Source organism: Artemia sp. Qi Xiang Cuo, chromosome 3 (genome assembly GCF_049724085.1).
Source record: "Artemia sp. Qi Xiang Cuo chromosome 3, ASM4972408v1, whole genome shotgun sequence".
Classification (NCBI taxonomy): Eukaryota; Metazoa; Arthropoda; class Branchiopoda; order Anostraca; family Artemiidae; genus Artemia; species Artemia sp. Qi Xiang Cuo.
Window position 1 is genome coordinate 67,677,131 of NC_142796.1, and position 51,121 is coordinate 67,728,251.

Below are 51,121 nucleotides of genomic sequence, written 5' to 3' on the forward strand. Positions count from 1 at the left end.
AGAAAAAATTTTTTGTAATTAATTTCATATAAGATCAACCAGGGAATGACACCCAGAGTTACCGATTCTGGAAAAAAAACCTGGTATATTTTTTTTCTATGTTGGATTTATGTCTGTAATCGTATAATTAACCGGTCAATGTATAACTTCATTAACTACTGAAATTTTATACAGTATTAAAAACAAAATATGGGAATAAACAATTTTGCTTACCTGTGAATAACTGTTGGAGTTTCACATTCCAATAGGTAATACAAAACTGTTCAAATATGTTGCATTCATATGCTTTAAATCCAGTAACATCCAGAAAGCCATATGCCAGTGGAATTAACTTTATTACCTCCTTCAAACCAAGATACCAGTAGGAAGTTGTTCAGCGGGTCAAATATCTAGGTTAAAAAGATGATCATAAATGGCCTAGAAGTAAAGAAAGAGGCTTGAAAAACTAATCCGATAGAGACACATAGTCTTGGGTCGTCTTGTCCCCAGGTCAACTATGCTAAAGATTATTGCAGAACCCAGGGCTTCATCGACGCACTGTAAACCGGTTTCTTTCGATAGTTTCTTTTAGCTTGGCATGAGAAAAGACAGAGAGAAGTGATAGAATAGATGAAAAATATGTAATTTTGGCTATATATTTGCAAATTAGGGGTAGGAGGGGGGGGGGTAATTGGACAGGTTGAAGACTGAAAACAAGTCTTACATCATAATATAATAATAATTCTGGGTAACATATTTTGCATGCTGACCCGCTGTATTTTACGCCCACCCCCCTAATGTGCAAATATATAGCCCAAATTTATTTCTTAAGTATTACATTTTTATCATACTTAGGTCTATTTTATTAGGATTAATCTAACTTTACTTCTTGAGTGATTGGGGTGAGGCGGGGTTGATTTGAAGAGCCAATTAGTTTAAATTTTCTCTTTCCCATCATTTTACTATGATGGGCCAGGAAGGGAAGGGGGTGTGGACTATATTACTTTTCGTTCATAATCTCTAGATGATATTTAGACTACTTGGCTAATATCAAACCGTTTTATGTATACATATGCTCGATATAGCCAACCATTTGGCTATCAAAAACAGTCTAAGTATACACGAAAATATAAAATAGCGAACCGGGGCTAATGAGTTGAGTCTATGTATATACAGACAATAAAAATACCTAACTAGGATTCTCTGCCAGACACAGCTAGAACTAATTTTATAAGGAGGGGGGGGGGCAAGGATACGGGTGTTGACTGGACTTTATTTATTGAAAAGGGGTAAAAAATAGGGCTACAAAAGAGCAGGTCAGGATTAACAAAAATGTAATTATTTTAGCAGAGTACAAATTATGGTACTTATATGAAATACTCCGACCACTCAAATTGTCCATCCATTGACGCACTGTAAACCGGTTTCTTTCGATAGTTTCTTTTAGCTTGGCATGAGAAAAGACGGAGAGCAGTGATAAAATAGATGACAAATATGTAATTTTGGCTATATAATTACAAATTAGGGGGGGGGGAATATGGATACAGTGTGAAGTCAGAAAACAATTATTACATCAGACTATCAGAATAATTGATGCTAACAAATTTTGCATGCCGACCCACGGTGCTTTACCCCCACCCCCTAATGTGCAAATATATAGCATAAATTTATTTCTAAAGTATTAAATTTTTATCATAGTTACGTGTATTTTCTTAGGATTAATCCAGCTTCACATCTTGAGCGGTTAGGGTGAGGCGGGGTTGATTTGAAGTACCGATTAATTTAAATTTTCTCTTTCCATCATTTCACTATGATGGGCCGGGAAGGGAAGGGGGGTGTGGAATATATTACTTTTCGTTCATAATCTCTAGATGATATTTAGACTACTTGGCTAATATTAAACCGTTTTATGTATACATATGCTCGATATATCCAACCAGTTGGCTATCAAAAAACAGTCTAAGTATACACGAAAATATAAAATAGCGAACCGGTTGGCTACTGAGGTGAGTATATGTATATACAGACAATAAAAATAGCTAACTAGGATTCACTGCCATAAATAGCTAAAAATATTTTTTCAAGGAGGGAGGGGGGGCACGGATACGGGGGTTGACTGGACTTTATTTAGTGAAAAGGGGTAAAAATAGGGTTAGAAAAGAGCCGGTCAGGATTAACAAAAATGTAATTATTTTAGCAGAGTACAAATTATGGTACTTGTATGAAATACTCCGACCACTCAAATTGTCCATCCATTGACGCACTGTAAACCGGTTTCTTTTGATAGTTTCTTTTAGCTTGGCATGAGAAAAGACAGAGAGCAGTGATAGAATAGATGAAAAATATGTAATTTTGGCTGTATAATTGCAAATTAGGGGGGGGGGAGTATTTAGACAGTGTGAAGTCAGAAAACAATTCTTACATCATAATATCAGAATAATTGTGGCTAACAAATTTTGCATGCAGACCCGCTGTAATTTACCCCACCCCCCTAATGTGCAAATATATAGCCTAAATTTATTTCTAAAGTATTACATTTTTATCATAGTTAGGTGTATTTTCTTAGGATTAATCCAGCTTCACTTCTTGAGCGGTTGGGGTGAGGCGGGGTTGATTTGAAGTACCGATTAATTTAAATTTTCTCTTTTCCATCATTTCACTATGATGGGCCAGGAAGGGAAGGGGGGTGTGGAATATATTACTTTTCGTTCATAATCTCTAGATGATATTTAGACTACTTGGCTAATATCAAACCGTTTTATGTTTACATGTGCTAGATATAGCCAACTAGTTGGCTATCAAAAAACAGTCTAAGTATACACGAAAATGCAGACTCGCTGTAATTTACCCCCATCCCCCTAATATGCAAATATATATCCAAAATTTATTTCTAAAGTACTATATTTTTATCATACTTAGGTATATTTTCTCAGGATTAATCTAACTTCACTTCTTGAGCGGTTGGGGTGAGGGGGGGTTGATTTGAAGTGCCGATTAATTTAAATTTTCTCTTTCCCAGGATTTTACTATGAGGGACGGGGAAGGGGTGGGGGGCGTGGAATATATTACTTTTCGTTCATAACCTCTAGATAATATTTAGACTACTTGGCTAATATAAAACCGTTTTATATATACACGGGCTATATATAGCCAACTAGTTGGCTATCGAAAAACAGTCTAAGTATACACGAAAATATAAAATAGCGAACCGGTTGGCTACTGAGGTGAGTCTATGTATATACAGACAAGAAAATAGCTAACTAGGATTCTCTGCCATAAAGAGCTAAAAGTAATTTTTTAAGGAGGGGGGGCAAGGATAATGGTGTTGACTGGACTTTATTTAGTGAAAAGGGGTAAAAATAGGGTTAGAAAAGAGCCCGTCAGGATTAACAAAAATGTAATTATTTTAGCAGAGTGCAAATTATGGTACTAAAGGTTGAGTCTAAAGGAGCTAAAAGTAATTTTTAAGGAGGGGGCAAGGGTGTTGACCTTATTTATTGAAATGGGGAGGGGGGGTAAAAGGAGGGTTAGAGAATTAGAAAAGAGAGTGCCTCAATTAATAAAAATTTTATTATTTTTGCAAATTGATAATGATAATTTATTTGTATTGCCCATTAATTTTGATTTTATCTTTTCCTTAATTTTACTTTGATGGCTAGGACAGGTCTTAGGCATCTAATGGGGGGGTTTTCCTTTGATAATGGTCGTCAGCGGAGTTTGGTTAGTTAAAGCTAGTTCTATTGGGGGGGTTTTCGAAACGACTAATTCTTATATCTTTTTTGGGAATTTCCGATTAATTTATCCAATGGGAAATTTAGTTAAGCTCTTGGTTAGCGGTCCGCGGGTGGCTTACCTGAGTGGGGGCTGAACTTCTAGAGTGGGGAGCTTAATCCAGGAGTACATGTAGGGAGCTTATATTAACGGCCATACTGACTCGAAATCAGATTGATGAGTTTCAGTTTACCTTAGGAGCGAGTGGAGCCACAAGGACTATCGAGCTTGAGAAATATTAACACAAGAGAATAAAATAAAATAATGATGCATTTATTGTACTTACATAATGGTCGCAGAGTTCTTGGTTATATCAACAAATTCACAACACAGGAAATGATTCAAAGTTTGTACACTTCAAAAGTTTATTACAACGCAATCATGGTGCAAGACTCAAACTGCTAGCAAAACTGGTGTAAGACTCAAACTAAGACTCCCAATAGACTCCTAGTAGCCTGAAAAAGACTGGCCCAAAATTGTTAAGTTCTCACTATCTATCCTCTGCAACTATGCCCGAGGTTACGTTTAGGCGTTGCTAAAAGTATATTTTCTCAGTCCTTATTGGATGCGCTATTGTCCTACATTACTATTGGACTGGTTTGCACCAATGAGCTACTTGGGTTTAATTATAGTTTATGAGTTTTAAGATGCCACTCTGGAACTAAAAACTAAAAATAGCAACTAAAAATTCTACACTGCAATATTTTGCTAACAGGTGTCGCTTAATTTATGACTTTTAAGATATCACTCTGGAATTTTTCGAACGATCGAAGTTTTGTATTTGTAATATTTTCCCAGCAGGGTGTCGCTTAATTTTAAGAGGACTTACATTTTATTTATTTTTAAGTTGGTCAGTGATAATACTATTTAACTTCACTAAGATACTCAGGTGTTAAACTTAGTCTCCAGAACAATGCAATTAGCTTAAGCAAGTATTTTACATCTCGAGTGACTACTTTTTTTTGCATTGTAAATCTTACTTTCTTGACAGTTTGGTATTTTCGAGTGCTTATTATTCGAACACAGGTGTTAGTCACCTGCCGTATGAGATTTGATCAAGCTAATATTTATTGAATATTTTGGAGACGGGGGGTCAGATTTACTTATTACATTTTCTGTGGGAAAGAATTTTGTTTAATTAACTACGTTTATTTCTGTATTTTAAATTGAACGCTTGATCTTTTGATCGCTTGAATGTTTGATCTGTAGGTTACTAGAATTTTGAATTCACATTCTTGGGTGATGTTATTTTACTGGGGTAAATTTTACTTGGGGAATTTTGATGTTTATTTTTGAGAATCCATCCCATTACATATCATCCATCCCACTTTTAACGATGTCCTCATCGTTGTTACGCTCCTCCCACTTTCGAATTTGTTTTTTTTTTTTTTTTTAAGAATTTATTTTGTAATTATTACTTGAATTATGTATGATTTGGTAAAATTAATATATATTATTTTTTTTTTTTATATATACTTGATTTCTATAATAGAATATAAATGTAACAACATTACTTTTAAAGTTTATGGTCTACTCACTCGATTTGGCGAAGGGGCCAAAGCGTTTCTACATTAGGTTATGTGATTATATGGTAATTATTATTTCCTCAACCTAACACTAAGTTTACCTTCACCTGATACGATTTTCTCATCACTGAAAATGGTACATTTTGCCCTTCTAATACTCGACTTTATTTTCACCTGACGCTAAAATGACACGATTAAATTTTCGTTCCTTCACCTATTATGATAATACTTCTACTTAGTTTTAACTAATCTAAGTTCGGCATTAATAATTGCTTTATTAACTAATGTGGTACATGTTTGCTACTTCTATTGCTAATTTATACTTCCACCTGACGTTACATAGGCACGATTATATTACTATCCCTTCACCTAATATTAAAATTCCTTCACCTGATGTTCTAATACTTCTATATGGCTCCAACTAGTTAAGTTCCGCTTTTATAATTATTTTGTTATTTAATGCAAGTTTATAATTACACCAGACGCTATGTTGGTATGATAGGTATTTGATTTCAAAAACATCTGTCTACGTCTAAAACATCTAACTACATCTAAATTTTTTAGCACATTAAAATTAAAATAATTTGCAAGAAAAGGTTTGACACATTAATAGATTCTGATATTAATGTCTGATTGCAACACTGAGCTTATGTAATTTACACAGATTTTCATATTTTATGAAGAGCTCCTTATGTTCATTAAAATTATTAGCTAGATATATAAGATTTCACACTTACTTCATCATTCTACGTGTCTATATTACTCACATATGTTTTCACTCTTACTTTGGGCTTCCGTTCACTTAATTACTGGGTTGGCTAATTGTTCATGGTTTGTCTTCTTGGTGTTTTGCTTTCTGTCATTCGTTCTTTGGAATCAGTGTTTATATTGTTCGCAAGTATGACTGTATGCACAAAATTGTCCGTGCGTGGTTCCTTACGTCATATACGAGGGGTTAATGTTGTAGATTCGTTGAGATGTCTATTAGGTACATAACCCTTGGGGAATTGATTACATGAAATGGGTGTCTTGGTCGCTGAGCTGGGTATCTCTTCTTGACACTTTTTGACCGCGGAAAATCTAATACTCGTACAGTCTGTATTTCCCGTAAATTGTTTCACGCTCAATCCATTTGTCATTTGGACTATGGGCTGTGTTTCTACATTTAACGTTAACTATGGCATGATTGTAACTTGATTTAAGTGTCTTGGCTCGACACATTGTCTTTGATTTTCAGTTCAATGATTCACAATTATTGAGAGCTTAATTATGGAGATTAAAACGGTAATAGCTGTTTGGTTCTCTTCTCTAAACACCTCATGTTGGGAAAAATTTTGTCACGTACGGTCTATATTTTCCACAAAAATTGATTATGTTGTTCATCTTGTGGAGGATGGTTTGGTTTTGTGACGTCTAACAATAATTGGATAGTTAAAACTTAAACCTTTCGTCTTGTTTAACATATTGTCTCTGACATGGGGCTTAATATACATAGTCCTTGAGGGATTTATTCCAGGATTATTTTTGGCGTTCCAAACATTTAATCTTAAGGCCGTTGCCGTCTAAGGATTTGACGGGTATTCATGCATTTTTACGGCATGACAGGTAGAAGCGGTTCTTTAGGTAATCATTAGTTCAGGCATATATTTCTGTATAGGGTCCTTGGTTCCCGGCACAGCTTGAGGTAAAATTACCTGGTACTGGGTTCTGGTTATCTGGATTGGTGATCAGCATATCGTCTTCAGATATTTTCTTGGTGAGTACTTGTCGGTGGTTGATGAATGATGAAAGTAGATGCTACTGGGTTGTATCCGTGTTGCATGTTGGTACACCATAATTAATCTGCATTGATTACTTTGCTTCCTAGAATATAAATATCTGGGCAGAATCATATGCTCTTTACAATTACATAAGTTAAAACATATATAACAACAACATACGGTTTTCAAAATATTCTGCGTGGACAATTTTTTTTTTAAATAATAGTTATTATTAGTGGTACTAATAACATCAACTTAGTACAGGTACAGTTAAATACAACGCAAGAAAATAAGGGCAGATTCCATGCTTTCATGCATGTTGCCGCGATCATTAGATTATTACCATATAAATAAGGTAATCATCATAAAAATTATTATGTTAAAAAAAAAATAACACTATAAAATTTTCAAGATTGGTTGCTATGGGTATACAATTATATATTTTCATCTGACACATATAAAACAGTCAACTCATTTTATTAAATATTATTCAACGCTCATCTACTTTAACATTTACTTTTCTATTATACTATTATTTGCGAGGTAGGCAATATGGTTTATATGAGAGGTCTTGATTTACTATAAATTTACAAATCTTTACTGTTTATGCGCGTCCACGCTGCCCAAGAAATATATCTTTGCAGCTGCATGGGCTTGCACAAAAAAATCAAGTGAGAATTTGGGACTGGACATGGCACGAATGAGGACCTCTATTCCCATTCGCTCGATCACGTCCTCCCTTACTTTTTTCTTAAGGGTTATCAGGGAGTTCTGGGTTTAGGCTTTGCATCTCGCTTGGCTCAATACAGTCCTCCTTCGGGTTTTGTCTCCGTGGTATCATAATTTTTCCATAACTTGAATCAACAAAATCTTCATTGTTAGGGAAACCAATGAGCTCCAGCATCCCAAACGACTAAATATTCCACTTGGAATGAGTTGAAGACGCTCCACATTGGTTTCTCGTATTTGATAATCTCCGGTCTCCTTGCGAATAGGAGAATTCATATTTCTCATGCATTATGACTATTTTGGGGGTAGTTCCGATGCTTAGGTATGATTTCCTGATTTATGACGTCTTTGGCCACTGCATGAGCAATGAAAATTATGATGCCATCCGTTAGTCGTACTTTCCTGTCTAATTCTAAAATTAATATGTGTTAATTTATCTTGCAATGTAATCTATTCCTAATTTTTCGATTTTATTCTTTAGGGTTTTGAATATAGATTGCATTATTACGCGTACAGCTAACATCGTTAGCTACATGGCTTCTCAATATATTGAAGGTACTAACCCTTTCTCGCATTGTATTTTATTCCCAATTTTCCTGCTACGGATCGATATTTGGTTTTATTTGCCAATCGTATTCCGAAACTATACGATTTTTTTGTCACATTTTCTTAAATCGTATTTGACGTTCCATTTTTTTTTTCGCGAAGACTTCTTCCCTTTATTTATTCACAATGATAATTGCCGCTAAGTACATGACCTTTTCTTTGGCATGTTTAATGCATAAGAACTCTGTGTCAATAATTGCTTTGGCCTTTTCTTTATTTGGTCTTTTCAGAACATCTCAGAATAATGGCCAAAAGAAGGTAGTTTCTATTGATCCCTGTCTAGTTAATAATTTTTTTTCAATATTGGTTATGATCATGGTACACTCTAGGTCGAAGTCAAACTACCTTTTCACCGGCATTTCCTCAATACATCGGGTACTAATTAGTTCGACCATAACTTACTTAAAGCTCCATGTTAACCAATAATGAATATTTACTTTGAGTGGAAAACAAGGCAACTTTAGGATGAAGTTGAACTACTTTTTCACCGGTGCCACCTTGCACCTGGCTACTTGTATGTTCGAACATAATATCATTCCTAAAGTTCCGTACTCTAGTTTAACGACTTTGCGGTCGCATTATAGTTTTAAAAGTATAGAGATTTTCGAGAAACTACCTTTTTGTCAATACATTGATAATGTATTTATACATTGTGACATTTATTCTAATTCGTAGTTCCATGAATATTAACACAATACTGGTTTATAATGCATTTTTTGATATTAATCGATTTTCATGGTTATAATACTTCAGGTAATATTATAGGGTTCTTTCATCATTCATTGTAACAAGGTTATTTATATATACAGTTTCTCCCACTGAGGTTGGGTTTTAATTTCAATATGGGTGCATCGTCCGGCAGTGCCGCCTTTGAATTTGGAGATTTAAGCATATCTAGAAGTCGATAATCTTCCCATGAAGAAACATTTGGGCTGAGAAATTGAAGTTCAAATACTATGTCATTTTTACCGTTTTCAGGTATATTTAGGTACATTAAATACACTAAAAGTTGGTTTGGAAGGTGCAGGCCTTCCAAAGTGGCGGTTATGTCATTCCTTCGCATATTTTGACGAATGACTTTCCGGCACAGCTGAGATAATGACAATGGGTCATTTATTATCTTTACTACAGAGAAACTTAAATTTACGTGCGATTGGCAACAGCATAATTGCTCACGCACGATTACGTCTAACCCAGGGACTATTTTTCTCCCAAACTTTTCATCTTGGAAGAAATTCAGGGTTATTTTCTTTATGTCTTTATAATCTCTTGGGGCAACCTGGAAAATTGCGGGTCCCATTGAAGGGTTTATCGGATTTAGATATGTATTATTTACACAATTGACGTATAAGATTTTAAGAAAGCTTTCACCTTTTAACATATGTCCTTGGTCTATTAATATGGAGAGAAACTTAAGGGGCCAAATTGTAGTTATATTATTATCGTCTTGGTCGTACCAAATATTGTCGGCAATATATTTAGCCAACGAGCTATACTTTGTTGCTGGGATATGTTGTACTAAGATTCGGAAGGCCAGATTGGCACTTCGTCTAGTGTGTTCTAGTGTGCTTGTCATCGCACGTGCACTAAAATCATATAGCACTAGGCTTGCCGTTAATCTTAGGATTATTCTTGGTTCCACCATAGTTTTTTGAGATTCTAGAAGATAGTATAGTTTTGGACAATGAAGATCTTCTACTGTCCTGATAAGTTCCTCTTCTTTCATTAAGTTATCGACAAGTCCCCATTCCCTTAATGGAGCATTAATATTGTCTACGCTATGTCTTATCTTAAGATTCCATAAGATTGTATTTTCCCGTCTACGATTGTTTAATTGTTGATGACTCGGGTATCTTACCATAATTACTATGATTGTTTTACTAGATTTTAGGTTCAATATAAGCACATACCGTATGGTTGCGTGTTCGTGCGTTTCTCTTAACCAGTGGTTGAAGGTCTTCACGTACAGTATCTGTAAACGTGCTCGTATATAAAATTTATCATTAAATGAGCGATTACTTAGTAGTAATTTATTTTCAAAATGGTTATAGTATTTTAAGGTATAATAGTGATTATGAAATAATTAAGATAATTAAATAGTTGGCTACAGGGCGCGTCGCTTAGCGCCATCAATTTGATGATTAATTGTAATATTTGCTGTTTATTTGGCCCCCTTTTTTTTTTTTTTTTTTTTTTTTTTTTTTTAGTTTTATGTTATTTAATTTTCACTAGTGCTCTTGCATTCCTTTTGGTACAAGTTGCTCTCTGCAGAGGAAACTACTGCTCCAACAATAGATTCAAAGAGTAACAAGACGTCGGGACCGAATGTAATTTCTGAAGATCAGCTCCGGAACCAGTCCCCCAGGACTAATTCCGGAATTGAGCTCCACAAACCAATTCTAAAATCATCCACTTTCCGGACACAACTTCTCATGTATGAGGCTTGTTTGTTTGTTTTCTTCGTAGATTCTTTTGCATGGTTACTTTTGTTATAGTAAATATTCTGGTAATAAAACCAATGTAGGGTAATTTTAGCGGATTGCGTAGTTAATTTTACTAGTCTTTATGGCATTGTTCTTTCTGTTTTAGTTGTATTTCGCAAGAGATACTTCCACTCTGCACGCCCACCCCAAACAATAAATTTCCCAAATTCAAAGGCGGCACTGCCGGATGATGCACCCATATTGAAATTAAAACCCAACCTCAGTGGGAGAAACTGTATATATAAATAACCTTGTTAAAATGAATGATGAAAGAACCCTATAATATTACCTGAAGTGTTATAACCATGAAAATCGATTAATATCAAAAAATGCAGTATAAACCAGTATTGTGTTAATATTCATGGAACTACGAATTAGAATAAATGTCACAAGGTATAAATAAATTATCAATGTATTGACAAGAAGGTAGTTTCTCGAAAATCTCTATAATTTTAAGACTATAATGCGACAGCAAAGTCGTTAAACTAGAGTACGGAACTTTAGGACTGATATCATGTTCGAACACACACGTAGCCAGGTGCAAGGTGGCACCGGTGAAAAAGTAGTTCAACTTCATCCTAAAGTTGCCTTGTTTTCCACTCAAAGTAAATATTCATTATTGGTTAACATGGAGCTTTAAGTAAGTTATGGTCGAACGAATTAGTACCCGATGTATTGAAGAAATGCCGGTGAAAATGTAGTTTGACTTCGACCTAGAGTGTACCATGATCATAACCAATCTGATTTTAATATTATTGTCTGATTGCAACACTGAGCTTATGTACTTTACACTGATTTTCATATCTTTTATGAAAAGCGCCTTATGTTCTTTAAAGTTATTAGCTAGATACATAAGATTTCACACTTACTTCATCATTCTACGTGTCTATATTAGTCACATACGTTATCACTCTTAATATGGGCTTCCATTAAATTAATTAATGGATTGGTTAATTGTTCATGGTTTGTCTTCTTGGCGTTTCCTTCCTGTCTGACATAGATAACGTTAAGTGTTGTAACACAGCCCAAAGTCCAAATGAAAGATGGACTAAACGTAGACAATTTACGGGAAATACAGACTGTACGAGTATTAGATTTTCCGAGGATAAAAAGTGTCAAGAAGAGATACCCAGCCCAGCGATCAAGATACCCATTTGATGTAATTAATTCAAAAGGGTTACGTAACTAGGATACAATTCAACAATTCCACGACATCAACCCCTCGTATACGACGTGACAAACCACGCACGGACAGTTTTATGCGTGTAGTCGTACTTGTGAAAAACATAAACACTGTTCCAAAGAACGAGTGACAGGAGGGAAACACCAAGAAGACAAACAATGAACAATTAGCCAACCCAGTAATTAATTGAATGGAAGCCCAAAGTAAGAGTGAAAACGTATGTGAATAATATAGACACGTAGAATGATGAAGTAAGTGTGAAATCTTATGTATCTAGCTAATAACTTTAATGAACATAAAGAGCTTTTCATAAAAGAAATGAAAATCAGTGTAAAGTACATAAGCTCAGTGTTGCAATCAGACAATAATATTAAAATCAGTTAATGTGTCAAACTTTTTTTGCAAATTATTTTAATTTTAATGTGTTAAAATTTTAGATGCAGTTAGATGTTTTAGAAGTAGTTAGATGTTTTTGAAATCAAATACCCATCCTACCTACATAACGTCAGGTGGAAGTATAAACTAGCATTAGAAGTAGCGAACATGTACCATGTTAAGTAATCAAGTAGTTATAATAGCGGAACTTAACTAGTTGAAGCGATGTAAAAGTATTAGAACGTCAGGTGAAGGAATTTTAATATTAGTTGAAGGAATAATAATATAATCGTACCTATATAACGTCAGGTGGAAGTATACATTAGCATTAGAAGTAGCAAACATGTACCACGTTAAGTAATAAAGCAATTATTAATGCCGAACTTAGATTAGTTAAAACTAAGTAGAAGTATTATCATATCAGGCGAATGAATAAAAATTTAATCTTTTAATTTTAGCGTCAGGTGAAAGTAAACTCGAGTCTTAGAAGGGCAAAATGTACCATTTTCAGTGATGAGATAATCGAATAAGGTGAAGGTAAACTTAGTGTTAGGTGGAGGAAATAATAATTACTATATAATCACATAAACTAATGTAGAAACTCTTTGGCCCCCTCGCCAAATCGAGTGATTATACCATAAAATTTAAAAGTAATGTTGTTACATGTATAGTATAGTAGAGAAATAAAGTATATAAAAAAAAAAAGAATATATACGAATTTTACCAAAGCAGAGCTAATTCAAGTAATAAGTACAAAATAAATTCCTTAAAAAAAATCTGACTGGAAATCAGATTCCCTTTGGGAGCGTAGGTTCGAATCCTACCGACCGCGCCAATTGTAATGGGGGGGTTTTCTTTTGATATTGTTCGTCAGGGTAGTTTGGTTAGTTAAAGCTAGTTCTATTGGGGGGGTTTTCAAGACGACTAATTCTTATATCTTTTTTGGGAACTTCCGATTAATTTGTCCAATGGGAAATTTAGTTAAGCTCTTGGTCAGCGGTCCGCGGGTGGCTTACCTGAGTGGAGGCTGAACTTCTAGAGTGGGGAGCTTAATCCAGAAGTACCTGTAGGGAGCTTGTATTAACGGCCATACTGATTCGAAATCAGATTGATGAGTTTCGGTTCCCCTTAGGAGCGAGTGGAGCCACAAGGACTATCGAGCTTGAGAAATATTAACACAAGAGAGTAAAATAAAATAATGATGCATTTATTGTACTTACATAATAGTCGCAGAGTTCTTGGTTATATCAACAAATTCACAACACAGGAAATGATTCAATGTTTGTACACTTCAAAAGTTTATTACAACGCAATCATGGTGCAAAACTCAAACTGAACTCAAACTAAAAACTGTAGAAGACTCAAACTAAGACTGAAAATAGACTCCTAGTAGACTGAAAAAGACTCATAGTAGACTGGCGCAAAATTGTTAAGTTCTCACTATCTATCCTCTGCAACTATGCCGGAGGTTACGTTTAGGCGTTGCTAAAAGTATATTTTCTCAGTCCTTATTGGCTGCGCTATTGTCCTACATTACTAATGGACTGGCTTGCACCAATGAGCTACTCGGGTTTAATTACAGCTTATGACTTTTAAGATGTCACTTTTGAATTTTTCTAGCAACTAAAAATTCTACGCTGCAATATTTTGCTAACAGGTGTCGCTTAATTTATGACTTTTAAGCTATCACTTTGGGATTTTTTCAAACGATCAAAGTTTTATATTGTAACATTTTCCCAGCAGGGTGTCGCTTAAATTTAAGAAGACTTATATTTTATTTGTTTTAAAATTTGTAAGTGATAACACAAATTAAATGCACTAAGATACCCAGTTTTAAATTTATACTTCAGAACAATGCGATTAGCTTAAGCAAATATATTTTGCATCTCGAGCGACTACTTTTTTGTATTGTAAATCTTACTCTCTTGACAGTTTGGTATTTTCGAGTACTTATTATTCGAACACAGGTGTTAGTCACCTGCCGTGTGAGATTTGGTCAAGCTAATATTTATTGAATACTTTGGAGACGGGGGGTCAGATTTACTTATTACATTTTCTGTGGGAAAGAATTTTGTTTAATTAACTACGTTTATTTCTGTATTTTAAATTGAACGCTTGATCTTTGTTTGATTTATAGGTTACTTGAATTTTTGGAATTCACATTCTTGGGTGATGTTATTTTACTGGGGTAACTTTAATTGGGGAATTTTGTTGTATACTTTTTTTGATAATCCATCCCATTACATTACTAGCTATGATGGAGCATCGCTGCCTATGTCCTTATATGCCCTTTTAATACCTGCATGAATATAGGTTTTTCGTTTGATTGAAACCCCTCCTAAACGTTCCCTAGAAGTTTCAACTTAATGCCATTAGTGTCGTTAGTTACACTAACCATAGAAGCAGCTTTAAATGAATAAACACAGTGTCTTCTGGCTAGCTCAAAATCCACAACCTATGAATGTATGAAGGTGAAATTTTCAAAGAATATTTCTATTGTACGGATGACAACCTGCCATCCGTATGCAGGTTGTCACAAGGGCATACCAACAATGTCTTAGAAACAGTTTCGTGTGTGAAATTAAAACTTACAACGCTTGTTGTGGGGCATGTTGAACTAACCAAAAGACAATATTTGCATCATAATACTAATGCTTCTACCCCTACTACTACTGTTACTATTACTGATACTGTTACTACTGCTACTAATGCTAAGGCTAATACTACTAATACTACCACTAAATACTACTAATACTACTACTATTAACTGTACTTTTACTGCTGCTACTATATTAACTGGTGCTAATACTACAACTAATAAACTTAAGGGTATTAAGGCGAAATTTTTGGGCAATATTATAACTGTATTGAAATAATATGAAACACACTAAGCCCATATAGGTTGTTTAGAGGACGTATCAGCAATGCTTCAGGACCGGTTGATGAAATTAAGTTAAAAATTTCATCGTGTTTTGAAGGGGATGTTGAAAAAAGGTGTTATTTGCATACTGCTACTAATGCTGCTACTGCTACTGCAACTATTGCTGCGCATAATTACTTAACCTTGAACAATGCTGAAAAAATTGATGTCACAAAAATTTGTTGGATTTTTTTTAGGGGAAATGTTGGGCGTGGGGGGCGGGAGGTTTCTCTCAAATCCCTTTGACTGTTAAAAAGGGCACTATAAATTCCAATTTAAAATCAAATGAGACCCATCTGAATTTAATACGACCAATCAGTCCATAAATACCTTATATGCCCCCAGGGTTTAGCTTAAAGCCCTTGTCCCAGGGCTCTGGGGGTTTGTACCAACCCTGGAAGCATTTTTATATGCTCTTTGGACTATTTTAAACAAAATTGCCATCGCACAATTTTAATCACCTGCAGTTGGCGCAACGAGGGGGGAGGGCGGTGGGGGGCTGCTACTTGACCTCCATCACTATTGATTCTTAAAAGGGAACTAGAACTTCCAATTTCAACCAAATGATCCACCTGTATAGCTTATACGACCATCCCTGTCATAAGAACCTTAAATGCCGCAGGGCCATAACTTACAACCATCGCCCTTAGGCTCTGGTGGCTTGTATCAACCTCAAAAGCCTTGTTATATGATATTTGAACTATTTTGAATAAAATGACTGTCTCAAAATACCTAATGGATACATCTCAGGAAAACTCAACTTGTTTGTGTGGGAGGGGGGGGTAGATGCGCTCTGATTACTTGGACTCTTAAAAAGGGCACTAGAACTTATGGTTACCAATCCATGGATTCCCCAACAAAGCATATATAACCACCCTTTTTATAAGAATCTTATATGCCCCAAGGGCATAACTTAGATGAAAGTTCTCCTAACCTTGGTTCCTGACCACCAATTCAGGAACTCTACACACGACAAAATTGCTTGCAGACATGATCAGGTCTTGGCTTCGGAGAAGCTCCCCATAGACCCTCAGTTATCGCCTCTGGTTGTCTGTATAGTGCCAATTTGGTGCACGCAGGATTACTCACCATCTGACGGGGCAGTGTCCTGAGTGGTAAGCTAAGAATTGGGTCCCTCTCTTGATTGAGCCCTCGCACACGAAAAAGGGCGAGTTTTATCATCTACGCCCTTTCTCTCTTACCTCATCATGAGTTCCACCATGGAAAAAAGTCCCTTCATTACTTACATCCACAGTAGTTATCATCATGGTAGTGGTAGTTATCATCCACGGCAGATATCATCTACAACAGTTGTGTATTACCCTGAACATTTTTCCGACGTAACACCTTAAATTAGGTATTCTTTTCTTAGACCACAATTCCGTTCTATGGTGAACAAATAAACTTTCAAATGGGGATAAATCCATTGACTTGTGCAAAAAACAGGTACAAAAGTCCAGATATTTCGATCACATATACAGCGACCGTCATCAGTAGAAATACTAAAATAACAACACTGAAACTAGCATATTTATGCACAACAAAAAGTTATTTATTTTGTTGTGTATAAATATGCTAGTTTCAATTTTATTATTTTAGTGTTTTTGCTGATGACGGTCGCTGTATATATGATCGAAATATCTGGACTTTTGTACCTGTATTTTCACTGTCTAAATTAATAGATTTGTCCCCATTTGAAGGTTTATTTGTTCCTGACCATTTTATACAGTTCAAAGAAGCAATAGCTATATCTGACGATAAATATTTTGCAGGATAGGTTAGGGAAGCCATAGAAATAAAAAAAGCACATTTTTGGAAATTTGTTACTTAACAGAGATACAGGAAAATTGAATATTGATTCAACTTATAATTAAATTTAAAAAAACAAGTTTTTAACTGAAAGTAAGGAGCGACATTAAAACTTACAATGAACAAAAATTATTCCGTATATGAAAGGGGCTGTCCCCTCCTCAACACCTCGCTCTTTACGCTAAAGTTTTTTATTCTTTTAAAAAATAAAGTTGTGAGACAGAGTCAAACTTTGGCGTAAAGAGCGAGGCGTTGAGAAGGGGACAGCCCCTTTCATATACGGAATAATTTCTGTTCCTTTTAAGTTTTAATGTCGCTCCTTACTTTCAGTTAAAAAAACTTGTTTTTTATTTAGTTTCTGAAAGATTTTGAATTAATGCAGCTTTAATTTTGGCTCACCGTACATGAATAATTAAAACGAAATTTGCGCATTAATTTTACTTTTTTTTGGCTAAATGGCTTCCTCGAGATTTTGTTCTGACGTAACTTACGAATTAACTTACGTAACGAAATTCTATATTCATATATTTTTATCACGTATATTAGTGGGTTCGGCCCCTAGTCAATACCTCGCTCTTTACGCTAAAGTTCAAATCGTGTTCCAATTCTTTAAGAATGGCCTTAATCACAAAGGCCGTTAATTAGTATAAATAGCTCTGATGAATGTATAAAAAAAAACTTTAGCGTAAAGAGCGAGGTAATGATTAGGGGGCGAACCCAATCATATACGTAATAATTTCTGTTCATTTTAAGTTTCGATCCTGCTCCTTACTTTCAGTTAAAAAAATCCATTTTTTTTTATTTAATTTCTGATCTTTTTTATAATAATGCTGGGAAATCCGGCGCCCCCTTCATAGCAATGTCCCTTCCCCTGTGAAAACTTCCTCCATGGAAAGATCCTTCCACGTTCCCCCCGACCCCCTCCCCCCTAATTACCAGAAAGAATCCCCTTGAAAACTTTTGTATACGTCCCAAAAACCAAAATAATATGTAAAAATTGGGCAAAGTTAATGACTTGCAGACCGTCCCCCGGGGACTGTGGGGGATTAAGTCATCCTCAAAGAGATAGTTATTATTGTATTTTTCGACCATGCTGAACAAAATGGCTATCTCAAAATTTTGACCGGGTGACTTTGAAAAAAATGAGCGTGGGAGGGGCCTAGTTGCCCTCCATTTTTTTTGGTCACTTAAAAAGGGCACTAGAACTTTTAATTTCCGTTCGAATAAGCCCTCCCGTGATATTCTTGGACCACTGCTTCGATACGATCACCAATGGGAAAAAAATAAAATAAACACGCATTCGTGATCTTTCTTCTGGCAAAAAATACGAAATTCCGCATTTTTGCAGATAGGAGCTTGAAACTTCTATAGTAGGATCCTCTGATGCGCTGAATTTTATGGTATGATTTTCATTAGAGTTCTATGACTTTTAGGGGGTATATCCTCCTTTTTTCGAAAATAAGGCAAATTTTCGCAGGCGCGTAACTTTTGATGGGTAAGACTAAACTTAATGAAACTTATATATTTGAAATGAGCATAAAATCTGATTCTTTTGATGTATCTATTGGTATCAGAATTCCGTTTTTTAGAGTTAGGTTACTATTGAGCCGGGTCGCTCCTTACTTAAAGTTCGTTACCACGTACTGTTTGATATCATTTTAAAACTTGATTTATTGTCAAAAATTATTTACAGCTTTACGAAAAAAACAAGGGCACAAATTAGATATAAAAGTACAGAGAATACCTTCATTTAATGCCAAAATTATAATTTCTAAACAGAATAATTAGATTCGTTTGCAGTTGTTTTTACCGTGTTATTTCAGTTGTTTCTCTGTTGCAATTGCTCAGAGAAGAAGCTCATTAATTGTATATTCTACTTCTGTTGTTTTGTGGCAAGGAGTAGCAAGTGTATATTTTTGGTTAGATCGTGTCCTTTTTATTCTCCCTTGATGGGTAAGATGAACTTACCCTCTCCCTCCAAGACCCCTTTCTGATCCTGAAATTTTGAAATCAATTCCCAAAACAATTTACAATCTTGATCTAGTGAACAACCCGTAAGGTTTCCTTGCTGATTGGAAAATCCTGTTTGTCTTATGGCTGTAAGTTTCAAACTGATCAAGCACAAAAGGGACCCTCCCTTTTCCAACAGCAAAATATTTCATCCTTTTCACCTACAGAGTATTCTTCTGAAAGTTTCGAGCCAATGAAACACCAAGCGTCAAACACGCTCTGCTTTCCATATTATAAGACATGTATGTAAATTATTGGCAATGTGCTTTATTTACGGCCCTTGCCCTAGTGGCTGTTCGTATAATGCCATCCTGAAGGTATATTTACTATACCTTTTGACTTTTTTGGCTACCCTCCAGTCACTTTTGACTCTTAAAAAGGTAATTGAACTTTCAATTCAAATTAAATTAGCCCATCAAACTTTGCATGATCATCCCTTCCACACGAAGTGACTGAGGAAAAAAAAATAGTACGTTGAAGGAATACGGTTCTTCACTATATGTAACGTTAGAATGTTGCCTATGATGCAGCACTTGTTATGATACAGTTTGTATCGTATAAATTTCTGAAGAAGTAAATCTGTTAAAATTTTAGGAATTGTAAATAAAATTGATCTTTTAGACTACTTATGATCGTTTTGGATCAAAACAAGCACGAGCATTTTGAAGAATATAAATTTATCTCCATTTTCAACTGATTAAAATATTTCGCATTTTCACTTTCTTTTTCTTTGTTTTCCTTTTACCTGTTTTCCAGTTAAAAATTGACATTTTCAATGTGGTGGTCAAACGATTTGTTCACTCTTAAAGTGCTGTAGCTATTGTTTTATGTACAGTATCGGATTCATTCGATAGCCTTTTTTTTTAAATTAAACTCTTTATTGCTAGGGTTCTAGTGCACAATGAAAGGTCAGAAGATTGGCACAAAATGTTGACTCAGCTTCGAATCGCTTTTAACTCGTACCCAGATGAGGTTTTAGAAGCCAGTCATAAAAAATACGGGCAGCAAAACGTGCCTAAAGCCTATAACTCTTCAGCCAGTCATGGAAATTTCCTTGAAGTTTTGAATATGTCTTTAAATGGTAAGATATTCTAGAATGGATCGTGTCTGTGCACCTTTGGATGTCTCTGTGTATGTCTACAAGCAGAATCTAGAATTCATTCGACGTATGTGATGACCCACTATGAATTGCAGTACTTTTATGAAAAATTTTCGATCTTGTCTTCTTCATTAAAAACTCTAATTTATCATGGAAGCTTATTTGATAATCCTGAATATGCGTGCATTCAAAAGAGAAAGACAACAATCATCATAGTAGCAAGGACTATTTCTAATTTTGAATCTCCACCATACTGTCCATGTAACGGATTTAAAGGGTGTAATTTCTAACCTTGGATGGAAAGGGTGTCGTTTGTGAAAAAGAAACAGGAATTTGGAGGGAATAAAAAACTTTCTGGACCTTTGGACCAAGGCTTATAAACATTAATTGGTGAAACTGGCCAAAGTTTTCAGTCTATACAAGTGTATACTTTAGCAAAACAGAACGCAATTTGTACTTTACTGAAAACGGTTTTTATTTTGTGCTGTGTGCTTTTTTTTCTCATAAAATACGCTCAGGATATTTTAAGTACTGTAAATATCTGCTGCGTTTGCCTCGGTGGTACCGGAACCATAGAATCGTTTCTAAATTTGACATTGTTGATGCGCCCTCGTGACTGAAACAAATATTTGCAGATCTGTTTTTTAAAACTCAGCAAATGATTGGTGTTGTTGACCCTCTTTGGTCATTTTTTGAATTGCGTTAATTCTTGAGTTAAATATATGTTGTATTATAGAATCGTGTGTCTTTGGTGTCTATGGTTTTTTTTTTTTTTACTACACAGTTTTTCCATTGTATTTTGTGAGTTATAAATAAATAAATAACATCTAAAAAAGAATAGCGTAATAAACAAAATTACTTAAAAGAACAAATGAAATAGATTGACAGTTTAATGCATACTAATATTCATTCCTGAAATTCTCAAATATTTTGTATTTATCGTCGTTAAAAAAAAAATGTTTACGGTAAAGTGCAAATTTCTTTCTGATCTTTAGAAGGCACAGAGGGGCGTTATCTCTACTTCTCTTTATGGTAGTTTCTAATCATTTTAAGTTTATCTTAGTTGCCTATTATAATTTCTGTTCCTTTTGGTTTCATTTATAAATCAATAATGATTTATGGTCGTTTTACACTTGAATCATTATTTTAATTTAATTTTTGTTCGTCTTTGGTTTAATATACCTCTTTTATTTTCTTTGAAAACTTCTTTTGTGGAAAAAGTTTTTTCTTAAATTAATTTCTGTTCATTTTTATTGACATAGTCACTTTCATAGGAATATTTTTAAATCTTTTCTGAGCTGACGTTTATATATTGGACAGAGTTTTGCAACAAATTTTAATGAAAGTTGTATCATAATCCTTTGGATGGATGGTTACCGGAAATAATATTCAAATAAATGGGGCAACCATTTATTTGATCTCCATGACCTTTGGGTTTTATAGGGTTGGTGCAATTCTAACGCCATAATGTTACAACCTTGAGCATAGACACATTTTAATGAACCATCGTCCTCAACATGCTCTGAAAGTTTCAACTTAATTCCCTTGACATTTTCTGAAATATCACAGATACACCCTTTTGACAACCTTGGAAGTACAGAGTGTCTTCTGATTTAGTTCAAGTTCCCATTTAATGTGCCCAGAAAGTTTTAACTTAACACCCTTGGTCGTTCCTGAGATAGCGTTAATGCGCCCTTTGAGAAAAAATTGAATGCGGATAGTGGCTTTGTTTTTTTTTCAGCATCCACAACAACATGTCCTGAAAGTTCCAACATAATACCCTTAGTTTTTTCCTGGATATTGTACAGACGCCATATTGATTAATGTACATGATGTACATCCCCTTAAACTTCCCCTGAAACTTTAAACTTAATCCCCTTGCCTATTATCCCCTTGGATGCATTTAAATTCTTTTGGTTGAGTTCAATAGTAGTAGTAATAGTAGTAGTAGTAGTAGTAACAGTTGTGGTAGTAGTAGTTTACATCTGTGCCATTTTGACAGCCTGGATGTACTCAAACTCCACAGTTCTATTTAGCTCCATAATATTGGTAGTAATAGTGTAAGTTCCCTTAGTAGAAGAATTAGACTAGAAGTAGAAGCACTAGTAGTAAAGAACAAAGCACCTTTTGGTTGTTCAACATCCCTGTCAACACGCCCTGAAAGTTTCAGCTTAATGCCCTAAGCCGTTCCTGAGAACTTGCTGATACGACCTTTTGACAACCTGAATAGGCCTACATATAGTTTTTTTTGGTATAGTTTAGTATCCTCTCAAGATTCCTTGAAAGTTTCACCTTAATATTCTTTGTCTAAGAAGTGGTATTAGCATGATAGCAGATGCAGTAGTAGCAGTAGGAGGATCGGTAGTAGTAGTAGCAGTACTTGCTGTATTTGTAGTAGTAGCAGTATGCGCATAGTGCCTTTTGATTAGTTCAACATCACCTAAATTTTTAACTTAATGCCCTAAGTCATTCGTGTGATGCACCCTTTTGGCAACCTGTCCGCATTTTGTTTTGATTTAGTCCATATTCTCTGAAGGTTTCACCTTAATATGCATAGCCTTTTTGGTGACCCAAGATCAAACATGCAACTCTTTCCTGTTAAAAGTCCTATTTGTAAACAATTGGCAAATTGGACAACTTACAGCCCTTGCCCTAGGGGCTATGGGGGGCCATGTCATCCCTAGAGGCATAAGTGTTGGACTTTTAAATTACGCTGAATAAATGGCTGTCTAAAAAGTTTGATTAGATGTCTTTTGGGGAGGATAGATAAAAGTGGCATGGAAAGGGAGCTGATTGCTCTCCAATCGCTTTTATCTTCTAAAAAGAGCACTGGAACCTTAAATTTCCGATCAAATGATAACCCCCTCCGAAGTTCCTACGAGAATTCTCCATACGAAGTGCCTTGATATAAAGAAGAAAAAACATAGCAGTCACTTCGTTCTTTACTTAGCCAGCTATTGCGATACATATGATTTCTGTATTTTTAGGGTTTCATTTATTTACTGACAATAGTTTCTAGATGTTTTGGGCTTGAATTTTTATTTGAATTCATTTCTGATCGTCCGTTTTTTTCATACGGCTCTTTACTTTTCTTCGAAAACTCCGTTTTCGGAAAAAAAATTAACTAGCATTAGGGAAGTACTGTGATTTTACATATCTTCTACCTTTCAGTTTTTGAGAAACATTATATGGACAGAAGTCTTGATCGAACCGGGCAACTTTCTGTGGTTTTGACTCCAGGGGTCGGGATTTTTGAGGTTAGTCGAGAGCTTACTTCCATTACAAAGCAGAGAATCATTGACTGTGGTATTGGCTCAGATCTTGTATGTGTGGGAGAGCAACCGCTCCACGCAGTACCCCTTTTAAGAGTAAGTACTACGAACAATTACTGCTAAAATTTCCAAGTTCTTTCTTATATTCAGTTAAATAATCAGTTTTTTTTCATTACAATTAAAGAGCGAATTTAGAACTTGAAATGAGCGACAGTTAGCTTGCAAATGGCATGAAACCTAAGCTGAGCGAAGTTTTAGGTAAAGCGAAGTATTTAAAAGAGGGAATTTTATTGCACATTCAACTAACGAAACTAGATTCATCGTTAGAAATATGATTACGAATTTAAAAAAGAGAATTGCCTCAATTAAAAGAAGGTTTTTATTCCTCTAACGTTATGATCAAAAGAAAACTTAAAATGTATGACGCTCAACCATTCTGGGTAATGGCAATGAAATGCTGCTGGGTATGCCTGGATATAGGAAGATGACTAAATCGGCGAAGGATGGCAAAAGGTAGTCTTATTTCTATATATTCAATGACCTTATTTACATTATCAGAAATGATCTATCAAGGAATCAAAGGGATTTTTGAATCCTTATCCATTGAAATTAAATTTCATGGGGTTGGACCTTATCATTGGTAATGTACATCAGTCTCTAGGTGGTACCATTCCTTTATTTCTACAGTTCCCTAATGAGCTTTTGGAGACAGTATGAATTCGTGTGAGCTTATAGTAATGAAATAATTTCAACCTAAATCATATATATTTTATTTATTTGTTTATATCTGAACTATGAAGTTACTTTCTTCGATACTTTATTTTATTTTGATCTTTATTTATTTTTGATTTATTTATTTGATTTATTTGATCTATTTGATCTTGCATCTTTAGTGACGATTGATTTTCTATTAGCTCTGCTCACAACTGGAACCTTACCAACAACTTGCGACAACTTCCAAAAAATTCCTAGGTATACTTTTAATGAGAATATCTCCTTCAGCCATAATATTAGTTAATTGAAAAACAGGAAAAAACATGTGTACACGAAAACAAAGTAACATAGGAGGGAAGGAGGACAGGATGGAAAGCGTTAACGAATACAGGAACCAAAACAGGGATACACGAAAACAAGAACGAACGAGCAAAGGAACACAAGTACAAAGTTTCCAGCCGAGAAAATGTTTTGGTTTTTTGCAAGAACAAAAAAGATAAGAGGACAAAACAGAGGAAGAAAAAGAAAATAATTTTGCAAACAAAAAATGATTATTTTTTTTTGTATATTTAACGTATTACTATCTATATGACGTCATGGCATCATGCTAAATCCCGAGCGAAAATAACTGTTTGCTCTTCACTGGGTTTGGAGTCATGTCAATGAAAATACTACTAAACAATGTAACTGAACTATCAACTGTACTCTCCATGACAAAACAGCTTACAGTTGATGCGACATCATACCGCTGTTAAAGCCCACTAAAACTAAGAAAAGTGAAATGAACACGGTAACAAAAACAGAAAAAACTTAGGAGCATGAGAACGAAGCAGCACAGGAAGGAAGGAGTAAAGGAACAAACCTAGGAAAGAACAACAACGAACATTGTGCTACAAGATTTCTATCATTCCCTGGATATTCTACCACTAATATATAGTAAACACATTAGTTAGCAAGCAGAAAACAAAGGATGATACCGTGGAACTTCAGAATTCAGTACCAATTGGTCAAAAATAGGCTACAGTAATGTTACGGGTTAGTTTGATTATTTGTTTTTTAAGTGCATCATAGGCAGCCTAATAGTGCTGCCTAAGTAAAGAACAATTTTGGCACAATGTATTATTTATTTATTTATTTTTTTTTATTATTTTTTTTTTGTTAAGACCAGGGCACATCGTATCAAAGGATTTGTCGTTCTCCTCATTCAAAGACTCATTTGATTGGAAATTGAAGGGGCTAGTGCCCTTATTAATAGTCAAAAGTGATTGGAGGACAACTAACTCCCCCTCCCCCGTGCTCACCATTTCCCCAAACACTTCCAATCAAAATTATGATATAGCCATTTTTTTCAACGTAGTTGAAAAGTCTGGAAATTATTTATTTGAGGATGACAACCTCCCTACAGTCCTCAGGGCAAGGGTTGGAATTTACGCCCTCGAGGCATATAAGGTTGTTTATAGAAAGCGTTGTCGTAGAAACTTCAAAATGGGCTCATTCGATTGGAAATTGGAAGAACTGCTGCGCTTTTTAATAGTCGAAAGGGATTGGAGGGCAACTAACTCCCCTCCCACGCCCACCATTTCTCCGAACACATCCAATCAAAATTTTGAGATAGTCATTTTGTTCAACGTAGTTGAAAGGTCTAGAAACTATGTCTTTGAGGATGACAACCCCCCTCCCCCCCCCCCCAGCCCTCAGGGCCGAGGGGGTAAGTTATGCCCTGGGGGCAAATAAGGTTTTTATTGAAAGCGGTGTCGTAGAAACTTCAAAAAGGGCTCGTTCCATTGGAAATTGAGAGGGCTAGTGCCCTTATTAATAGTCGAAAGTGATTGGAGGGTGACTGCTCCCCCCCCCCCCGCCCTTCATTTTCCTGAACACTTCCGATCAACATTTTGATGTAGCCATTTTGTTCAACATAGTTGAAGGGTTCGAAAATTATGTCTTTGAAGATGACAAACCGCCCCCCCCCACAGCCCTCAGGGCTAAGGTTGTAGTTATGCCCTGGGGACATATTAGGTTCTTATAGAAACCTTTATCGTAGAAACTTCAAAAAGAGCTCATTCGATTGGAAATTGACAGAGCTAGTGCCATTTTTAATCGTCGAAAGTAATCGAAGGGAGAATCCCCTCCTCCCCTACGCCCAACATTTCCCCAAAGACTTTCGATCAACATTTTTATATAGCCATTTTGTTCAATGTAGTTGAAAGGCCTGGAAATTATGTCTTTGAGATTGACCCCCCCCCCCCCCCACAGCCCTCAGGACAAGGGATGTAAGTTACACCCTTGGGGCATATAAGGTTTTTATAGAAAGTGATGTCGTAGAAACTTAAAAACGGGCTCATTCGATTGGAAATAGAGAGGACTAGTGTCCTTTTTATTAGTCGAATGTGATCAGAGGACAAATAACCCCTCCCCACGTCCATAATTTCCCCAAACTTATCCAATCAAAATTTTTAGATAGCTATTTTGTTCAACATATTTGAAAGGTTCGGAAATTATGTCTTTGAGGATAACAAATCCCCCCAGTCACAGGACAAGGGTTTTAAGTTACGCCCTGAGGGCATATAAGGTTTTTATAGAAAGCCTGGTCATGTAAACTTCGGAGGGGTTGATTGGATTGGTAATCAGAAGCTCTACTGCTTTTTTTAAGAGTTAAAGTGATCGGAGGGGACCTACCCTCCCCCCGACATACACACACACAAACACGTCGTGTTATCCTGAAATGCACCTAATAGAAATTTTGAGATAGCTATTTTATTCAAATAGTCTATTTATCATATAACAAGGCTTTTGGGGTTGAAACAAGCCCCAGAGCCTAGGGGCAAGGGTTGTAAGTTATTGCCAGGGGCTATTTACGGTTTTCATGGAAGGGATGGTTGCATAAGCTTTACAGGAGGCTCGTATGGTTAAAAATTGGAAGTTCTAGTTCCCTTTTAAGAGTCAAAAGTGATGGAGGGCAGCTAACCCCCCCCCCCCTCGACTACCTCTCTTAACCAAACGAATCTGAATAAAATTGTCAGATAGCAATTTTGCCCAAACTAGTCCAAAGAACTAAAACAATGACTAGGGTTGACACAACCCCCAGTGCCCTATGGATAGGGTAGTAAGCCATGGTCTGGGGCCATATAAGGCTTTTAAGGAATGTGTGGTCGCATAAACTTCAGATGGGACTCATTTAATTTGAATTTTAAAGTTATAGTACTCTTTTTAAGAGTCAAAAGTGATTTGATAGCAGCGAGCCCCCCCCCCCAAGCTCATCATTTTCCCTAAGACATTCAATCAAAATTTTGCAATTTTGTTCACTGTAGTTAAAGAGTCCGGAAATTATGTCTTTGAGGAAGACCTCCCCACCCCCACAGCTCTCAGGGCATGGTGTGTAAGCTATGCCCCGGGGGCATGTAATAATTTTTTCTTATAGAAAAGGCGGTCGTATATACATCGGAGGGGACTCATTGGATTGGTAATCTGAATTCATACTGCCCTTTTTAAGAGTCAAAGTGATCAGAGGGCAGATATACCCCCCCCCCCTCAACACGTCGTGTTTAGCCGAAATACATCAAATAAAAATTTTGAGATAGTCATTTCATTCAAAATATTCCAAAGCTGTAAAACAAGGCATTAGGGGCTGAAACAAACCACAAGAGCATAGGGACGAGGGTTGTAAGTTATGCCGCGGGGTATTTAAGGTTTTTATGGAAGGAAACAACAAAAACAAGAAGAACAATTGGGAATTCTTTTCGTAAGACAGTGAAGATAATTTGAATGAATATCTTCGTCGCTCTTTTTATGAAAGGGATGGTTGTTTAACTTTAGAAGAGGCCCATTTGGTTGAAAATTAGAAGTTGTAGTTCCTTTTGAAGCGTCAAAAGTGATGGAGGACATTTAGATCCCCCCCCCCCCTCCCTGACAACCCCTCTTTTCATCAAACGCATCTGATTAAAATTGTGAGATATTGATTTTGTTCAAAATAGTCCAAAAAACATAGAATAATGTCTCTAGGGTTGACATAACCCCCCCAGCGCCCTGGGGATAGGGTTATAAGCTATGCCATGAGGGCATATAAGGTTTCTATGGAATGGGCAGCCGTATAAACATCAGATGGGGCTTATTTGATTTGAAATTTGAATTTATAATTTCCTTTTTAAGAGTCAAAGTGATTTGAGAGCAACCAGCCCCCCTCCACGTTCATCATTTCCCTTAACACCTCCAATCAGAATTTAGAGATAACAATTTTATTCATCGTAGTTGAAGGTTTTGGAATTTATGTCTGTGATGAAGACAACCCTCCCCCCCCCCCCCGCTACAGCTCTCAGGGAAAGGGTTGTAAGTTATGCCCTGGGGGTGTATAAGGTCTTTATAGAAAGGCTGGTCGTATATGCTTTGGAAGGGACTCATTGGATTGGTAATCAGAAGTTCTGGTGTCCTTTTTAAGAGTCAAAGTGATCAGAGCGCAGCTACCCCCCCCCCACACTCACACACACACACACAAACACTTCTTGTTTTCCCGAGAGGTAACCAATTAATATTTTGAGACAGTCGTTTTATTCAGAATAGTCCAAATATCATATAACAAGGCTTTTGAAGTTGATTCAAACCACCAGAGCCTGATGGCGAGGGTTGTAAGTTACGCCCCTGGGGTATTTCAGGTTCTTATGGAAGGGATTATTGTGTAAACTTTAGAGGTAGTTCATTTGGTTGAAATTCAAAATTCTAGTTCTCTTTTAAGAGTCAATAGTGGTGGAGGTCAAGTAGCCCCCCCCCCAACTACCCTTGTTTCACCAAATGTATCTGATATGAAATTGTGCGATGACAATTTTGTTTAAAATAGTCCAAGGAACATATAACAATGCCTCCAGGGTCGGTACAACCTCCCAGAGTCCTAGGGCAAGGGTTTTAAGTTATGCCCTGGGGTATATAAGGTTTACATGGAATGGATGGGCGTATTACATTCAGAGGGGTCTCATTTGGTTTTAAATTGGAAGTTATAGTGCCCTTTTTAACATTCAAAGTGATTTGAGAGACCTCCCCTCCCCACGCCCATGATTTCCCATGACAAATATCCAAACAAAGTTTTGAGACATTATTTTTTTCAGTATTGTTGAAAGTTCAGTAATTATGCGTAGCAATAATTGTAGTAGCATTAGTAGCAGTATGCAAATGGCACCTTTTTTCAACATCCCCTTCAACACACGATGAAATTTTTAACTTAATACCATCAACCGATCTTGAAGCATTGCTGCCTTAATACCTTTAGGTTTATTAATTGTAGTAGTAGCACCAGTAGTTAAAGTAGTAGCAGTTGGAGTACAGTTAATAGTTGTAGTCTTAGACTTAGTAGCAGTAGTAGTAGTAGCAGTAATAATAATAGTTGCAGTACTATTAGATGTTGAAGTAGAAGCAGTAGTATTATGATTTAAATTTTGTATTTTTGTTAGTTCAACACCCCCCCCCCCCTTGAACAAGCGTTGTAAGTTTTAATTTCACACACGAAACTGTTCCTAAGATATTGCTGATATGCCCTTTTTGACAACCTGCATACGGATGGCAGGTTGTCATTCGTACAACAGAAATATTCTCTAAAAATTTCGCCTTCATACCTTCATTGGTTATCGATTTTGAACTAGCCAGAAGATATTGTGTGTATACATTTAATGCTGCTTTTACGTTTACTGTAACTAACGACACTAATGGTATTAAGTTGAAACTTTTAGGGAACGTTTAAGGGGAGTTTCAATTAAATGAAAAAAAACTATATGCATGCGGATATTAAAAGGGCATATAAGCAATATAGAGCATATAAAGACATAGGCAGTGATGCCCTATCATAGCTAGTAATATCATTGATATTTTAATTTGATTCAAAATTAAAAGTTCTAGTGCACTCTTAAGAGTCAAAAGTGATTGGAGGGCCATCAGCTCTCCTCTTTAGCCCATAATTTCCCAAAAACTTCCAATAGAAATCTTAATACAGCAATTTTGTTCAGCATAGCTGAACGGTCCAGTAACTAAATCTCTAGGGTTGTTGGGTAGGTCAACCCCCCGCAGTTATGTAATTTGTCCATTATGCTTAAAACCTAACTGTTGCTTTGAAATTAAATCAAAGCGCACTGTGTGCATGCTGGTTGATAATGAGACATCTCAGCAAAATATCAAGAACGACTGAGCGTATTAAGCTCAAACTTTCGGGGCTACTTCTATTACTACTTCTGCTCCTAAAATTTTACTAAATCAAAAAAGTCTAAGTATATCCAGGCTGTGAAAGACCATAGATATAATTTTTTTGAAATGGTATTAACTTTTGTTTATCGGGTCAACTAGAGGATGTATGACTAAATTAAATACTACTATTTGCGTCATGATTTTCAAAAGGGTTTATGTTGTTTTAAATTGCTGAAAAACTTGTTCCGGCATTCAAATAACAGGGCAAACTATAAATTCGTAAAAAAAAATACCGGAAAAATTGAAACTATTATTTTCTTTTTTCCTGAAAAAGACTATGACAATATAAAACGAACAGAAATTAATTAAACAAAACTTTTTCCACAAAATAAGTTGTTTTTTTTAAAGCAAATAGCTCCATTAAATCAGAAAATTAACAAAACTAGAAGCAAATAATCTACCAAGCATACAACTACCACAAATCAGCATCAATAAATTAATGAAACGCGAAACAACAGAAATTAAAATAAATAACTGAGTCAAACTCAAAACGAGCAGAAATGAACATGAGTAGGGTTCAAAACCCCAATGCTTTCTAAAAGCCAGAATATAATTTGAACTTTACTGAAAAAATCCAAATGAATGCGCACTGTCTGTTTACTATAAATTTGCTGATATTTATTCCTTGAAATCTTAATTAATTTTTGATTTCTTAAAATTATAAAAGTGAAAACATTAAAAAAATTTTTTTCAGTAAAGTGCAAATTTTATTCTGGCGTTTAGAAAGCATAGGGGTTTTGAATCCTACTCATGTTAATTTCTGCTCGTTTTTTAGTTTGACTCTTTTATTTGTTGTAATTCCTATTTGTTTTGGGTTTCATTTATTTATTGATGTTTATTTGTGGTAGTTGTATGCTTGGTATATTATTTGATTCTATTTTTGTTCAATTTTGGTTTAATGGAGTTCGTTACTTCTTTTAAAACTTATTTTGTGGAAAAAGTTTTTGTTTATTAATTTCTGTTCATTTTATATTGACTTGGTCTTTTTCAGGGGAAAAGACAATAATAGTTTTAATTTTTCCGTTTTTTTTTCAGAATTTATTGTTTGGCCTGCCATTTGTATGCTGGAAAAACTTTTTCAGCAATTTAAAACAACATCAACCCTTTTCAAATCATGACGCAAATAGTAGTGTTTAGTTTAATCAAATACATTCTCTAGTTGACCTGATAAATAAAACTTAATACCATTCCCCAAAAATTATATTTATGCTCTCACAGCCTGGATACACTTACATTTTTTTTATGAGTCCTATATATTGGGGTTATCTTTCAAATGGGCCCCCTCTCAGTATTCTACGGTCACTGGTTCAAGACGATCATCCCTAGAATAAAAAAAAAAACGGGGAAACAAAGGACACATATCAGTACTACACATGCAAAAAAACTGATTTTCCTTTTTGTTCGAGATGGTGACTGTAAATCTTCTGTATAGGATTTTCAACTATAGTGACTCTAATGGTGCACTTTTTCTTTGATCTACTTTTCCTCTAATGGTGGAATTTTCAATTTGATGCCATTTCCGAGAATTAACTTTACGAGGAGGCACCGATTTCCGCAGTACTACTAACATAAGGATTGAAAACACTTGAAAACTTGAAAACACTAGAATTAATTAGATTTATTTCAGAAAAGAAAAACCGTGTTACTTTATCGGTGTCCTGAAGTCCCGTTGTCACATTGTCCACACTCTATAATTTCAACTTTAATATACAACTTGATTTGAATGTTCAACTTAAGTATGAAACTGGTCTGTCTGTTTTTCAAAATCTCTATTGGGTTAATTTTGCTATATATCGATTACGTATTGATTGCTCATTCGCATGAATTGTGAGCAAATCACTTGGAATATACTTCAATGAAATCGAGTCTTATTTTATGCAGATGGCTTTTGTTTTTGGGTACCATAGAAAGCGCATTAGTGTTGCCTAAATAGCTTTTTAAGGAAGGAGTGGTCGAAGAAACTTCAAGGGGGGCTTACTTGACTAGAAATTGAAATTTATAGTACCCTTTTGAGGGTCAAAATTAAAATGGGATTTTTCATTCTCCAGTGCCCTTTTTAGCTCTGCGAACCCCAAAGACACCCAATCAAAATTTGAGATACACGTTTTGTTTGGAATAGTTGGAAGGTTCAATAAATACCTCTACAAGTCCTTGTTTGTACTATAAATTCATTTATGCATATGCCATTCACATAGGAAAAGATGAAGGTGACTTGTTCCTAAATAAATTTTTAGAATTAGTCAATTTAATATGAGCCAGAGTCACTAAAAATAAATGTTTTTTTTCAGTTTCAGAATAAGGATATGCTTGATACCGACGACTACAACATACCTCATTGGCTAAACTTGAGTTTTTACACAACCAATAAAAAGCTCGGGTACTCAAATTTTGTACCAAGACTTCGCTTGCCTGTGTCCCCTTCTACTAAGGACAATGTAAGACTAATGAAGTCTCAATCTGAAAGAATTTACCCTGGCTGTGAAACAGGCTCATTGAACCAATTGTTTGACTATGATGCATATGATGCACAAGTTTTCACGCTTCCCACTCAAATTCAGAGGTAAGCTATAGCCTACTCTATAGTAGTTTGTGCATCATAAACTTCGTAGACGTGAGCTAAGAAGAGAACGAAAGATCTTAGAATTTCTTCGGCTATACAAAGCAAAATCCGTTAGTTTATTTATTTTTAGTTCGATATTCTATTTAGACGGGCTCTGTTCATTCGTGGTGTTTCATGACTTGCTTCATACTCTTTTCTATTTGTCTTCATTCAAATTTCGTGACCTTACTAGAGAAAGTGATCCAAAGATTCCTATAGTTATTCCAATCTTTATGATAACTTAAAGGTAAGAAGGTATATTAGAGCCTACACCATGCTAAAAAATTAACAAAAAATTAAAAGAAATAAAATGCAGGTTATAATAGTATCACAGGCAGAAAAGCAGAATCAAGTAAAACTGAAAAAGGAAGGACAGCTGTTTGGTTTTCGTTGGAAACACTTGTTTGCTGTCTATAATTTCTCATCGTTTATTTCTCAGAGATACATCCGAGATACATACAGAGATACATACGGACCATCCAATCTTATTTAGTTTCTGATAATCTTGCTTTTTAAGTAAATGAAGTTTTGTTTCGTCTTTTATTCCCAAGGTTAGTTGTGTAGAGGAAGTAACGCTTTAGTTTTGCCCTATTGTTTTTGTTTTTCTTTGCCAACGATTTCAGTTTATTGTGAGAAAGTGGTACTGCTCTAAACTACATGGTGTCCATGCAAACTGGGACCTTTCCGGATTGATGATTAAGACATTACATCTTGGAAAGCTGTGAATAACTGTTGCCGGGGGCCGAAAAGAGTGATTTGTGCTTGTCCTTGAGCCAAAGCCTACAGTGTTTGAACGGGAGTGGAGTTTTGTGTCCCTCAGAAAGGACTATCTGAATGTGTTCTTCGATGCTTTCCTTTCTTCGAGTCATGTATTTATTTTCGAGTAGAAACTTCCTTCAAACAGGTAAGTAAAGCAGGCAAGAGCTTCAAATTAAGGTTAAATCTAAATGTGAGAGCTATTAAGATCTGTGAGGGTTCCCTTGCTAAAATGTTTTCTTAGAATAACAAAAAGACTAATTTCAAGTTGAGCTATGGAGCATTTTCCCACAGAACCGAAAGGGCTGATATCTACTTTTCTATGCCATTTCTTTTTTTGATTTTGCTTATTTTTCTGTTTCATTTTCCGAGTTTGGACTATTAACGAGGAATGATTGAACTTATTCCCCTAAACTCTAATAGTGTGTTCATTGTGAAAGAAATTGAGAGTTTTTGCTAGTACTTTTATTACAAAGGTCCCTCATAAAATGGAATCAATTTTTGGACTAGAAGAGATACAATTTCCTTTTTAACTCTAGTTTTGGAATTTAAGTTAGAAACTAAGCTGGTAGGATATTCAGTCCTAATCTTTGACTGCTAGAGTCCTGCTGGATGATTATGTTCTGGTCTTTACGAGATGGAGAGGGTGTTAGCCCTACTCCTTATGTTGGTATCTTCTGCTCGTTTTAAGTTTGAATTGGTTATTTATTTATTTATTAAATAAATTTAATTTAAACACGGTTATTTATTTTAAACACGAAAGCCATCTTATAATACTAATGGATTAGCTAGACTACAAATCATATAGGGACTCTGTCCTGCGTCATGACACCTAATATCTACTGCATATACTGGCTACTCAACACAGTAGTAGAAGAAGAAGAAGAATAAGTTTATTTAACAAACAAATTACATGAATAAATAATTTTCTAAACTTCTAAACCCAAAATAATTTGCTGCAATGCAATTCCTGCTTGGGTAGATTACACTAAAAAGGATAAGTAGCAAATGTTACATTAATTCTAATTATCAACTCGAAAACTCCTCTAAATTTGAACAATTGCTATCTCTTATGCTCTCTTACAACACCATATTTTTATCTCTACATGAGGAGATTCTACTCCCATAATTCCTACTGCTCTATTCCCGATTCAAAAATAAACCAAAGTCATTAATATGATTCGCAATATTACTTTTTAATTCTAGATAATAAACTCAGCGAATCATTAAATTTCCAAACCTTCTGTTAAATCTTAGCTGTTAATATTTTAACCACCAGTTATTTATGCGGGCAACATCCTACGAATTTTCCATTACTGAATTGTTTAAAGATATAGTGGCTTCGTCATAAAAATCCAAACAAAAAATAGTTTTAAATTCACGGGTGTTTAATAGTAGAATTTATGGGCTGTCCTATTTATAGGCTAAAACTAGCCAAAATCTTTGAAAACTCACTTGCGATTACTGCCATCAATATTGAGAGGTGGGAAGCCACTATTTTCCAAGGCTGGTGAATGTGGATACCCCACTTCAACACATACTAAGACTCTTTCATGTACTCTGAAGATTCTCGCCTAAAACTGTCTTCCCAAAACTGAAATGGGTCAAGGATTAACCAATAGCGCCTTGCGAATAAATAACTCACTTTTATTTACAATATTGTAACAGAGGCCACAACTGAAACGCAACTTCATTATAGATTTAATGTGAACTAAACTCGAAAAACTAAAATCCTAGGATATAATCTCTTGTGATCTCTACCTAATCCTGAAACGAAAACCGAGCTCCCAGAGAAAGCCTCCCTGGCAGACGTTCAAGAAAGACCTAGATCCTGTTGGTGGTTTCTGCCGACACAGATGTCTTCGGGATAAGTACTGGCTGATAATCGCAGCAAAGACTACTGCTGATAGACTTGGTTGGACTGTGTCTGTAATCCGGTAGTTCGTTGGTGCCTGGCAGGATGAATTATTGTTTGGTTCCCGCAAAAAATAAAATAAAAGAAGTACTGGAGGATAGATCATAAATATTGCACCAGGCACGATGGCTCTTAAAAAGAAAGAGAAAATATTTCGAGCCAATGGTGACAAAACGAAGCACATTGCACCTGTGTACCTTCCGTCTAAATGAAAAGAAAAATTCTATCAATGGTGACATTAATTATCATCTGCTGTCATATATGTATCTTTTCAATTTACGCATGTGCACACGCCTTTGCTAAAAATGGGACCTCGCACCCCCTCTCCTGCTCCCTCCAATGAAATCACTATTTTACCTATTAACTTGGGACAAACGAAAACGCACAATAGGTAGTTTGCTTGATAGTTTGGCTTTCAATGTAAAAGTCTTAAGGACAAATGATGGGGAATATGACAGAGATCGATCTATTTTTAGGAACATATTTAGTATATATATATATATATATATATATATATATATATATATATATATATATATATATATATATATATATATATATATATATATATATATATATATATATATATATATATATATATATATATATATATATATATATATATATATATATATACATTTCTTTTTTTTTGTTCTTAGCTGGCTGCGAATTCTCTCTTTCTGTATTCAGGTATAAACACTTTTAGGATACCGTTGAATTGACCTTGAATGGTCTCACTTTTTTACTAATTTTAACGGCTTCCTCATGTTCTCTGCTATTCTGCTATATGTTTTAAGATTTTAATTATTCCTTTCGCGCTCCAAGGCTTTACTTTCCTTTGGTTATATTGTTTTTTGTTGCTTATACTTTCTACAAGTAATTTTTATTTCAGGCAAAACTTCAAGCCAGTGACTAAAAAAGAGTCAAGAAATACAAGTGTGCCACCAGAAGTCAATCCAGGGCAAAAAAAGTCAATTCCCACTCAACCTGTTGGTTAGTTTACATTAATTGTTTTCTTTTTCTCTTTTAGTTCCCAAGTGTAGATTGCTAGCATATAGGTTGGCCCAAGTCAAGTCCGTTTGCTGGGGCTGATGGGCCTTTTACCAAGTAGTTGGCTCTGCAGAAAATATCAGACCAATTTATAAGGCTCTCAATCACGCCAGGATTTACCCGAAGGCCCACTAGGCCCGGGCCTAGGAGTGCACAATGCCAGAGGTTGCAATAAATTATCACTGAGTGAAATTTTTCTTAACAAAAACTGGACTGATGTGATTTATCGTTGAAGTGCAAGGTGCACACCGTCGCCACTCTGCCTATTCACAGAAAAGTAATTTTAAAACAACACAGAAATTCCGCGGCCGCTTATAAATTGTCAGATGTCTCCTTAGAATGGCAGCTGAAAGTTAGTTATCACCTCTCTCTTTCATTACCTTTGGCTCATCAGCTGCGTTCTGTTCAGTACTTCCACCATCCCCAAATTTTCAGGGATGTCCCCGAAAATTTCGGAAAAATTGCATGATTAGTAATATAAGGCACTCAAAGATTTAACTCTTGGTTTGGGAGAGGAGATTAGTTGATTAGTCCTTAAAAAACGCAAAAGGCACATTGTCAAGGACACTTTTCTAATTTATTTTTGGGTGGGTGGAGGGGGAGGGGTCCTCGAATAATCTTTCCTCTCCTCCCCCTCCCCCATCTCTGCACAGGTATGGCTCCGAAAAATTGCAAGACTTTCAAAAGATTTCCACAAAAAGGACGGAGCAATAAAATATAATAAAAAACATTAAAAATAAACAAAACAAAATTTGCATTAAGGAAAACAACAGCAACGTGTAAGTGGACCTTAATATGTGAAGAAAGGCATAAAGACGACACCTACATTATAATTAAAAAAAAAAAAACTGGTGGCGTGCCATTTGTTTTTTTGTTTTTTTTTATTTCGCGAAGTTTTGAATTTGTGACTTTTGGGTCTGCTATGCTATATTTATTTATTAATCTTGTGTTACATTTCCACAGATGTAAGTGAAAAATATATTTTGTGAAACGGAAAAAGGTAGAACGGGTTTTGTTCATGAATTCTAGTGCCAGAAGTGCTTAAAATAAAAGATGTTAGGTAGCACGACATCATCGTAAAAACTAGTGAGATGAAAACAGCTGAAATGAAGTTTCTTGGACACAGCGGAAGCCTTAAAGGTATGTATTTGGCAAAAGATGTGAGTGATGAGAAGAGTTGCCGATGAAACATAGATATGAAAATACGGTCCGCTGTCTTAATCCTGGAGACACGATGAAGTATAGCTTGCAAAGAGGAATTGTCACGGCAATTAGGAAGAACAACTTGTGATTTTTTCTAAATTATATTCAAGGATAATGTTTTGGATTCAGTAAATTGGACAGCACAATTTCAGAAATACGCACAGTAGTTGGACCTAGGCTGAAGATATAATCAGCATATGAGACAAAAAGCACGTCAATGCCATGAAGAATGCCAGACGTCCAGGATTTCGTCTGCGAGTTCGCATTGACTTTTAAGTAAGTTCCAAGAAGTCTTCAAGGCTTACGATCATAAATGTCTTTTACAGCTTCAGTAGTACTGTTGCTTGATTTTGGAACCTTGATGCGTAGATTAAGATTTGAATACATATTTCCTATTGTTGTATTGAATGATTGACTCTCTTTTTTAGGAATCGAAACCACACTTAACATTGTGTACTTGAATTTGCTTGACATGGTCTTCTAATTGTAAATTAATTTTTTCTTGCATCTTTCTCGAACAGAGAAAAAAAATTAACTTTATTCTATTTTTCTTTTAGGGTCTGAATTATTTTATTTTTTTCTCTTCATCTTTGCAGATTCGATTTTATTTTGAATTGTCATCTTTTTGTGTGTATTTAATGGATTTTATGACAATTTCGTTATGTCTTCACAAACCAAGTCGGCTTACAATTACGATGCTCTTTATTTTTGTTTTTTAGATGCCATTTGTCAGAAGATATTGATTAAGATTCATTTTATTCATCCTTGAAATCTTCTATGATAATTCTCCAAAATGAACAATCGAGCTATCATTTTCCTTTTTTACCTTTTTTTTTATCCAACTTATGCATACAAAACTAAACACTCTTGATATATAAAGACATCAGTTGATATAAAAACCATAATATTGGCTATCTAAGGTTTATTTTACCTAGGTTGTATCAGCTCATCTTAATGTATACTAATAATACTTAATATATAAATCTTAACGGCACGTAGTTTATTTTCTTAACCTTTTTTCTAAAATTTATACAATTTGGAACGTAAGTAGCTCATGAAATGAACGTTTTAGGTTGGGTTGACTATCTTTCAACTTCCCACGCACCGACACTGTTTCAACCGAGGAAAGAATTTGGGAAAAGCTATGACTCTGATGATACTCCTGGTTCAAGAACAGTTATAGGATCTGAAGGCTCACCTTTGGAACGGCAACTTGCTTATAGACCGAAATCTCGACCTGGTAGAGCATTGATAAACCCATTTGATCCGTCTCGAGTGCCTGTTAAACATACATCTGGAAGAAGGAGATGGATTCACATATATCCAAGGGTATCTTTTTTTATTATTATTATTATTGCTATTATCAAATTTCAGGTCGTTCATTTTATCTTCATTTTAAGCTTTTGTTTGCGAATTTATCTCTTTACTATTACCTTTGTGTCTGTCGGAAAGTTTCTCAAATATTTTTTCAAAATTTGGAGTCCTCCACACTCTACAAATATACCTGGCCCCTGTCTAAGTGATATTTTGAAATTTATTATGTCCAGAAAACATTCTTTGTCTTTCAAAATATACTCTTGGTTAGTAGTTAAGTTGTACACGTATATTAAGCACATACTTAGAATTTTTCCCTTAGAAGTATTGTTAGGATAAAACTAACAAATATAGGTAAAGTGCATGGAAAATGTAAGAAATTACAGGACATACCTTACAAATATTGAGGTTCCGCAAGAGTATTCACCTTATTCTCCCGATGTCCCCACGCGGAGTATGTGCCTGCTGTATTGAATGACGAAGGGAAGAAAAACTTATTTTCAATTTCTGACCTTTGATAATAATTCAGGACGTATTATGTCATGTTGGAAAAAAAAAATCGGAAAAAAATGGTGCAAAATAATATTGTTTATAAAGGTAAATAAAGGCTATATTTTGCACACGTCAGCTCAAACCACAGTTTTAATACCGAATACTTCAATACTTCAAATATCAGGTTATAAGTAAGTCTTAGTAATTTTTTTTTTCTTTGGACCATCCAAATTCAGCGTTCTAAGATAATTGGGAAAGTAATAGAAAACAAAATTCAGCTACCTTCTTAAGTGTATGAATACTCAGACTTTTTCAAATTAAGGAGCTTTATTTATAAAACTAAAGAGGCACTTCACAAAAGAATACCGAGAAGTCCAATAAATGGGCGTGTATAGGATGTATATATATATATATACATATATATATATATATATATATATATATATATATATATATATATATATATATATATATATATATATATATATATATATATATATATATATATATATATATATATATATATATATATATATATATATATATATATATATATATATATATATATATATATATATATATATATATATATATATATATATATATATATATATATATATATATATATATATATATATATATATATATATATATATTGGTACTAAAACCAAAAAACCAATGAAAAAAAAACAAAGAATTAAAAGATGAATAAAATTCAATAAGAGCCAAAAATTACAAAAATTAAGGTTGTGAGGTATTTGGTTTTAATTCTTGTAAAATTCAATAAAAGCCAAAAATTACAAGAATTATGGCTGTTAGGTATTTGGTTTTAATTAATATTTGTAATTTTTGGCTTTTATTGAATTTTATTCACCTTTTAATTCTTTGTTTTTTTTTCATTGGTTTTTTGGTTTCTTTTCACATTGACTCTCCGCTAGTTTTTTTTTTTTTTCCGGCACTTTTCTTGAATACATTATTTCGTTTCGCGCTGAAGAAGAGAGGCGGCTGTTCTCTAGAAATATTCGCTTTGTTTGTTTATTCAGTATCCTCTTTTGGCCTTAGAAACCCCATTTTTGATCGTTTCCTTTTCTTATATTATGGCAGGCCAATGTGGTTTAAGAAATTATTTTGTACCATTATACGGACAAAAAAATACAAGACGTTTTCGTATAATTTTTCGTGTTTTGAGTAGTGAATGAGAAAACAAAGCACTTTGTCATGCTAAGCACCTACGCATAAATTTATTTCGATGGGAGAAACAAATCCTTCAAATCCGAAGGCATGCAAATTGCATTAAAATTATTGGAAATAAATGAACTGGAGAAAGCAGGAGATTTGTGGGCTGATGTTGTTATCTCAGAGGAAATCTGGACGAGCACATCTAAGCATACAGGCTAGGCAGGTTTGGGGAGATGATGAACTAGCTCTAAATTCCCCTTCCCTCCCCCTCTCTCTCTCTCTCTCTCTCTCTCTCTCTCTCTCTCTCTCTCTCTCTCTCTCTCTCTCTCTCTCTCTCTCTCTCTCTCTCTCTCTCTCTCTCTCTCTCTCTCTCTCTCTCTCTCTCTCTCTCTCTCTCTCTCTCTCTCTCTCTCTCTCTCTCTCTCTCTCTCTCTCTCTCTCTCTCCCTCTCTCTCTCTCTCTTCTTTCTCTTACTGCTCGTCCTCTTTCCCATCCATCGTCCTTCCCTCCCTTTCTTCGTCCTTCCCTATCTCTCCCATTCTTCTTCTTTCTTTCGTTAACGGAGAAAGAGGCAGTAAACTTGACTCTTATAAATCTTGCCTCTCATTTTTTATTCACTTCTTTCAGGGATTTCAATTGATAGTTCTACCTGCTTTATCTAAAGGTTCTGCTCGCCATATGTCTGTGAGAGAAAAGAGTGCTGACTCAATTAAAAAAGTCGTCAATCCCAGTAGCAGTTTTATACGTAGTTTATCACATGTTGATCCACCTGCCAAAGAATCACTTTTATCAATTGGTCGGATATTTCATAAAATAACTCTCCTGGGATCAGCAATTACTGTAACGGGTTATAAACCTAGGCATCCATATGATGGCCGTAAGTTTAGTTACATTTATAACCTCAGAACTCCTTATATCAAATATTATCAGTGTTTGAGGACGGATTTCTACACTGAAAAGCTGCAGCACTTCAACTGGAATCATATGGATCATTATATATGTACTGGTGGAAGTCCAGATTATGCCTTGACTGAGGTATGAGTTTCTTTTATCTTTGATTTACGTCGCCCAGGATCAAACTGTTCTATGTATAAATACAATATTTAAATTACTACAAGACACGGAACTCGTTTTCAGTTCTTCCATCAATTTTTTCTTCCTATTATGTCATGGAGAAATACGCTGGTTACACTAGGCTCTTATGTTAGAATAGGGATAAAACCAAGAATTTAGGCAACCAATAGTGCAAAATAATTGAAAAGATCGTTGATTATTTGAACCCCACCTCCAAGGGCCGAACACAACAAGATGAGAAGTGTCTCCACCTATCTGTTAAAATAATATTATCAAATTCTCAAATTAAATGTAGAACTATGTCTATTTTTATTTTAACTCGTAAAGTAAATATAAAATAGCTTACTAGAAAGATAAGGAAGGACCTTGAAGATAAAATTGAAATAATCACCTTTTTGTCCTTTTCTTTATTTGCTTCACGGCTATTGCAAAGTATTCGTTTCTATATTCATTTTTGTTTTTGAATATTGTGTCTCTTCACAGTTTTTTTTAAATTTCTTTAAATTGGTTTTTATTGAGCATGCTGTAATCCAACTCAAATGAAAGTTTACCATCATTATATAAGTTACATTAATATTGGCTCAAATTTATCGCATTTCTTTTTAGATGTAACTTAGCTTAAATCTGTTGAAACCACAACTCAGTATTGTGCACACTGGTCTAAAGCCCCAACTGTTTTGAAAGCATTGAAGTTCTTTTTTTAACAGAGTTTTTTTTATCAGCTATCGGAAGTAGTAGTTATAAATTTTGACTTGTAATTTTTTCTATATTAAACAGACTAAAGAAATATGAGCAATTTTAGTTGGGGATAAATTTCTATTAAATCAAGGGCGTGAAAAAATATGAATCTAAAATATAAAATGCTTGGTTTTGGAGTTTTAAATTGGTTTAATACTATTGGACAAAACTAGTAGATAACTGATAAACTATAAAATGATGTGGGACTTGGTGAGCCCCTTTAAACTTTCTGCAACATCCCTTTATGAGCCAAAGACTGTTGTGAAACACTCACTTGATGTGTTTTGATCTTGGATGGTCATTCTTTGATCCCAATCATTTTAAACGACATTCAGTTATCCCCTAATGATCATAGTGAAAAAATATATACCATGCCTGTATTTGTGAATTTGGAGTTGTGGGAGTTGGAGTTGGTGAGTCTAAATGACTGGTCATTCAGATTGAAAGTCCTTGTATGACCCAACGCTTAATCGTGTTTAGTCCATTTTTTTACGCAATTAGGACAGAAAAAGGCTTATACAAATTAAACTCAAATAAAAAGTTTGATTTTCCATTCAACATCGTCAATTTTTATTTTCTTCCCTTTTACACTTCGGTTGGGAAGATTCATCATTCTGATTGTATTTTTTTAAGAACCAAGGAAATCAACCTGAAAAGATTTTCTGCCAAAAATATTTTGGCAAAAAATCCATCTTAAGTCTATCCGTACCTGAAAACCAGGATTTTCTATGATTGTTCTTCTGGCTATTATAAAATATTGAAGGTTAGTTTTCTCGCAGAAAAAGTTTCACCAGTGTTTCCAAATCGAACCGTAAAAAACAATATGTGGAAACTAATTCGGTAAAGTCGATAATGCTTTTCACACTTAAAAATTCAAAGACGTTGCAGAAACCTTCAAATAAACTATTTAAAGAAAGGTTTTGAGTTTTCCATTACGCAGTATTTATGTTTATCCTGCATGTAGTAGTCTAATTGTTTTTATTGTATTCGCCGCTAGCCAAACTAGCCAAAGGTGAAACAGGGGTGGTTTCGATTTGTCTTTGTTACATTTGACTGTTTTAAGTCTTCATTTACTCTTTCGGTTCCTGAAGTTAAACAATAAATTTAATATTTGCACTTTATGTGACACAAGACAAGCAACAAAATTGAAAATTTTGGAATAAATACTTAAAAAGGATAAATATGGCAAAATAGGATAATTGGTCTTTAAAAAAAGATGCTCTTATAAGTAAGTCAATTTGAGCATTTGAAGGCTTGAATAATTTTGATTATAAACAAATTAATGCCTAGCTTTGAGTTTTAGCTATTCCATGACACCCACACTTCTTTACATTTCCTTCTTGTTAACAAGATGTGAGGGCAAGCCTATATTTACTCATCCAATCACTGGATTTTTATCCAGTTTACTGCCAATTATTGGCTGTGTTTCCCTTTTGCTATAGCAGTCGGGAACGTTACGCTTTTTTTAGCTCCATGATGATAAATTCTTTCGCTCATTTTCTGTTTATTTTTAACACTGATTCTTTATTTGTAAAATTGGCGGACGCTTGTAAGAAAGGCAAAATTGAAAATTGACGATTTTCTTAATTTTATAAAATATATATGGTTGTGTAAGTCACTTAACCAATTCAAAGAGCGAGTTTCCATTTTTGGTTTCCTTACTCTATGTTGTCTTCCTTTTTTTTTTTTTTTTTTTTTGCATCGTACATTTCAGTCTATAATTGTATTCTTGTTATAATGAGGATGTATTTCAGTCGACTAAACGGGAAATGTTATATTTTTTTTGCTAGCTATGAATTCTCCTCATTTTTTTTTTATTTTTTTGCGCTACGATTTCTCCCTATTGTCATGTTTAGTCAAAAAGGTCTCAGAGCTTATTTGTAATACTCTTGTGAGCATTCCCTCGAGAGCTTTGGCTCTGTGGCTTATGTGTGCAAAATGTGTGGCTTATGTGGCTCTGTGTGCAAAATGTAAAATACTAGGGTTTCTCGCTTGAAATGAAGAAAGAAGACCTTCCTGACTAGGGTAAGCTTTGATGCTGAAAAATGTAGTTTTTCATATAACCTTTGTTAGATATTAATTTAAAAAAAACTTTTTCCACAAAATAAGTTTTTCAAAAAAAAAATAAAGAACTCCAAAATTAAACAAAAAATGAGCAAAAATCAAATCAAATAATCCATCAAGCGTGAAACTACCACAAATCAGCATTGATAAATAAATGAAACCCAAAACGAACAGAAATTAACAATAAATAACCGAGTCAAACTCAAAAGGAGCAGAAATTAACATAAGTTGGGCTCAAAACCCCTATGCCTTCCCAAGGCCAGAACAAAATTTGCACTTTACTGAAAAAATATAATTGTTTTTACTTTTATTGCTTTAATAAATCAAATAATATTAACATTTTGATTACTAAATATTAGTATATGTATATTAAACTGACAATGCACATTCATTTGTATTTTTTTCAGTAAAGTGCAAATTATGTTCTGGCCTTTCACGCTTGGTAGATTATTTGACTTTATTTTTGCAACTCTGATAGTATTGATCGAATTACTTACTATGGGTCCTCATTGGTCATCCTTTCTTTTGCCGTCACTTCTGTTAATTAGTTCATACTTTTAATTTCCAGTCTTCCAAGTATTGGCGCCTTAGAATGTGTTTCTTACCCCTTGACTACTCAAAGCGCTTCAGACAAGACCCTCCAAGCCCGTCTGCCAACGAGGACCGGACATTCGATGGTTTCACGAAGTTTTTAGAAAATACAGTCAACCGTATGAGACATCGTTCTAAAAAGAAAATACATTCCCCATTAGAAAGGACTATGAGTACTATACAGAAGGGGGAAAAGATTATAAGGACAAGAGTGCACTCAGTACGTGGAAGAGCTGAAAAATCGTCTTTTCGTCCAGAAGGAAGAAATTCTCCAAGTTTGGATTTGGAATCGTCCACATCATCTGACTCGTTGCACCAAGAAAAGTAAGTTCTGATCTTTACGATAGGTACCCCCCAGGGATAGTCCCTGGGGCAAGATGGCCTCTGGGTGTCGAACCTGGACCTCCGGTTTTTGCCTTAATAATTTCAAATAGAGTTTTGCGCTTTGTCCCAAAAGTTCCCGTAATTTTTCTGTAAAAAATTATTTGATCAACACGAACGTACAAATAAGTGATTACTTTTCAAAATACTGTCCTTCGGATTTTATGCACCTCTTCCTACGTTTTGCCCACCCCTTGTAGGCTTCAACATGGACATCTCGTAGAAAGGCGGCTGAAGGGTCTTCTACCCCTTCAAGGGTCCCATTATGATGTCCTTTGAGTGATATCTTGATTCTTGGGAATGAAAAGAAGCCTGGCTTAGCCGTACGGCTCTACGGTGTGCGTTATACGGCTATATAGCGCTTAGCGCTGCTTTAGTATAGAGTGGATTATGTATTTGTTTTTTCAGGCGGATTTGTAAGGATTATATTAGAACCTTCAAAGGGGCTCTAATGTCCTTTTTTAGGGTAAAAAGAGATTCAAGGTTAACCAGCCCCCTCGTCCTTTTTACATGCCCCATCAAACACTGGTTAAAATTTTAATATAGCCATTTTTTTAAGTCTCCAACAACTAGGCCTCCACGATGATATAACCCCCCAAAGGCTTTAAGTTTTTCCGTTTGCTGACTGTTCACATATAGGATATATCATCTGGAAGCGGGGAGAATGTTTCATCCTGAGTATATCTGAAATAGCTAAGGCTATTAAGGTAAAGCTTCAAGGACAAAAGACACTTTGTGTGTACAGGCCATAAAAAAGGCCGTATCTGCATTATCTTAGGAACGGCCAAGGGTATTTAATGGAAACTTTTAGGGCTACTGCTACTACTGCTATTACTATCATTACTACTGCTACTACAACTACTACTATTACTACAACTGCGACTACTTATGATTGCGAGTACTTGTGACTACTACCGCTTGTGGCTAGTGTCCGGTGCTCCAACGATAAGGGAAGACTGGTGGCGGTGGGAGTTAAAAATGGCAGTGTCGGCGCACCGCCAGAAATGTTTTCGTTCCGCTGCTAGTGAGATGTTGGTGGTGCGCCGCCGGTGCGATCATTTTTGACCGCATACGTTTATGTTTTGATCAGTGTTTCTCAAATCCCATCTTTAATTTACGACAGATTTGAGTCTATTCATGAGTTAGAAACTTCGCGAATCCCTGGCTGGACGCTGGTCTTCTTCGTTATTCATCAAGAGAAGTAGAAATCTGGTAGAAAAGAAATGGCTGTGGCATTTCAGAACTCTTGCATAATAGTTGAAATATCTAACAGCTATGTATTTCTAACAGAATGAATTATCAAAATTAGTAGTATTTTTTTTCATCGAGCATTACTGTATACAAAACTTCGAATACTCTATCCCAAAATTCATCATTTAATTGGGTAAAAACTTCGATTAATAGTGCAAGTCGAAAAAAAAACTTCTTCTGGAAAACTTCCGAAGTCTATTAGAACCGCAGGATGTGGCTATAGTTAAATAGACAATAACTTTTTGGCAAGTGCGGCGACTTACGGAATTTTATCGCGATTATTTCTCCAGAACTGAAAAACGTTGCCGTAACCGTCGTCTTCCGTTTCTTTCTATGTCTTTAAAAGGATATAGTGCACCTTGATTCCTGATTGTTTCCAGCTCTTCTCAATTCCTTTCTCCTTTTTTAAAAGACCTTCTTGCCCTCTCTTTCAGCCTTCTTTTTTTGGCAATGTTTCTTTAACCTAGAAAAAAGTCAAAGAAAATCATTACTTGAAAAATAAAAATTAGAAGCCTAAACATCATCAGAGAGAGCGTGTCCGAATTCGGCTGTTTTTCAAAAACTGTGGAATTAGCTCTGCAGTTTTTGCGACGTTCTGATTTCGTACTATTATTCTCGCGGCATTTTTGTGCAATTAACACCGTGAGCAATCGCACGAGACATGTCGCGAGGATGCAGTATTTTATGCGTAATTTTCACTAAGAAAAAAGGGATTGGTTTTCAATCGGCCGTTTCTACTTCGGATCGACTGTTTTTGGGATCCCATGTGAAAACACGTGTTCCTATGAGATCGTAATGAGATCGTGAATATTAAATTCATTCTGATATCGGTTAGACCAGTGACCCAGAATTTGGCCAGAATCCGGAAAAATTGGTTTTGAGTAACTTGAGAAGGAATAAAGTTTTGTTATTGAAACTTAACATGTAGATTCTTTGGGTCGAAGATAATGGCATGCTTGAATTTAGGCATAATTGCTAAAAAATTCAGGGTAGAGGAGAGGGGTCGGAATTTTGGAATATTACAACAAATCCATTTGCAGTGTCTGATGACTGTTTGATGCGTTGCTGTGTACGCTGAGTTCATCTACCACGTATTTTTATGTCAGATTCACGACTAACCGAGAATCCAACCGGAATCCGGAAAACTGGGTTTTGGGATAACTTTAAGAGGAAAAAAGAGCGTTTGATGAAACCCAATGTATAGATTCCTTCGGTTAAAGGTAATTTTGAGTTCAAATATCGACATTAAATCATTAAGGGTGGAGGGAGGGGCCGGGATTTTTCAACAGCTTGAGAATGTAATTTGGTTTTCTGATCAAACTTGGTCGTGTAGATTCCTAGGGTCAAGGTTAGAACAAGTCTCGAATATGTAAGCTGCTTCTTAAGACTGAGAGGTTAAAATTTGGAATCTTCCAATAAAGCAACTTACATTAGCATCCGACTGGGTTAGGTTTTCGGATACGACGAATCCGAAGACGAAATTTTGTTTCGATGCCGGCTAACCCAGTGAATTCGAGAATTGAGTTTCTGAAAAAACTTAAAAAGAAACAAATTGTAATTTTCACAAGTTGCAATGAATCAGAATATAAAATCTCATTTTATATTCGATTGCTTACGTTACCGGTAATAAAGGGCACTCGCCAAAAAAAAATTCAAAAACCTATTTTTTCAAAAGAAAATTCTTCAGAACCACATGGGATCCCGTTGATTGCTGCGCCTTGTTTCGAAAGCAATCAAAACGAAAGTTGTTTGTAAATCCAGATTGGTGTTTTTTTACGCTAATACTTTAGGAGGAAGACAAAAGAACGTCAAGATTGGCAAAACTTACCTTTGAATCAGTTGTAGTCGTCGCAGCAGCTTCCATGTCCATATCAGCATCTGGTTCCTCTTCTGTCGGGGTTATACAGAAACTGGATGTCTTCAGTGCACGCTCCGTACTGCTGTTTACTCGCTGTTGCATGAAAACTAAAGAATGATGCATAATTGAAATGTATTACATGGCAAAAATGTATGATCTACGGGTCTGTGGTATAATTTACAGTTGAGCCTTATCGGTGTATTTTATTTTCTCAATAAGTACAATAAGGTCTTTAGTGGAGTGCAAGATTAGAGGGAATCCTCCATGATCAAAAGTTACTCATTTTCGTTTTAGTAAAGCGTTTCTTTCAAAGGATGGCCAAATTCCCCAAAATAAGGGATATCATATTCAAGATTAATCAAAAGAACTTTTTCCACAAAATAAGTTTTTCAAAGAAAAGTAAAGAGCTCCATTAAACCAAAAATGAGCAAAAATAAAATCAACTAATCTACCAAGCGTGAAACTGCCACAAATCAGCATCGATAAATAAATGAAACCTAAAACGAACAGGAATTACAATAAATAACCGAGTTAAACTCAAAATGAGCAGAAATTAACATGAGTAGGGCTCAAAACCCTATGCCTTCCCAAGGCCAGACCATAATTTGCACTATACTGAAAAAATATAAATGTTTTTACTTTTATAACTTTAGTAAATCAGATAATATTAACATTTTGATTACTAAATATCAGTATATGTATATTAAACTGACAATGCACATTCATTTGTATTTTTTTAGGTAAAGTGCAAATTATGTTCTGGCCTTGGGAGGGCATAGGGGTTTTGAGCCCTACTCATGTTAATATCTGCTCGTTTTGATTTGTCAAGCCTTCCAATCACTTTCGACTATTAAAAAGGGCACTAGCCCTTTCAATTTTCAATCGAATGAGCCCTTTTTGAGTTTCTACGACAACTCTTTCTATAAACACCTTATATGCCCCCAGGGCATAAATTAAAACCCTTGCCCTGAGGACTGTGAGGGGATTGACATCCTCAAAGACTTAATTTCCAGAACTTTCAATTACGTTAAACAAAACGACTATCTCAAAATTTTGATTGGATGTGTTTGGGGAAGTCGTGGGCGTGAGAGCGTTAGTTGCTCTCCAATCACTTTCAACTATTAAAAAAGGCACTAGCCCTTTCAATTTTCAATCGAATGAGCCCTTTTGAAGTTTCTACGACAACTCTTTCAATAAAAACCTTATATTTCCCTCGGGCATAACTTAAAACCCTTTCCCTGAGGGCGGGGGGGGGGGACAGCCTGAAAGACCAAGTTTCCAGAAGTTTCAACTACGTTGAAGAAAATTGCTATCTCAAAATTTTAATTGGATGTGTTTGGAGAAAAGGTGGGCGTGAGGGAGGGTTAGTTGCCCTCCAATCGCTTTCGACTATTAAAAAAGGCGCTAGCCCTTTCAATTTCCAGTCGAATGAGCCCTTTTTTAAATTTCTACGACAACACTTTATATAAAAACTTTATATGCCCCTAGGGCTTAACTTACAACCCTTGCCCTTAGGGCTGTGGGGGGTTGTCATCTTCAACGACATAATTTCCGAACCTTTCAACTGCGTTGAATAAAGTTGCTATCTCAAAATTTTCATTGGATGTGTTTGGGGAAATGGTGGGCGTGGAAGGAGTGTTAGTTGCCTTCCAATCATTTTCGACTATTAAAAAGGGCACAAGCCCCTCCAATTTCCAATCGAATGACCCCTTTTCGAAGTTTCTACGACAACTCCTTCGATACGAAGTGCCCTGGTCTAAAGGAAAAAAAAATTAGTAATAATACATTGTGCCAACATCGTTCTTTACTTAGGCAGCGCGATTGCGCTGCCTATGATATATTCAAAGTTCTCCAAAAATCCATTTTTGTAAACTGAATTTCGCCTATTTTTCTACAAAAATTCCGATTTCTAAGAAGTTTCCGATTTTTCAGAGCATAATACATTATTCCAAAAAAGCGAACTATGCTAGAATTGAATACATACCAATATTTTTAAAATAAATGTAAAGGGATTAACTTAAAACAGCTAAAACTTACCCTTTATTAGATAGGTTATCTCACTCCTCCTTCCCATCCACCTTAAATGCAGATAAAATTTATTCATAACACAGCACTCTCAATTTGGCTAAAATTTAAAAAAACGTTAACCAATTCTTTGTAAAATATTTTCCTTGAGTCAACGAAAAATCTTTTGATTTTTA

At 35.2% G+C, this 51,121-nt stretch overlaps 1 protein-coding gene across 1 annotated transcript; it reads left to right on the forward strand.

The window, feature by feature from the left end:
- Nucleotides 1-11,890: 11,890 nt before the first annotated feature.
- Nucleotides 11,891-47,425, forward strand: LOC148954449 (GATOR complex protein Iml1-like). The gene is made up of 9 exons (XM_089086273.1): nucleotides 11,891-12,030; nucleotides 20,039-20,232; nucleotides 23,422-23,618; nucleotides 32,744-33,015; nucleotides 36,618-36,718; nucleotides 39,051-39,307; nucleotides 41,591-41,998; nucleotides 45,408-45,754; nucleotides 47,353-47,425. The coding sequence occupies exons 1-9, from the start codon at nucleotides 11,891-11,893 to the stop codon at nucleotides 47,423-47,425; spliced, it is 1,989 nt and encodes a 662-aa protein (XP_088942399.1).
- The last annotated feature ends 3,696 nt before the right edge of the window (nucleotides 47,426-51,121 follow it).

Bases quoted from the DNA above. Each gene is read 5' to 3' on its own strand.
- LOC148954449 (XM_089086273.1), top strand. From the start codon at position 11,891: ATGAAAGATGGACTAAACGTAGACAATTTACGGGAAATACAGACTGTA. The intron at 39,308-41,590 runs GTATCTTTTTTT...CACTTCTTTCAG, and splicing joins GGATTCACATATATCCAAGG to GGATTTCAATTGATAGTTCT. The intron at 41,999-45,407 runs GTATGAGTTTCT...TTTAATTTCCAG, and splicing joins CAGATTATGCCTTGACTGAG to TCTTCCAAGTATTGGCGCCT.